This window comes from Zingiber officinale, chromosome 10B, assembly GCF_018446385.1.
Source record: "Zingiber officinale cultivar Zhangliang chromosome 10B, Zo_v1.1, whole genome shotgun sequence".
Classification (NCBI taxonomy): domain Eukaryota; kingdom Viridiplantae; phylum Streptophyta; class Magnoliopsida; order Zingiberales; family Zingiberaceae; genus Zingiber; species Zingiber officinale.
Genome location: NC_056005.1, coordinates 19017586 through 19089674, shown reverse-complemented (window position 1 = coordinate 19089674; position 72089 = coordinate 19017586). Strand labels below are relative to the sequence as shown.

Genomic DNA, 72089 nt, shown 5'->3' with positions numbered 1-72089 from the left:
ATTAATTTGACATGAGCAGTTATGTTTATGCTTTACTTCCTTTTAGAGCATATAGTTTCTAGTTCTTTCTGTATACATGCATATTTGTGTTTTTGTGAGTTAGATAGCGCTTACTAAGCAAATTTTGCTTATAGTTTGCATTTCCTCTTACTACAGATACAGGAAAGGAAAAGATATAGAAAGGAAGACGACAAGGAGGTGTACGAAGGATGTGTGATGCTAGGACTATGGAGAGACCTGGGAAGTTTTGAGTTTTCATGTTTAGTGGATAGAAATAGTTGAGTTGTACCTTATGGTATATGTCTTTTGAGATTGTATTTTCATTCCGCATTGTTAGTTTGGTTATTTTCCACTGTTGGAGTTTTATTCATTTGTTATTGCTAGAATAGTTTATTTTTTTTTTCAGTTGTTGTGTCTTATAAACTGCGTGGTTGTTTGATAAATGTTTCAGCCGCCTGTGGCTGTGTATATTATGTTATGTATTAATGATTATGGTCACCGGTATAGGGGAGACTCTGCCGAAATTTTTTGGTAGGGATTCCTCGTGGTTTTTAATTATACCGGTTAAGTAGAGTTAGTAGTTAAGTAACGGTCACTTTTAGAGAGAAGTAGAGTATTAAGAAGGGTGGTCGTTACAGTTGGTATCAGAGCAGTTCCCATTCTCCAACATCACACATCAGCACCATTTTTATCGTCTTCAAGTAAGAAAGTATTTAATTTTTTTCTTTTATGCTTATTAATTGTGGTATAGAGTATCTGCTTATATACGCTAAAGTAAGAAGAAAATTCTTGTTTTATTTTTCTATGTTTGGATACATATGCTTAGAAAGACTAGAGACGATTTTAGTTTTGTTTCTCTCCTACATAATTAGATGTCAAGAAGAGGACGTCCCTGTACCGTTCGTACTGAGGACCGAGCACAGGAGAACGAAGATGTAACAACCCACCCTTCTTACTACTACTACTCTCTAAGGATGACCGTTACTTAACTACTAACTCTACTTAACCGGTATGATTAAATATCACATGGAAACCCTACCGAAAAATTTCGGCAGAATCTCCCCTATAGCGGTGACCAAATCTATAATACACAAGATATATACGCAGCCACATGCGGCTGGAACACATTTTATTCACAACCACGCAGTAATAAATTCATACTATAACCAAAAGACTAGACTAGCAACAAGAACTAAACACAACTCCCAGAATAAGACATAAATAAGCTACAATACGAATCAAACTCAATTACAATCACATAAACTTCATAACAGTATTTAAAGAAAAGAAATAAAGCATAAACTCTAATCATTAAGTCCTGCAAGTTTGCTAGCACTCTCTGGATCTCTCCACAGTCCAAACATCACACATCTTCATCACCACCACCATCCTGTCACCTCCTTTTCATATCTTAGCTTTTCCTTTATCTGCGGTAGGAGGAAAGAAAACAAAAGATCTATAAGCGAAAACGCTTAGTAAGTACTAATCTATCTCACAAAAACTCGAAGTGCATAAAAAGAATGCAACAATACTAAAACTGAAATGCTAAAAGCAAAGCTACATGTACTCATGGTATACAGAAATAAAACTGAATACTAAACATGCTTACTAACTGACAGGAAAGTAATGAAACAACTACTGTAAGCTTAGAATTAAAAAACTAAACTTTTATTGATTCTAAGCATAAACTTGTTTCATTTTCTTATATCCTTATACTAGAAATTGATCTTTTAATTTCTCTTTCACTTTCTTCTTCTTGTTCTTCTTTTCTTTCTTCTTTTTCTTTTCTTTTCTTTTCTTCTTTGGGCCCAGGCTTAGTACCATCTTTGTTTTGCGCGCTCTCTAATAGTGACTGGGGTAGCGAGCCTCCAGCCCTATGAGGATAAAGACCTCGGTCTTACCAGGGCCAAGACCTCGGAATTGGTCACCTGGATTTGTTTAACGACAACCTCGGAAGTCGGGTACTAGCCTCTTACTTTAATTTACTTGTTATCTCTTTTTAACTAAACTTTAGTCTTTTTCTTTACTCATGCTTCTTATAATCCTTTATTGGAGCCTATTAGAATCCTATAGATATATCTAACAAGTATAGGATTACAACTAACCAAGCATGCTATATAAAAATAACATAAGGGAAGCAGATCTGAACTCTCTAAGAATGTTATAAAACAAAGCAAAGGAAAGCAAATATGAACTTACTAATCATGCTACAAAATAAAGCAAAAGAAAGCAACTTTGAACTTACTAATCATGCTATTCTAATACTGCAAGTGAAACAGATTTAAGAACTAATACTGCTCATGCTTGTGGACAGCAAAACAAAGGAACTGTTCATGCTCATCTAATGGCAAAGACTTCAGAATTGTAATGCCGGAAAGAAATACGGCTGTTCGTATTCAAGAATAGCACTAAAACTAATATTGTCACTTAGATAACCTGCTGATCATGCCTACTAATTAACCAAGATTACCTAACTTGAAATGCTAAAGATCAAGGGCTGTTTATGCCCATCTGCGTGGCCCAAAAAGGAAAACAACTTGCTGGAATTTATGGCAGCCGTTAGACCTACCCAGATGCAACATTTAAGAGCTAAAGGCATGCTTAAAACACAACCACAGGCTGGAATTAGGGGCTGTTCGGCTTAACAATGAATTCGAAACAGAAATTCTATGCAAGAAATGCTCTAATCTACATGGTATAAAGAGCTAACAACATAGGCAGAACATGCTATCAATTAACTGCATTAAGAAATTAACAGAATAAGCAAGAAGTGCTACAAGCTACACGGTATAAGGGAACTAATAGCACAAGACAGCTACATATCAAACCCTAAACCACAAGTACTCTTCACGCAGTGTGCCACGGCAACATAGAACAACAGAAAACCAATGCTAGCTTCCATGTAACCCGATTATGCCAACTAAAATACTAAGTTCAAGCCTGAAGAACAATCCTCATAGCCCTACTGGAAACTCTACATGAACTGTACCACTTGGAACTGCAAACTTCGAAACTGTAAGTCACAATCTACAAACAAAAGCTTCTTAAAACCTGCTGTGCTTAGCAAAATCCAATCGAAATCCTTAAACGAATCAATAAGGAATCTGTTCACGCTCGGCAAGGAAAAGAAGGAAGCAAAAATCGCGGAGCTACTCCTACCACAGGTGAGTAGTACTTACCTAGCGTTCTTGGACTTACAACCGAAGGAGGAAGCTTTAGGGTTTCGGTTAGCTTGGATCTTCAACATCCCTTGCGCCCACAGACCTTCCTTGACGAGGGAATCACCACCGCAGGTGAAGATCGGCCGGAAAAAGCCTTCGCCGGTGCCGGAGAGACCTTCACTTGCTGCTGCGTTTTTCGACCGAGACGAGAAGGCGAAATCGCCGTCGGGAGAGGAAAGAAAAGGCAGATAGGGTTTTCGGCGAGAAAGGGAAAACTTAATCCCTTTATAAGTCAGTTTAATTATGTTCCAATTACAACTTAAATATATTTCATTTCATACTTATTAACAAACCACACGTAGCCCAGTTGGTTGGCTATGTCCGGTTGGGGTCAGGTTCGACCGGAGGTCTTGGGTTCGAGTCTCACCTTCAACGATTTTTTTGTCAAAACTTCTTTCTTTTTGTAAACATACTAAACGACCTCCAAAAATTTCATAAAAATACTCTAAAAATTTCTAAAAATCTCTAGAATATTTTAAAAGTATTTCCAAATATTTTTATGGACTTTTAGAACTTGAAATAGGAAAAATTGGGTCGTTACAATCCCCCATACCTTATAAAAAGTTCGTCCTCGAACTTAGAATAGCTCTGGATACTTCTGTGTCATACTGTCCTCCTGCTCCCAAGTGATTTCCTCGTGCTTCTGGTTCTGCCAGACGACCTTCACTAGTGGTACTTCTTTGTTTCTAAATCTCTTAATTGCTCTGTCCACTATCTGTGTAGGTCTACTCTCATAACTAAGATCCTCTTGGATCTGCACTGACTGAGGTTGAATCACTTGGCTCGGGTCGTGGAGACACTTCTTTAGCATAGAGACATAAAATACATTATGTATTGCTAACATGGCTTGTGGTAAGTCCAACTTGTAAGCTACTTTCCCAATCCTTTCTATGATTAGGTAAGGTCCTACATAGCGGGGACTTAATTCGCCCTTCTTGCCAAATCTCATCACTCCCTTCATAGGAGCGACCTTGAGGAAAACTGAATCTCCTACTTGGAATTCCAATGGCCTACGGCGTGCGTCAGCATAACTCTTCTGTCTGCTCTGGGCAGTCTCAATTCTCTGTCTGATTTTCTGGATTGCTTGAGTAGTCTCGTCTATCACCTTTGTCTGAATGCCCAACTCTGCTTCCATCTCTTTTCTCTCTCCTCCTTATTGCCAGCATATGGGTGATCTGCATTTCCTGCCATATAGTGCTTCATAAGGTGCCATCTTGATGGTGGCCTGATAGCTATTGTTGTAAGCGAATTCAGCTAAGCACAAATACTTGCACCAACTTCCCTTGAAATCTAGCGCACAAGCTCTGAGCATATCTGCTAAAATATGATTCACTCGCTCTGTCTGTCCATCAGTCTGTGGATGGAAAGCTGTGCTGAACTTGAGTTTGGTGCCTAGTGCATTCTGAACGCACTCCCAAAGGTCTGAGGTGAAGCGCCCATCTCTATCAGAAATGATAGATTTAGGAACTCCATGAAGTCTGACTACCTCTTTAACATATAGCTGGGCCAACTGCTCTATGGAGTGGGACATCTTGATGGCTAGGAAGTGAGCAGCCTTGGTCAATCGGTCTACTATTACCCATATCGCCTCATATCCATTGGTTGTTCTTGGAAGACCTGTTATGAAGCCCATGGATATGTCTTCCTATTTCCATTATGGTATTGGAAGAGGCTGAAGAACTCCTCCTGGTCTCTGGTGTTCTGCTTTGACTCTCTGGCATGTCAAGCAGGTACTGACATATTTAGCAACGTCTCTCTTGAGTCTTGCCCACCAGAACCTCTGTTTCACATCTTGGTACATCTTAGAAGAACCAGGATGTATGGAGTATGGTGTGTTGTGAGCTTCTTCTAAGATCTTCTTCCTCAGTTCTTCATCATGGGGCACGCAAATGCGACTCCCTTGATAAAGAGTTCCGCTATCTGTTACTCTGAACTCTGAGTTGTCTTCTTTCTGTATCCCCTGCTTGATCTTCTGGATGTCCGGATTTTCACTTTGCTTTCTCTGTATCCCCTCAAACAAGGTAGACTCTAAGGTCAATGCGGAGAGCTGTCCGTAAATAATTCCAAGTCCAAAATTTGACAACTCCTTCTGCAGTGGCAGGGCTAATGATGACAGAGATATCAGGGATGCACTGGACTTTCTGCTTAGTGCATCTGCCACTTTGTTAGCTTTTCCTGGGTGGTAGAGATTCTCACAGTCGTAATCTCTAACCAACTCCAGCCACCTGCGCTGTCTCATGTTTAAGTCCTTCTGAATGAAGAAGTACTTAAGACTCTGATGATCTGTGAAGATTCTACACTGAACTTCATACAAATAATGTCGCCAGAGTTTTAGTGCAAAAACCACAGCTGCCAGCTCAAGACTATGAGTAGGGTAGTTCTTCTCATAATCTTCGAGTTGTCTGGAAGCATAAGCTATGACTTTTCCTTCTTGCATGAGTACAGCTCCTAAACCCATCTTGGAAGCATCACTGTAGATGTCGAAACTCTTGTCGCTCTGTGGAACAGTCAGAATGGGAGCACTGATCAATCTCTTCTTTAGCTCTTGGAAATTCTGCTCACATTTATCTGACCATTCGAATCTCTTGTTCTTTCTGGTGAGGGCTATTAGTGGAGAGGCTATCCTGGAAAAGTCCTCCACGAACTTCCTGTAGTACCCAGCTAAACCAAGGAAGCTTCTGATCTCTCTGACGTTCTTGGGTCTACTCCAGTTGTTGACCGCTTCCACTTTGGCTGGATCCAATTGAATGCCTTCTTTAGAAATTATGTGACCCAAAAATGCCACCTGATTTAACCAGAACTCGCACTTAAAGAATTTAGCATAAAGTTGCTTCTGCTGAAGAGTCTGCAGTACTATCCTCAAGTGCGGGTCATGCTCCTCTGGGGTCCTTGAATAGACCAGAATGTCATCGATGAATACAATGATAAATTTGTCAAGATATTCTCTGAACACTCTGTTCATTAAGTCCATGAAGACCGCAGGTGCATCGGTCACTCCAAAAGGCATAACTACAACTCGTAGTGTCCATATCTGGTTCTGAATGTCGTTCTGGGTATATCTCTTTCTTTCGCCTTCAGCTGATGGTACCCATAGCGTAGGTCTATCTTTGAGAACACTGTTGCTCCTCTTTACTGATCAAATAAGTCATCGATCCTGGGAAGGGGTACTTGTTCTTGATTGTCACTTGATTCAAAGCTCTGTAGTCTATGCACATCCGCATTGGTCTATCTTCCTTCTTGACAAACAACACAGGAGCTCCCCAAGGTGAGTGACTGGGGCGAATGAAGCCTTTGTCAAGTAGCTCCTGGAGTCGTTCTTATAACTCCTTCAGCTCTGCTGGAGACATGCGATACGGAGCTTTTAAAATTCGACCGGTTTCAGGAACCAATTCAATCTCAAATCCACTCATTTATTGGGAGGTAGTCCAGGTAGATCTGCTGGGAATACTTCGGGATATTCGCAGACCACCCGAACCCCCTCTTTCTTACTTTTTTTCTGTTCTTCTGCACTTACTTGACTAGGGCTCCGGGCTCCCTACTGTCTTGTCTTCTATCTTGGCTGGCTTGAACTCTATAAACTCCTCATAGTGCTTGTTGGTGATAGAACTTTTCATAGAACTCTAACTGCAAATCTGCCCAGCTCATCTTATCGACTGCTCTCTTGGTCTTTATCCTCTCCCACCGCATACGAGCATCTCCAGACAGACAGAAAGAGGCGCACTTGACCTTCTCGATTTCTGGCCAGTCAAGAAACTCCATAGTGCTCTCTAGTGTTTTAAACCGAGCTTAGGCATCCCAGGGCTCAGTCGTGCCTGAGAAGCTCTCTGGTTTCAGCTTTAGCCACTGTATAAGGTAAGCTTCTGATCTCTGAGGTGCTGTGACGGCTCCCAGGGCAGCTGGTGGAGGCTCAGTTACCACTGAATCCTCTGCAGTGACAGTTGGAGGAGGGGGAGGAACTGCTTGCTAGTTTGCCATCAGATTGACAATCACTTGCTGCTGCTCTGCTACTTGTCTCTGGAGTTAGGCAACAACTTCAGAGAGATTGGGCTCAGTTAATCTAAGCTCTTCGTTCTCTTGATCTTGGTTCTCAGTACGAACGGTACGAGAACATCCTTTTTCTTAACATCCAATTATGCAAGGTAAAGGCTTGATATTTTACTTTAACCCTTCTAATCATACATAAATACAAATAGAGACAAGGGAAACTAAATCTTCTATCTTACTTTAGTACTCAAAAAATTAAGTACTCTATACTGCAGTTAATAATAAGAAAAGCAGAATAAAGAAATGATTTAAATACTTTCTTACTTGGAGACGGCGAGGATGATGCTGATGTGTGTGTGATGCTGGAGAATGGAACACTGCTCTGATACCGACTGTAAAGACCACCCTGATACTACTACTACTCTCTAAGGATGACCGTTACTTAACTACTAACTCTACTTAACCGGTATGATTAAATATCACATGGAAACCCTACCGAAAAATTTCGGCTGAGTCTCCCCTGTACCGGTGACCAAATCTATAATACACAAGATATATACGCAGCCACATGCGGCTGGAACACATTTTATTCACAACCACGCAGTAATAAATTCATACTATAACCAAAAGACTAGACTAGCAACAAGAACTAAACACAACTCCCAGAATAAGACATAAATAAGCTACAATACGAATCAAACTCAATTACAATCACATAAACTTCATAACAGTATTTAAAGAAAAGAAATAAAGCATAAACTCTAATCATTAAGTCCTGCAAGTTTGCTAGCACTCTCTGGATCTCTCCACAGTCCAAACATCACACATCTTCATCACCACCACCATCCTGTCGCCTCCTTTTCATATCTTAGCTTTTCCTTTATCTGCGGTAGGAGGAAAGAAAACAAAAGATCTATAAGCGAAAACGCTTAGTAAATACTAATCTATCTCACAAAAACTCGAAGTGCATAAAAAGAATGCAACAATACTAAAACTGAAATGCTAAAAGCAAAGCTACATGTACTCATGGTATACAGAAATAAAACTGAATACTAAACATGCTTACTAACTGACAGGAAAGTAATGAAACAACTACTGTAAGCTTAGAATTAAAAAACTAAACTTTTATTGATTCTAAGCATAAACTGGTTTCATTTTCTTATATCCTTATACTAGAAATTGATCTTTTAATTTCTCTTTCACTTTCTTCTTCTTGTTCTTCTTTTCTTTCTTCTTTTTCTTTTCTTTTCTTTTCTTCTTTGGGCCCAGGCTTAGTACCATCTTTGTTTTGCGCGCTCTCTAATAGTGACTGGGGTAGCGAGCCTCCAGCCCTATGAGGATAAAGACCTCGGTCTTACCAGGGCCAAGACCTCGGAATTGGTCACCTGGATTTGTTTAACGACAACCTCGGAAGTCGGGTACTAGCCTCTTACTTTAATTTACTTGTTATCTCTTTTTAACTAAACTTTAGTCTTTTTCTTTACTCATGCTTCTTATAATCCTTTATTGGAGCCTATTAGAATCCTATAGATATATCTAACAAGTATAGGATTACAACTAACCAAGCATGCTATATAAAAATAACATAAGGGAAGCAGATCTGAACTCTCTAAGAATGTTATAAAACAAAGCAAAGGAAAGCAAATCTGAACTTACTAATCATGCTACAAAATAAAGCAAAAGAAAGCAACTTTGAACTTACTAATCATGCTATTCTAATACTGCAAGTGAAACAGATTTAAGAACTAATACTGCTCATGCTTGTGGACAGCAAAACAAAGGAACTGTTCATGCTCATCTAATGGCAAAGACTTCAGAATTGTAATGCCGGAAAGAAATACGGCTGTTCGTATTCAAGAATAGCACTAAAACTAATATTGTCACTTAGATAACCTGCTGATCATGCCTACTAATTAACCAAGATTACCTAACTTGAAATGCTAAAGATCAAGGGCTGTTTATGCCCATCTGCGTGGCCCAAAAAGGAAAACAACTTGCTGGAATTTATGGCAGCCGTTAGACCTACCCGGATGCAACATTTAAGAGCTAAAGGCATGCTTAAAACACAACCACAGGCTGGAATTAGGGGCTGTTCGGCTTAACAATGAATTCGAAACAGAAATTCTATGCAAGAAATGCTCTAATCTACATGGTATAAAGAGCTAACAACATAGGCAGAACATGCTATCAATTAACTGCATTAAGAAATTAACAGAATAAGCAAGAAGTGCTACAAGCTACACGGTATAAGGGAACTAATAGCACAAGACAGCTACATATCAAACCCTAAACCACAAGTACTCTTCACGCAGTGTGCCACGGCAACATAGAACAACAGAAAACCAATGCTAGCTTCCATGTAACCCGATTATGCCGACTAAAATACTAAGTTCAAGCCTGAAGAACAATCCTCATAGCCCTACTGGAAACTCTACATGAACTGTACCACTTGGAACTGCAAACTTCGAAACTGTAAGTCACAATCTACAAACAAAAGCTTCTTAAAACCTGCTGTGCTTAGCAAAATCCAACCGAAATCCTTAAACGAATCAATAAGGAATCTGTTCACGCTCGGCAAGGAAAAGAAGGAAGCAAAAATCGCGGAGCTACTCCTACCACAGGTGAGTAGTACTTACCTAGCGTTCTTGGACTTACAACCGAAGGAGGAAGCTTTAGGGTTTCGGTTAGCTTGGATCTTCAACCTCCCTTGCGCCCACAGACCTTCCTTGACGAGGGAATCACCACCGCAGGTGAAGATCGGCCGGAAAAAGCCTTCGCCGGCGCCGGAGAGACCTTCACTTGCTGCTGCGTTTTTCGACCGAGACGAGAAGGCGAAATCGCCGTCGGGAGAGGAAAGAAAAGGCAGATAGGGTTTTCGGCGAGAAAGGGAAAACTTAATCCCTTTATAAGTCAGTTTAATTATGTTCCAATTACAACTTAAATATATTTCGTTTCATACTTATTAACAAACCACACGTTGCCCAGTTGGTTGGCTATGTCCGGTTGGGGTTAGGTTTGACCGGAGGTCTTGGGTTCAAGTCTCACCTTCAACGATTTTTTTGTCAAAACTTCTTTCTTTTTGTAAACATACTAAACGACCTCCAAAAATTTCGTAAAAATACTCTAAAAATCTCTAGAATATTTTAAAAGTATTTCCAAATATTTTTATGGACTTTTAGAACTTGAAATAGGAAAAATTGGGTCGTTACAGAAGAGCCCAAAATAGCTGAACCAAATTTCTCTGAAGTTGTTGCTTAACTCCAGAGACAAGTGGCGGAGCAGCAACAAGTGATCATCAATCTGATGGTGAATCAGCAGCCAGTCCCTTCCTCTCCTCCAACTATTAATATGGAGACTCCAGTAGTGATTGAGGTTCCACCAGCCGCTCTGGAAGTCCCCACAGCACCTAGAAGACAAGAAGCCTACCTGATACAGTGGTTGAAGCTGAAGCCAGAAAGTTTCTCCGGCACGACTGAGCCCTGGGATGCTCAGGCTTGGTTCAAGACACTGGAAAGCACCATGGAGCTTCTTAACTGGCCAGAAGTCGAGAAGGTCAAGTGTGCTTCTTTCTGCTTATCTGGAGATGCCCGTATGTGGTGGGAGAGAGTGAAGAGCAAGAGAGTAGTTAATCAGATGAACTGGGCTGATTTCGAGACAGAGTTTTACGAAGAATTCTTTCGTCAACGGATCACCAATAAGCATTTTGAGGAGTTTATAGAATTCAGACAAGGTGACCTGTCGGTGGAAGAAGCAGTAAAGAATTTCAATAGGCTAGCCCATCTCTGTCCAGAGCTAGTAAGTACGGAAAAGGAACGAGTCAGAATGATGCTCAGGATGCTGAGACCAGTAATAGCACTTAATGTGAGTAGTGGAACTCACCAGCCCCAGACTGGCGAAGAGCTGGTCAGCAGAGCATTAGTCGCTGAGCACTATCTGGACAACATCAAGGTGCAACGAGCGCAACATAAGACGGTCAAGATGGAGGACAAGACAGTAGGGAGTCAGAAGCCCCAGGCAAGTGAACAGAACGGGAAGGGTAAAGATAATAAAAGGAAATGATGGAATACAGGGGATAGCCAAGATGGAGGTCCAACAAACAAGCAGACCAAGTTTCCTCCCTACCCTAAATGTGGGAAGATACATCCAGGAGCCTGTCTTTTTGGTACGACCGGATGTTATTCATGTGGCCAAGAAGGACATCTAGCTAGAGCATGTCCTAACAAGTTTAAGGCACCTCAGCAACAGTCAGTACAATATGGAGACGAGCCTGCACAGTTACACCACATGACAACATCACTAGAGGGACCCTATCTCAGTCAGGGACGGTTGGAAGCCCCACCCGTTCCAACCGAGTATTTTCTCTCACTAGGGAAGAAGCTGCCGATGCCCCACAATAATCACAGGTTAAATAACTATCCTTTAGCATTTAGCTACTGTCTTATTTGATACTGGGGCTACCCACTCTTTTGTGTCAATTTCTTTTGCCAAATTTAACAAGTACCTACTGTCCAGAATTATTCTAAGTTTGAGAATGAACTTTTTATAAGGTATGGGGGATTGTAACGACCCAAATTTCCACATTTAGAGTTCTAATAGTGGTTAAAAATATTTAGAAATGCTATAGAAAAATTCTAGAGATTTTTAGAAATTTTTAGAGTATTTTTATGCAATTTTTAGAGGTCATTTGGTATTTTTACTAAACAAAAGAGGTTTCAACAAAAAAATGTCCAAGCCGAGACTCGGACCAGCGACCTTTGACTCGGTCAAAACCTGACTGACCAACTGTTCCAGCGGATGGATCTGTTTAGAAAAGGTAGCAAATATAATTGAGATAGTTAACGGAAATATGGGAGTTATAAAGGGAAAAGTTGAGGTTATATCTCCCGTGCCCTAAAATTTCCTCTCTCGAAGCCTTCCTCTCCTCTGCTTCACGCGTGCGCGGCGCCGGCTCCTCTCGGGCGGAAGTGGAGAATGAAGCTAGGGCTTTGTCTCGGTGGCCGACCAAGGGTTCAATCCAAGGAACTCTTCCCGGCTTCACGAACCCTTGTCGAAGAGAGCACGGAAGTGCAAGGAGTCACTGTAATTGGAGCTGCCGAAAACCCTAGAAGCCTCCTTCTCGGTCGTAAGTCCAAGAAACTCAAGGGTAAGTCGCTACTCACCTGCAGTAGGATAGTTTCGAGGTCTATTCCTTGTTCCTCTCCTTGTTCCCGAGGCTTTGTATGAAACCCTAGGGCTTGTTGTAGGTCAATTGATAAGCTATCTTTATCTCACAGCATGCCTTAAGAGTTGTATTTATTTTGTTGCTAATCTTTTTGTCAAGCCAGGACATCCCTTATATTTAGCATACGGTTTTGGGATTCCTTGTTTCTGCCGTGTATTAACAGTGGTTCTTTAGGGCTGCTATATTTTCAGTAGAGCAATATATAGAAGTTCAAGTTGTGAATCAGCTTTGCAGAGGTTTATGTTTTAAGTTTTCAACAAGTTTAATTTGGTGATTGTTGAGGTTTTGCGATTTGAACTGTGAAGCTTTGATTTCTTATGGTTTTGCAATCACTGGATGGTTTCGAATTGGAACGATGAAGTTATGTTTCTCCTTTGTGCTTCTTAATGCCATGAGTAGATAAGGTTCAGGTGGAGGTGTTACTGCTATTTTTGCTTAATGGATTTGGCTAGTTAGTGAGTGTTTTGTTTCCTCCTAGTGGTTCCAAAAGTTTCGGACAGAGTTTAATATTTGCTAAGAAAAAAAAGGGCACAAACAGCCCCACTTTGAGTTTCTGTTTAGATGTTCTTATTGCGGTTTTTAGGAAGCATGATCAATTTTTTTTTAGCATGGAAAATTCAGTTTCCTTGCATTGATAAGCATGAACAGCCGTAGCTAATAACATGCAGTTAGAGGCTTATTATTACAAGAACAGTCCATAGATCATGAGCATAAGTTTTATATAGTTTCTGTACATGTATTATGAGCATGCAGCTTTGCTTCTAGTTAGTATGTATGCAGGTTTTCATAAGTATAGTATGCAGATTTTTATAAGTATGGTATGCAGATCTTTTTATAAGTATTGCATTTCAGAATTTATTTAGCATAGTAGGCAGATTTTTGGTTTAAGCATTGCAAAGTTAGAATTTACTTAAACATTTCAGTTTCTTTTTAAAGAAGCATTCTTTTAGAAGTATTAACAAGTATAAGAAAGATGAAGAAAAGAAAAAAAAAAGTTCAAGGCCTTAAGTAGATCCCAAAGTCAAGACTTTAGGGATTTTGGCACACAAGGTGATTATTAAAATGTCAAGGCATTATATATTAGAAGTATTAAAAGATAACAAGTATTTTACTTTTATCAGTGACACTGTACTGGACTCTCAGTTGTCCTTGGGCTGGGCTCCCATAGTCGTCCCTAGGTTTAGATAACCTAGTAGTAACGGTACGGCCGACGGTCGACGACCCGAGGGTCGCCAAATGGGTCGGGTCGTTACAAAAGTAAAAGCAAGTACAGTTGCCGGGCCCAAGAAGAAGTTGATTATTATTTTGAAGTATTATAAGTATAAGTTTTTGAACAAGTAAAACAAGTTTTACATAAACATAAAGTATTAAAGATTAAGTTTAGAACAAATGAAATAAGTTTCATATAGTTATAAAAATCAGTAAGTTTAGTTCTTTATTCTACCATGTTTATCTAGTAGATGAGTAGTTTTTCATGTTTACCTATTAGATGAGCAGCATGATTAGCTATTAGAATTACATGAGTAGATTCCTTAGCTTTTCTTTGCTATTAATTTGACATGAGCAGTTATGTTTATGCTTTACTTCCTTTTAGAGCATATAGTTTCTAGTTCTTTCTGTATACATGTATATTTGTGTTTTTGTGAGTTAGATAGCACTTATTAAGTAAATTTTGCTTATAGTTTGCATTTCCTCTTACTACAGATACAGGAAAGGAAAAGATATAGAAAGGAAGGCGACAAGGAGGAGTACGAAGGATGTGTGATGCCAGGACTATGGAGAGACCTGGGAAGTTTTGAGTTTTCATGTTTAGTGGATAGAAATAGTTGAGTTGTACCTTATGGTATATGTCTTTTGAGATTGTATTTTCATTCCGCATTATTAGTTTGGTTATTTTCCACTGTTGGAGTTTTATTCATTTGTTATTGTTAGAATAGTTTATTTTTTTTCAGTTGTTGTGTCTTATAAACTGTATGGTTGTTTGATAAATGTTCTAGCCGCCTGTGGCTGTGTATATTATGTTACGTATTAATGATTATGGTCACCGGTATGGGGGAGACTCTGCCGAAATTTTTCGGTAGGGATTCCTCATGGTTTTTAATTATACCGGTTAAGTAGAGTTAGTAGTTAAGTAACAGTCACTCTTAGAGAGTAGTAGAGTATTAAGAAGGGTGGTCGTTACACGGCTGGTAGTGCTTAGCTGACACCGAGAACTACCTCGAACTATGGACAATGCTCGGCCGACACTGAGAATTGCCACACTTGACAGGGCTCAGCCATCGGCAAAAACTACTGCGCACGACAGTGCTTGACCGCTGCTGAGAACTTTGCGTCTAGCAGTGCTCTACCGACGTCGAGTAGTGGTGTGCTTGGCATTGCTCAGCCGTCGCCGAGTAGTTCCACGTCCGACATTGCTTGACTATTGGGCAGTGTTCTGCCCTATGTGAAACTTGTTTTTAAGGTGGAAATTTATGTTTACATGTTAGTTTGTACTTCGATTACTCTAAGAATATCAATTTCTATTACAACTCTCATCTATTAATTGTCTCATCTTTAGCAATGAAGTTATGAGTTGCTCCTATATATATATCCAGCGTAGCTCAAAATTCTAATGCAAAAATGAGTTATGATTGTAGGACTGTTGGTTACGTGAGAGGGGGAAGGAGGTGAATCACATGTATTTAAAAATCAAGTATTTTTAAAAAATTCAAAGGAAAGTGAGTGTACAGTGGAATAAAAGAAAAGAAAACACAAGAAAAATAGAACACGGTTGGTTATTTGATTTGGAGCTTTTAGCAACTCCTACTCCAAGACTAGTCTCTTGAATCTAGCGATGCGCAATCCATTAAATTCTCTACAGATAAACTCCCGATAGAGTAATCGAGTATAAGAAGAATATAAGGATGGTATAACAAACTACACTTCCTTTAAACAATAATGTAAATGAAATAAATTAAATTCAGTGCCAATCACGTAGATATTGAAGTGGAATGCTCATGTGTGTAGTGTCAGTTTGCGGACAGCAGTCAAATGTAGAAGAGCAGTAACATAGCAGCAAAGCAATTTGCACATGGTCAAAGCAGCTAAAGGATCGTAATTGCTTATCCGAAAATTCTATTCAAGCTGCTGGACAAATAGGATTTTTAATGAGTGTTGAGGGTGCCTCCAACCTTATCCGAGGTGTCTTCAACCCCAAACTTGATCATGCAAATTCTGACCTTTATCTACTCTGAATCACTCAGTCTTTATCCATGCGAGGGCACCTCCAAGAGCTTCGAGACACCTTCGATGCACTCCAAGGCGCCTCCAATGTGCTCTAGGGATCCTTAGTACAATAAACTTCTATTCCTAAAGTTTATTTGTGTGAAAGTGCCTTCACTGGGTCCTAGGCACTTCCACACAGCTCTGAGATGCCGCATTGCACCTCTGAGGCACCTTTAACACTGCCCATCCGAACTTGTTTATGCATTTTACGCCTACAAAATATATTAGTCCAAAAACAAAGTATAATTTACAAAACAGAGTTAGCACAATATAAAATAATATTTATTAATTAGATCCTATCTTACTAAGACCAGGATCTAGTCACGGTCTCATCTTAAACTTCCAAAATAACTTTAAGTCGGACTTGTTGGATCGTAGACGTTCGATAGAGGGGGGGGGTGAATATCGATTAAAGAATTCATTCGAGTATAAACGCAGTGGAAATGTAAAATAATACTAACACAGAACCTTTTTACTTGGTTCGGAGCCTGTGTCGACTCCTACTCCAAGGCCCGCGGTCGTTGACCGCTTTCGGTGGACAATCACTATCAATTCGAATATTACAAATTTTAAGTACAAGAATTAATAGAGAAAGAAAAATACCGACAATAAAATGAAAACAAAATCAGCACTGAGTCGGAAAGCATTTCTTGGCGTCGCGAGAGCACAGAGAAGCAGATCTTGGATTGTAAGTTCTTGTTTGAAGCTCCCCCTTGACCCTCCTTTTATATAAGGCTCGGGGCGCCCCGGATCCCTTCCGGGCACCCTGGTGTGACGTGGCAGGTCCAACCAGCGAGCTCCATGTGGCGACGATGCATTCAAGATAGAATCGCCTCCCGGGCGCTCGAATCCCTTCCGAGCGCCCGGACCTTCGAGCGCCCAGATCCCTTCCAGGCGCCCGGACCACTTTTTCTCCAAAAACTCCTTTATCTGCAAGAAAGAGTTAGTCCAAGGAAAACAATATATATCCTGCAAAATAAGATGTTAGCACAATTTATAGTTTAATCAAAGAAGAGTATGACTTAGATTCCGTCTTTCCGAGACCGGAATCTAGTCACGATCTCGACTTAGAGATCCGAAATGGATCTAAACCAGATCGACGCCTAATGTTCTCTTCCCGGGAACGCGTCCTCACAGTCACTCCCTTCAAGTGACTTACCTTTACTCACCTGCCAGACGTCCGGTCAGCCCTTCGACCCGTCTAGACTTCTTGCCAGCTATCTGGTCAACCTGTCAACCTAGCTAGACTTCTCGCCAAGCGTCCGGTCAGCCCGTCGACCCGCTTGGACTTCTCGCCAGCTATCCGGTCAGCCCGTCGACCTAGCTGGACTTCTCGCTAAGCGTTCGGTCAGCCCGTCGACCCGCTTGGACTTCGTGCCAGACATCCGGTCAGCCCGTCGACCTGTCTGGACTTAGCCTGCACACTCGATCAGAGTGTTAGACAACGACAAACCTAACCTAACCTGATTTGTCATTCATTAAAACCTGAGTTAGACCGTTAGTGCTAACCGCACCAACAATCTCCCCCTTTTTGATGGAATGACAACCTGGTTAAGTTAGTTAAAACATATGCAAAAATCAAGCATGATTTTTGAGGTTTTTAAGGTTTTAAGTTTTTCAAATTTGCATTTAGTTACTCTAACTTAACCACCTATCCCTCCCCCTTTGGCATTCATCAAATAAAGGCATAAGCTAACTTGAGGGAGTTTTAAATTTTAACACATAGTAATTTAACTTTTGTAACCGAACTAAGTTTTGAAAATTAGCAACATAACTTAGTATATTTTGAGTAATTTTTTAAAGATAATTTTTGTAAAATTAAATGAATTTGTAAACTCAAAGAGAGAGTTTTTAAAAGTTAATTTTCAAGTATAAGTTTCGGGAAGTTAAGTTTAGAAAGTCTAATTTAAAACATAAGTGTTTAAGTTCCAAGTTTCAAGAAATTAAATTCTCAAAATAAGTTTCAACTTGGAATGCTTTTCAAACCTAAGTTTTTAAAACCAAAATTTCAAAATCAAGGTTTAAATTTTCAGAATGAGTTTCAATTTTGAAATACTTTTCAAACATGAGTTTTCAAACTCAAAATTTCAAAACTAAGTTTGTAAAATTTACTTTTCAAAACTAATTAAAATTTGTTTTTCAAATCTAGGTTTGCAAAAGATTCTATTTCAAAACCTTAGTTTATAAAATCCAATTTACAAGCTTAGTTTTATAAAAGCTAGTTTTAAAAAAGATTTTATCAAATTAGATTTCCAAAGATCATATTTTTTAAAAGGAATTTTAAGAGAAGACATTATTTTTTAAGCTGAGAGAATAATTTTGGTGCTAAGTGTAAAAAAAAAATGATTTAATCCTCCCCCTAAACCTGATATTTAAAATAAAGCTTTTAAAAATATTTGCTAAGAATTTTTAATATAAGATTTTCAAAGTATTTTTTTAAAAATTAAATTGAGGTAGAATTTTCTAAAGAGACTTTAAAGAAAAAATAATACTTAAGGAGATTAAAAAAATAAACCTCCCCTGAATTTGATACTCCTTTAATTTATTATTCTCTCTTAACATAATGCTAAGGTTTGGGTGTGTTAAATTTTAAATCCCTAACACATTTTTCTATCTAAGTGTTCTAGGAGATTTAATAACACATAATTATCTCTGTATCCTTGGTATAATTGTTTATTTGAGTTTGATTAATAATTAATTTTAGATTCAGGTGTTTAAGCTTTAGTTTAAGGTTAAATAAGATAAGATTTTATTAATTCAATAACAGTTAACAATTATCAATAATTTATTGATTAGTTTTTTACTTGATTTAATAATTTAATACTTAGTGAAATAATTTAAATTTCGTATTAATTGATTGAGTTGGTCACTGAAAGTATTAGTTATAATTATTATTATTTTTATTTACTTCCTTTTAAGTAGGATTAATTTAGTTTGAGGTTAGCATGAAGTTAAAGTTATTAAACACATTTAAGTAAGGTTTAATTCAAGTCAATTTTAGTTCTCAACTAAGGTTAGACTTAAACAATTAAGTTATACATAATTAGGTTTAAAGTTTAAGTTAATGGAATTTAAGTTTTTAAGATAGGTGTCTAAGTTTTAAATAAATTTAGAAGATTCTTATTATTCTTATTATTGTTATTATTATTATTTTTATTTATTCATTTATTTATTATTATTATTAATTTGTTCTAAAGGGATTTCTACCGGGAATTCTAAAAATGTTTTAAAGGGATTTAAAATGATTTTTATAATATGTTTCAAGACAATTAACATATGTTTAATTCAGTTTTGATTTTAGATTTAAATTAATATTAGTGGTTAGTTTAAGTTTAAGATTAATTTTAAGTTTAAGTTAAAATTTTTACTTTTAATTTCAATATTAAGTTTTAATTTTCAGTTAAGTTAAATTAATTTTAAAAATAGTTTTAAGATAAAATAATGTTTAAGATTAAAAATAAGTTTAAAGTCTAAATACTAATTTTTAAAGTGAAAATAATCTATAAAAATAAATTTATTATTATTATTATTATTTTTTAAAAAAGTTAAAATTTTTTTATTAAAGTGAAAAATAATATTTAAAAGAATTTTTTAAATTGATTTCTAAAAATATTTAAAAGAATTTTAAAAAGAATTTTTTAAATGATTTTTTAAAAGATTTTAACAGAATTTTTAAATGATTTTTAAAGTTTTTAAAATATTTTTTAAAAGAATTTTTAAAATGATTTTTTAAAAAAAGTTTTAAAAATAATTTTAAAAGAATTTTTAAAATGGTTTTTTTAAAAGTTTTTAAAAGAATTTTTAAATGATTTTTTTTTAAGTTTTTAAAATAATTTTTAAAAGAATTTTTAAAATAGTTTTTAAAGAATTTTTAAAATAGTTTTTATAGATTTTTTAAAATAGTTTTAAAATAAGTTTTAAAATAAGTTTTAAAATAGTTTTTTTAAAGAATTTTTAAAATAGTTTTTTAAAGAATTTTTAAAATAGGTTTTTAAAGAATTTTTAAAATAGTTTTAAAAGAATTTTTAAAATAGTTTTTAAAGAATTTTCAAAATAGTTTTTAAAGAATTTTCAAAATACATTATAAAGAATTTTTAAAATAGTTTTAAAAGAATTTTTAAAATAGTTTTTAAAGAATTTTCAAAATAGTTTTTAAAGAATTTTTAAAATAGTTTATAAAGAATTTTTTAAAATAGTTTTTTAAAGAATTTTTAAAATTGTTTTTAAAGAATTTTCAAAATAGTTTTTAAAGAATTTTTAAAATAGTTTTTAAAGATATTTGAAAATAGTTTTTAAAGAATTTTTAAATAGTTTTTTAAAGAATTTTTAAAATAGTTTTTAAAGAATTTTTAAAATAGTTTTTAAAGAATTTTCAAAATAGTTATTAAAGAATTTTTAAAATAGATTTTAAAGATTTTTGAAAATAGTTTTTCATGAATTTTTAAAATAGGTTTTTAAAGAATTTTTAAAATAGTTTTTTAAAGATTTTTTAAAATAGTTTTTAAAGAATTTTTGAAATAGTTTTTTTAAAGAATTTTTAAAATAGTTTTTAAGGAATTTTCAAAATAGTTTTTAAAGAATTTTTAAAATAGTTATTAAAGAATTTTCAAAATGGTTTTTTAAATAATTTTTAAAATAGTTTTTAACAAATTTTTAAAATAGATTTTTTAAAGAATTTTTAAAATAGTTATTAAAGAATTTTGAAAATGTTTTTTTTAAAGAATTTTTAAAATAGTTTTTAAGGAATTTTCAGAATAATTTTTAAAGAATTTTTAATGTAGTTTTAAAAGAATTTTCAAAATAGTTTTTAAAGAATTTTTAATATAGGTTTTAAAGAATTTTCAAAATAGTTTTTAAAGAATTTTCCAAATAGTTTTTAAAGAATTTTTAAAATAATTTTTTAAAATAATTTTTAAAAAATTTTTAAAATGGTTTTTAAAGAATTTTGAAAATAGTTTTTAAAGATTTTTTTTAAAATAGTTTTTTTAAAGAATTTTTAAAATAAGTTTTTAAAAGAATTTTTTTAAACTGAGTTTTAAAAGTTTTTAAAAAGAATTTTTAAAATGAATTTTTAAGTTAAAAAAATTAACATGTTAATTTAATTGATTTAATTTTAATTAATTTAATTTTAATTAATTTAATTTAATTTAATTTATTTAATTTAATTTAATTTAATTTTAATTAATTTAATTTAATTTAATTTTAATTAATTTTAATTAATTTAATGTAATTTAATTTTAATTAATTTAATTAATTTCTTTTAGGTCCTTAATCATTTCACCCGATCTATGTTTTCAATCAGGGAATCCTATAATTTTGTGAGATGAATTAGGTTTAATTTTAGGGTTTGTTTTTAACTTGTGTTAGATTCATGTTTAGGTTTGAGTTCAACAAATAGGCGTTCTCTGGATAAACTTCTGGACTATGGTGAGTCGCTTGGACATCATTAAAGTAACCATGCCTTCAAAGTTTTTCGAATAGTCCTATCCACTAGACTTAGTACAAAACCTTGGTCTAACTGATTAGGATCCATAAATGGTAGCTTCGGTCAGTTCCACTTAGCCAAATGCACCAGGTCGAAGCCATATCTTCCTAGACATGCATAGACTAAGCTTCCCTAATGTACTATCATCCAAAACTTCACCAGTACCGTTGGTCAAGTTAAATCTTATCCTTTTACTCTAGTCCTAATTACCCTACTGAGTAGATTGGTTTCAGTTACCCTATAGGGTAAATTATTTTTGGAGGTGTCAGCTATTCTGGAGCCTCCCCCTAAATTATTGGATTTTTATTTTAAGATTTTTGTATGATGAGAGTTGGTTTTAGTTTATTTTTAATATTTAATTTGTAATTTAAATTTAAGTTTTTAATTTTGAATTAATTAAATTGGTTAAATTATCTTTCTTTAAACGAGTATATTTAATATTTAAATTTTCTTTCAATTTCAATTTTATTAGGTTAATTGAATTATCTTTCTTTAATAGCTTATTTTTAAAGTTTAAGTTTTTATTCATTTTTAAATTTGAATTAATTAAATAGTTTGAATTATATTTCTTTAAAGTTTTATCTTTTAGCCTTTTATTAATTGTTAATTTTAAATTTTCTAGATTATCTTTGACATTCAATTTTAAGTTTGTTAAAGTGTTTGATTTTATCCTTATATTTTCTTTAGCTTTTAAATTGAAATGATTAATTGGATTTATTAGATTAGTTTTATCTTTAAAATTTAATTTTTTGTTAATTATATTATCTTGGTTTTGGATAGTATTTTCTAGACTGATTTTATCGTGATTATTAAATACTTTATTAAGGTAATTGTTGATTTTATCCATTTTCTCATTTTTTTAACTTCTAAATTTGAATTTATTTTAATGTTTGACTTATTTATGTCTAGATGATCACTTAATTTTAAATTTTCTGAATTGACTAAATTATTTAAATTGATTTGGTCATTGTTCTGTTTGACCAAGTCAAGGTTGATGCCAAATTGATCAGAGTCTTGATTGACTTGATCAGAATCTAGATTATTTTGTGATTTTGAATTTAAATAATCTAGATCTAGATTATCATGCACCATACTTGGAATAATTTCATATTTATCTGAATCACCATGCTGATTAATTAAACTACTATTAGCAGGGGTATTTTGGTAAATATTACTAACCTTGAGCGCAACCCCTAATTCAGTAAGCTTTTCCATTGGATCTGACTCAAGTTTGGATTCGATTTCAACTTGATCCTCTAACTCCAACGGCTCCTCGTGCATTTTGATTAACTGGGTCCAAAGCTCATATGCAGTCTTGTACTCTCCTAGTCTGCATAAAATATTGTTAGGTAAAACACTATAAATAAGTTTACTTACATTTTCGTTCAATTCTGATTCATGAGAAGGTTTTCTCAAAATTAGCACATTGTCGAAATCTAAGCTTCCTAAGAAACATTCCATTCTTCTCCTCCAGTAGTTGAAATCTTCTTGATCGTATGGTAGTGGTTCGTAGGGGTTTTATCCTTCTTGAAGAGACATTATTCTTGCACACAGAGAAACAAACAAAAAAAATCCCAAGACTTGGTCTTGGATTAGTAGTGCTGGAAAAAAAATATAATTTTTCACTATATTTTTTTAAAGAAAAACAATAAAATATTATTAAAATATTAATAAAAAATATTATCTCAAAATTTTGAAAATGTAATATTTTGTCGATACTAAACAATAGTGAAAAGATGACGATGTATTTTTCAAAACAAGTTTTGGAGGGAAAAAACGAAAGGCGTAAGGTTTTATTTTAAGAACGAATGATATCTAATTTTTCTTTAAAAAGAACCCCCCTTGCTCGATTGGTGGTTGCACCAATTCAGAGCAGTACCTGCTCTGATACCACTTGTTGGATCATAGACGTTCGATAGAGGGGGGGGTGAATATCGATTAAAGAATTCGTTCAAGTATAAATGCAGCGGAAATGTAAAACCATGCTAACACAGAACCTTTTTACTTGGTTCGAAACCTGTGTCGACTCCTACTCCAAGGCCCGCGGTTGTTGACCGCTTTCGGTGGGCAATCACTATCAATTCAAATATTACAAATTTTAAGTACAAGAATTAATAGAGAAAGAAAAATACCGACAATAAAATGAAAACAAAATCAACACTGAGTCGGAAAGCTTTTCTTGGCGTCGCGAGAGCACAGAGAAGCAGATCTTGGATTGTAAGTTCTTGTTTGAAGCTTCCCCCTGACCCTCCTTTTATATGAGGCTCGGGGCGCCCCAGATCCCTTCCGGGCGCCCTGGTGTGACGTGGCAGGTCCAACCAGCGAGCTCCACGTGGAGACGACGCGTTCAGAATAGAATCACCTCCCGGGCGCCCGGATCCCTTCTGGGCGCCCGGACCACTTTTCTCCAGAAACTCCTTTATCTGCAAGAAAGAGTTAGTCCGAGGCAAACAATATATATCCTGCAAAATAATATGTTAGCACAGTTTATAGTTTAATCAAAGAAGAGTATGACTTAGATTCCATCTTTCCTAGACAGGAATCTAGTCACGATCTCGACTTAGAGATCCGAAATGGATCTAAGCCGGATCGACGCCTAATGTTCCCTTCCCGAGAACGCGTCCTCACAGTCATTCCCTTCCAGTGACTTACCTTTACTCACCTGCCAGACGTCCGGTCAGCCCTTCGACCCATCTGGACTTCTCCCCAGCTATCCGGTCAGCCCGTCGACCTAGCTGGACTTCTCGCCAAGCATCTGGTCAGCCCGTCGACCTACTTGGACTTCTTGCCAGCTATCCGGTTAGCCTGTCGACCTAGCTGGACTTCTCGCCAAGCGTCCGGTCAGCCCGTCGACCAGCTTGGACTTCATGCCAGACATCTGGTCAGCCCGTCGACCTGTCTGGACTTAGCCTGCACACTCGATCGAAGTGTTAGACAACCACAAACCTAACTTAACCTGATTTGTCATTCATCAAAACCTGAGTTAGACCGTTAGTGCTAACCGCACCAATAGGACCAACCCTATAGTCCCACTGGGACTTGTCCTCATTGGATTACTCTCCTCCAGTGACTTACTTTCAGTTACCATTTGCAATCACTTCACTTGCCTCATGACCCACTATGTCTTCCTGGCAGTTGTCAAGTTTGTAGACCCAACTATCAGCCATCTCTGAGGTCCCATACACCCAGCTGGACTTCCTGCCAGATATTAGATCACACCTTAATCTATCTAGATTTCGTAATACTTATCAGGTCCTTAAACCTAACTGAGCTTTAGCCTAGTGTCAGGTTCTCTAGATTCGTCAATTCCTACACACTCAGTAAACATATTAGATAAACATGACATCTAACTTTAATTCATTTATCATTTATCATTTATCAAAGTCTGAGTTTGACCATTGGTGCTAACTATACCAACAATCTTCTCCTTTTTGATGCAATGACAATCTGAGTTAAAGTTAGAAAAATTTACAAAAATAAAAATAATACTAGCATGTATGAAAAAATAATTGAAATTATTATATTATTCTCTTAACATTATTTTTGGGTTATGATTTATTTTATCTAAACCTTTACCCTGGAGGCCCTTTGACATTTATCAAAACATAAGCTCAACAAAAAATAACAAGGAAAAGTAGTCAATAGATACCCAAAAGAGTAAACATAACTAGTAAAAGGAAAACTAGTAAATAAGGAAAACATATAGAATGGACAAACATATCAAACAAAGGAGCATAAAGGAGATTACTAATAATGTCTAAGGGTTATTAGCCGATGGGGGTGGAGGAGGGTGAATCCTATATAATATACAAACAATGCCATCTAGCCTCTGATCCATCTGCCAAAATCCAGTCATCACCTCATTACAGAGACCAACCAATCCAATAATCACCTCCTCACGAAGACTGAAAATTGACTACTGGAGATGTGAGATGAGTGGAAGTCTCCTTAAGTCCCATAATGCAATCTTTTAATGTCTGGGAAGTCAAAGGCGGAGTCAAAAATGAAAGAGATGCAAAATATCAAGAAATGCGAACTCCGACATCTCCTCCTCCGTGGCCTAAGTGTCTCACTTAGGAGAGTGAGTGTGCCCTAGATACCATCAACTCATATGGACGAAAAAATAGAGGTCAACACATGGCAATAGGGCATATGGATGCGTCCCTGAGTGACTGTTAGATTCATGAATTACATTATGAAAGATATGCAAGGGAATATCTAAATCTAGCCGTTGACATAATGCATAAAGAAAAAAAGAGTGGGATGGATGCATTATAGCAACGTCACGAGATGTGACTAGTAGGATGCAGTTGGTAAGGACTCAATATAGGACATAATCCTATACTCTCAGGGAGAGGGACCTAAAGTCAGTGACAGTAGGGACTCTACCCTCTCCAAAAAATATAAGTGAATACTATCTAAGGTAATATAGAAATAGGGTGCCCCAAATGGTAGCTCCCTGTTAGGGTAATACAAAATGGACATGTGGACTGCCGTAGTCCTAAGTTCGAATTGATTGTCACGAATGAACTCCAAATTAATTAATCTTAAAAACCCTTAACTACTCCAGATTATTGTAGTATAAAGCCAAGGTCGAGTATCTCAAGGAAACTAATGGTAGAATGTTTGATCTTAGACTAGAATTATTATGTTTTTTAGGTTTTCTCCTGATAAAATGGGGGTGTTTGGTTTTGTTTCAAATCCTAACTTAAGAATTGAAATGCAACTAATAAACCTGATCCTAAGTAATGATTAAATCCTAGATTAAGAGAACTAACATACTCTATGATTTAGAAGCTAAAAGAGATACATCAGAATTAAAATTGCAGAAAATGACTTGTGCAGAAATTTTATACGAAACTAGAATTGCAGGAAGAAAACTATAGCACAGAAATGCAGAACTCTAGCTGTAGAAACAAGAAAGAAAACAGAATTGAATTGCACAAAAGAGATCTAAGGTATCAAAACTAGAACTACATAGTTCAGAATTAGAGAACAAGAATTTTGATAGCAAGATCTAAAGGAAACAAAGATGCAGAAATAATAAATTGCAGAATTAAAATCTAAAGATTCCCAGCTAGAGAAACAAGAGGAACATAATTTAATTGTAGAAATAAGATCTAAAGGAACAAAACTAGAACTACTCAGTTCAGATTAAAGAAACAACGAATTCGATGACAAAATCTAAAGAAAACAAAGATGTAGAAACAATAAACCGTAGAACTAAAATCTAAGCCATGTCTAATCAAATCTACTCTTCTAACAAGCCTTTCCTTGCCATCACACAAGGACCCTTAATGAAACCTCACTTCGGACTTGAAGGAAGAGCTCTCAGCCACTGAACTTAGTTCAACCTCCTTCAGCACCAAAGAATTCTGCAGATCTGATGAGCTGGATTCTCTGGAAAAGCTGATGACGAGCTGAACTGCAAGTTTGAAATTCTGCAGATCTGAAATCTAGATTCTCTAGATCGGTACTCTCAGATTGAGGGCGAGCCACTATCAACGGAGAAAGTCCTCTGCTGATGGCTGAAACAGAGGAATCGCTCACAGATCTGAGCTCCGGAGGAATAATTGCCGGCGCGTGCAGACAATCAAATCTTGGAAGCCAACGGATGGAAGCTCCAACACCAATGAAACTCGCTGAGAAGTAGATCTGGAAGAGGATGGGGCTGCGATCGCACGGAAGGAAGGAAGCCGCAGATGAACAGTAGCGCAAGCCACTGTTCATCCGTGAAGAAATTGGGTTTTATACTTGTTTTTGAACCGGGTGAAAGTGGGTTTAGGTTGGGTTCAAATGAGGTTTAGTGTTTGGTGAGAGGAATTTGATTTGGTTCAAGCTCAATGAGTTGGAGTCAAATTGAATGTGAATCATCATCCAATAAGTTGATGTAACGACCCAAAATTTCCATGTCTTAAGTTCTAAAAGTCCTTATTAATACTTAGAAATGCTATAGAAATATTCTAGAGATTTTTAGAGTATTTTTATGTAATTTTTAGAGGTCGTTTGGTATTTTTACTAAACGAAAGAAGTTTCGACAAAAATAATGACCAAGCCGAGATTCGAACCAGCAACCTCCGACCAAACCAAACCTTGACCGAATCCAGCTAGCCAACTGTTCTGCAAACGTTTCGTGAACAAATTTTTGAACGAGATATATATAAGTTATAATTGAAACCGAAGATACCGAATAGTATAAAAGAGATAAGTTAAAGGAAAAGGGTTTAATTTCTTTCCTCGAACCCTAATTCCTTTTCTTTCCTCCCGACGCGAGCGGCGATTTCCTGCTCTCGGGCGAAAAAGGCGATGGAGCTAGGGTTTTTCCGGCGGTCGGCCAAGGGAGATTCCATGAGCTCTTCTCCGATTAGGGGCCTTTCGTTGAAGTGAACACGCGGACACAGAGGAATCGCCGAGATTTGGAGCTCACCCGAAACCCTAGAACCTCCCTTTCTCGGTTGTAAGTCCAAGAACCCCAAGGTAAGTTGCTACTCACCTGCGGTAAGAGTAGTTCCGAATTTGATTTGGTGTTTCCTTGTATTTTTGAGTATGTCGTGAAGATGAATGGTTTTAAAAAGTCCCTGCCGTGAGTTTCATTAAGGATACAAGAGGGGAATTGTTTAGGGTTTGATATGTAGTTGTCTTCTGCTATTAGTTTCCTTATACCGTGTGGATTATAGCATTTCTGCTATAGGGTTTTTCTGTTAAACCTGAACAGGAACAACCATGAAGCTTAGTATGGTTTTTAGTTTTAGTTTTAGTTCTTAGAACGATGCATTCCTCTTCAGTGTAGTTATATTCCATTGAGTGCAGAATTTTAATAAGAGTATATTTCATTAAGTACAGTTTTCATTTGCCAAGAAAGAATTTACCATTATTCTGAAGTAATAGACTATATGTATTTGGAATAGTGAAGTAAGAATTAGAGAGATTCTAAATCCAGCAAAGTTTTAATTATTCTATGCCATGAAATGGCCACGAACAACTGGCCTTTTTGCACTTCAAATTCTGATACTCTCACATGTACCACAGCTTTGGAGGAATAGTTAATAAGCAAAAGAAACAAGTTCGAATAAGCTGCATTTGCCATGAACAGCTCTAATGGAGCTTAGAACAGACCCGCTTGGAGCTTGTTCCAGTGTGGATTCTTTTGTTATATAAATGCATGAAAGGGAGTGAATAGAATTTGTAGTAGTGCAGATTTTTCGCTTGCGTAGCAGCAGGTTTTTAGCTTGAATTGTGCCACAATAAGGGGCGTGAATAGAGGAGCTTACTGTTAGTTATGTTGTGCAGTTTTCATTTTTTTATAGCAGTGCACGAGTAGTTATTTCTCTGCTGTTTAGACCTTCATATGCTATGAATCTGCACAAGCAAATTTTTCTATTCTTCCCTTGCTTTTAGATGTACATGAACAAATTTCTAATTTTATTTTCCCTTTTGCTTTTAGATGTGGATGAGCAGAAATAGCATATATATACATATATAACATTTAGTTTAGACTTTCCTTGCTATAATGTGTGCTGTAAGAAAAACAAGATTAAGGGTTCTATGGGATTCCGAATTCTGGAATTAGAATCCGCAACACACCAAGTGCTAGAAGAGATGCTGAGGCATTTTATTGTAAGAATATTAAAAGACCACAAGTATAAGAAAGATAAAGAAAAGAAAGAAAAATGCCAAGGCCTTAAGTAGATCTCAAAGTCAAGACTTTAGGAATTTTGGCACACAAGGTGCTTATTAAAATGCCAAGGCATTTAAAGAAGAAGTAATTAAGATATTTTACTTTGAAGAGGCTAGTACCCAACTTCCAAGGTTGTCGTTAAACAAATCTAGGTGTCCAATTCCAAGGTCTTGGCCCTGGTAGACCAAGGTCTGCTCTTTTAGGATTGGTGGCTCGCTACCCCAACCTATTTGGGAACGCGCATAAGATGGTACTACGCCTGGGCCCAAGAGAAGTTGATTATTATTTTAAAGTATTAAAGTATAAGTTTTAAACAAGTGAAATAAAAGAATAAGTTTAGAACAAATGAAATAAGTTTTACTTTGTTTTAAAAATCAACAAGTTTAGTTCTTTATGCTAGCATGATTGTATAGATTTGCTTTACATGTTTAGCATTTCAGTTTGTTATGATTCCTTTACTATTAGATGAGCATGAGTAGTTTTCAGTAAGCATTCAGTTAGTTTATGTTATAGATATATGTACATGCATATCGAGATTTTGTGAGTTAGATAGCGCTTACTAAGCAATTTTGCTTATAGATTGCATTTCCTCTTACTACAGATAAAGGAAAGGAAAAGCTATAGTCAAGGAAGGCGACAAGGTGGCGCAGATGGTGTGTGATGCCAGGACTATGGGAGAGACTTGGGGCATTTTTTTTTAAGTTTCCACATTTTAGTGATTAATAAATATTTGAGATTGTATCTTACATTTCATGTCATTGGAGATTATTCTCATTTTAGATTGTATGCTGAGATGAGTCTATACACTTATTTAATTATGTTTATGTTTGATATATGTTCCAGCCACCTGTGGCTGATGTATACTATATGTGTATCTCAGTTTATGGTCACCAGTACAGGGGAGATACTGTCGAAATTTTTCGGTAGAGACTCCTCATGGTTTCGATCATACCGGTTAAGTAGAGTTAGTAGTTAAGTAGCGTCCACCTCTAGAGAGTAGTAGGGAGGTTGGGTCGTTACAGTTAGTATCAGAGCAGTTTCTATTCTCCAGCATCACACATCAGCACCAGCCTTGCCGTCTTCAAGTAAGAATGTATTTATACTTTCTTTTATGGTTTTCCTTTAGTGCTTGCAGTATAGAGAAATGTTTAGAAGTACCTGCTCATATGTGTTTAAAGTCAAGAATCATGCTTAAGTAAGATATATCTAGAAAGTATAGTGATGATTTCAAGTTTTCCCTCCGCATGACGAGATGTCAAGAAGAGGGCGTCCCCGTACTGCTTGTACTGAAGTTCGAGCATAGGAGAACTAAGAGCCCAGAACAACTGAACCAAATCTCTTTGAAGTTGTTGCTCAACTCCAGAGACAAGTGGTGGAGCACCAACAAGTGATCGTCAATCTGATGGCGAATCAGCAGCCAGTCCCTCCCACTCCCCCAACTATCAATGTGGAGACCCCAATGGTGACTGAAGTTCCACCAGCCGCCCTGGAAGTCGCCACAGCACCTAGAAGACAAGAAGCATACCTGATACAGTGGCTGAAGCTGAAGCTAGAAAGTTTCTCAGGCACGACTGAGCCTGGGATACCCAGGCTTGGTTCAAGACACTGGAAAGCACCATGGAGCTTCTTGACTGGCTAGAAATCGAGAAGGTCAAGTGTGTTTTTTTTCTACTTATCTGGAGATGCCCGTATGTGGTGGGAGAGGGTGAAGAGCAAGAGAGCAGTCAATCAGATGAGCTGGGCTGACTTCGAGACAGAGTTCTATGAAGAATTCTTTCGCCAGCGGATCACCAATAAACATAGAGAAGAGTTTATGGAATTCAGACAAGGTGACCTGTTAGTGGAAGAAGCAGTAAAGAGATTCAATAGGCTAGCTCGTCTCTACCCAAAGCTAGTAAGTACGGAGAAGAAATGAGTCAGACTGATGCTCAGGATGCTGAGACCAGTGATAGCACTTAATGTGAGTAGTGGAACTCGCCAACCCCAGACTGGTGAAGAGCTGGTAAGCAGGGCATTAGTCGCTGAGCATTATCAGAACAGCATCAAGGCACAACAAATGCAACACAAGCCAGTCAAGATAGAAGACAAGATAGTGGGGAATCAGAGACCCCAGTCAAGTGATCAGGATTTGAAGGACAAGGGTAATAAAAGGAAGAATAAGAAAGGACCCAAGAAGGAAGATGTTCGAGTAGTCTGTGAGTATCTAGAGGTATTTCCAGAAGAGCTACCTAGACTACCTCCCAACAGAGAAGTGGAGTTTGAAATTGAATTGGTTCCTGGTACTGGTCTAATTTCAAAAGCTCCTTACCGAATGTCTCCAGCAGAGCTGAAAGAGCTATAAGAACAACTCCAGGAGCTGCTTGACAAAGGCTTCATCCGTCCCAGTCATTCACCCCGGGGAGCTCCAGTGTTGTTTGTTAAGAAGAAAGACGGGGCTATGCAGATGTGCATAGATTTTAGAGCGCTGAGCAAAGCAACAGTTAAGAACAAGTACCCTCTTCCCAGAATAGATGATCTATTTGATCAGCTAAAAGGGGGCAATAGTGTTCTCTAAAATAGACCTGCGCTCTGGGTACCGTCAGTTGAAAGTGAAGGAAAGTGATATACCCAGAACAGCTTTTAGGACCAGATACGGACACTACGAGTTCGTAGTCATGCCTTTTGGTGTGACTAATGCACCTGCAGTCTTCATGGACTTGACGAACAGAGTGTTCAGAGAATACCTTGACAAATTCATCATCGTGTTCATCGACGACATTCTAGTCTATTCCAGAACCCCAGAGGAGTATGACACGCACCTGAGAATAGTCTTGTAGACCCTACAACAGAAACAATTTTATGCCAAATTCTCAAAGTGTGAGTTCTGGTTAAATCAGGTGGCGTTTCTAGGTCACATCATTTCTAAAAAAGGTATTCAAGTGGATCTTGCTAAAGTAGAAGCGGTCAACAACTGGAGTAGGCCCAAGAATGCCAGGGAAATCAGAAGCTTCCTTGGTTTACCTGGGTATTACATAAAATTTATGGAGGACTTTTCCAAGATAGCCTCTTCATTAACAGCCCTAACGAGGAAGGACAAGAAGTTTGAATGGTCAGACAAATGTGAGCAAAGTTTCCAAGTATTGAAGAAGAGATTGACTAGTGCTCCTATCCTGATAGTTCCAGAAAGTGACAAGAGTTTTGACATCTATAGTAATGCTTCCAAGATGGGCCTTGGAGCTGTACTCACGCAAAAAGGAAAAGTTATAGCTTATGCTTTCAGACAACTCAAAGACTATGAGAAGAACTATCCCACTCATGATCTTGAGCTGACAGCTATGGTCTTTGCATTAAAACTCTGGCGACACTACTTGTATGGAATCCAGTGCAGAATCTTCACAGACCATCAGAGTTTAAAGTATTTCTTCACCCAGAAAGACTTAAACATGAGACAGCGCAGGTGGCTAGAGTTGGTTAAAGACTATGACTGTGAAATTCTCTACCACCCAGGCAAAGCTAACAAAGTGGCAGATGCACTAAACAGAAAATCCAGTGCATCCCTGATGTCTTTGTCATCATTAGCCCTACCATTGCAGAAGGAGTTGTCAGACTTTGTAATGGAAATTATTTATGGGCAACTCTCTGCATTGACATTAGAGTTAACCCTGCTTGAGGATATACAGAGAAAGTAAAGTGAAGATACAGATATCCAAAAGATCAAGCAAGAGGTACAGAAAGAAGAAAATTCGGAGTTTCGAGTATCAGACAATGGAATTCTTTATCAGGGGAGCCGCCTTTGTGTCCCTAATGATAAAGAACTGAGAAAGAAAATTTTAGAAGAAGCTCATAGTACACCTTACTCTATGCATCCTGGTTCCACCAAGATGTACTAAGACGCGAAATAAAGATACTGGTGGTCTAGACTCAAGAGGGATGTAGCAAAATATGTCAGTACCTGTTTGACATGTCAGAGAGTCAAAGCAGAACACTAGAGACCAGGAGGAGTTCTACAGCCTCTTCCAATACCAGAGTGGAAGTGGAAAGACATATCCATGGACTTTATAACAGGTCTTCCAAGAACTACAAATGGATATGATGCGATATGGGTAATAGTGGACATATTGACCAAGTCTGCCTATTTTCTAGCCATCAAGGTGTCTCATTCTATAGAAAAGTTGGCACAACTGCATGTTAAGGAAGTGATCAGACTTCATGGAGTTCCAAAATCTATTGTGTCTGATAGAGATGGGCACTTCACCTCTCACTTTTAGGAGTGTGTTCAGAATGCACTAGGCACCAAACTCAAGTTCAGCACAGCCTTCCATCCTCAGACTGATGGACAGACAGAACGAGTAAATTAGATTTTAGAAGATATGCTCAGAGCTTGTGCACTAGATTTCAAGGGAAGTTGGTGTAAGTATCTGTGCTTAGTTGAGTTTGCCTACAACAATAGCTATCAGGCCACCATCAGGATGGCACCATATGAGGCGTTGTATGGCAGGAAGTGCAGATCACCCATTTGCTGGCAAGAAGCAGGTGAAAGAAAAGAAATGGAAGTAGAGCTGGGCATTCAGACTGAGATGATAGATGAGACCACTCAGGCTATCCAGAAGATCAGACAGAGGATTGAGACTGCCCAGAGTAGATAGAAAAGTTATGCTGACACACGCCGTAGGCCACTTGAATTTCAAGTAGGGGATTCAGTTTTTCTCAAGTTTGCTCCGATGAAGGGAGTGATGAGATTTGGCAAGAAGGGCAAGTTAAGTCCTCGCTACGTAGGACCTTACCTGATCATAGAGAGGATTGGGAAAGTAGCTTATAAGCTGGACTTACCACAAGACATGTCAGTAATACACAATGTATTTCATGTCTCTATGCTAAAGAAGTGCATCCATGACAATAGCCAGGTGATTCAGCCTCAGTCAGTGCAGATCCAGGAGGATCTTAGCTATGAGAGCAGACCTACACAGATAGTGGACAGAGCAGTCAAGAGACTAAGAAACAAAGAGGTGCCACTAGTGAAGGTCATCTGGCAGAACCAGAAGCATGAGGAAGTCACTTGGGAGCGTGAGGATAGTATGAGACAGAAATATCCAGAATTATTCTAAGTTTGAGGATGAACTTTTTATAAGGTATGGGGAATTATAACGACCCAAAATTTCCTTGTCTTAAGTTCTAAAAGTCCTTATTAATACTTAGAAATGCTATAGAAATATTCTAGAGATTTTTAGAGTATTTTTATGCAATTTTTAGAGGTCATTTGGTATTTTTACTAAACGAAAGAAGTTTCGACAAAAATAATGACCAAGCCGAGATTCGAACCAGCAACCTCCGACCAAACCAAACCTTGACCGAATCCAGCTAGCCAACTGTTCTGCAAACGTTTCATGAACGAATTTTTGAATGAGATATATATAAGTTATAATTGAAACCGAAGATACCGAATAGTATAAAAGAGATAAGTTAAAGGAAAAGGGTTTAATTTCTTTCCCCGAACCCTAATTCCTTTTCTTTCCTCCCGACGCGAGCGGCGATTTCCTGCTCTCGGGCGAAAAAGGCGATGGAGCTAGGGTTTTTCCGGCGGTTGGCCAAGGGAGATTCCATGAGCTCTTCTCCGATTAGGGGCCTCCCGTCGAAGTGAACACGCGGACACAGAGGAATCACCGAGATTTGGAGCTCACCCGAAACCCTAGAACCTCCCTTTCTCGGTTGTAAGTCCAAGAACCCCAAGGTAAGTTGCTACTCACCTGCGGTAAGAGTAGTTCCGAATTTGATTTGGTGTTTCCTTGTATTTTTGAGTATGCCGTGAAGATGAATGGTTTTAAAAAGTCCCTGCCGTGAGTTTCATTAAGGATACAAGAGGGGAATTGTTTAGGGTTTGATATGTAGTTGTCTTCTGCTATTAGTTTCCTTATACCGTGTGGATTATAGCATTTCTGCTATAGGGTTTTTCTGTTAAACCTGAACAGAAACAACCATGAAGCTTAGTATGGTTTTTAGTTTTAGTTTTAGTTCTTAGAACGATGCATTCCTCTTCAGTGCAGTTATATTCCATTGAGTGCAGAATTTTAATAAGAGTATATTTCATTAAGTACAGTTTTCATTTGCCAAGAAAGAATTTACCATTATTCTGAAGTAATAGACTATATGTATTTGGAATAGTGAAGTAAGAATTAGAGAGATTCTAAATCCAGTAAAGTTTTAATTATTCTGTGCCATGAAATGGCCATGAACAGCTGTCCTTTTTGCACTTCAAATTCTGATACTCTCACATGTACCACAGATTTGGAGGAATAGTTAATAAGCAAAAGAAACAAGTTCGAATAAGCTGCATTTGCCACGAACAGCTCTAATGGAGCTTAGAACAACCCCGCTTGGAGCTTGTTCCAGTCTGGATTCTTTTGTTATATACATGCATGAAAGGGAGTGAATAGAATTTGTAGTAGTGCAGATTTTTTGCTTGCGTAGCAGCAGGTTTTAGCTTGAATTGTGCCACAAAAGGGGTGTGAATAGAGGAGCTTACTATTAGTTTTGTTGTGCAGTTTTCATTTTTTTTATAGCAGTGCACAAGTAGTTATTTCTCTGCTGTTTAGACCTTCATATGCTATGAATCTACACGAGCAGATTTTTCTATTCTTCCCTTGCTTTTAGATGTGCATGAACAGATTTCTAATTTTGTTTTCCCTTTTGCTTTTAGATGTGGATGAGCAGAAATAGCATATATATACATATATAGCATTTAGTTTAGACTTTCCTTGCTATAATGTGTGCTATAAGAAAAACAAGATTAAGGGTTCTATGGGATTCCGAATTCTAGTGGAATTCTTTATCAGGGGAACCACCTTTGTGTATATGACAAGGTGGCGCGGATGGTGTGCGATGCCAAGACTATGGGAGAGACTTGGGGCATTTTTTTTTTAAGTTTCCGCATTTTAGCGATTAATAAATATTTGAGATTGTATCTTACATTTCATGTCATTGGAGATTATTCTCGTTTTAGATTGTATGCTGAGATGAGTCTGTACACTTATTTAATTACGTGGGTGTTTGATATATGTTCCAGCCACCTGTGGCTGATATATGTGTATCTCAGTTTATGGTCACCGGTACAGGGGAGATGCTGTCGAAATTTTTTCGATAGAGACTCCTCGTGGTTTCGATCATACCGGTTAAGTAGAGTTAGTAGTTAAGTAACGGTCACCCTTAGAGAGTAGTAGTAAGAAGGGTGGTCGTTACAGTTGAACCAACTTCTTATCTCATCTTTTGATTCCCTACAAAAATTATGAAATATTACCAAAATTAGGGAAAAATTATAACAAGCTCCAAATAATATCCTAACTCGTAAAACATGATTTAAACAACATTTAACTGCACGAGAGGATAACAAAATGCTGAGTATAAGAGCTATAATAACATCAATAAATGACAATTATCAAATCCCTCACACTTATTCTTGTACGTCTCGTGCGAGTAAAGAAAAACTAAAAATCCTACTTAAATGGCACCCCCTAAACAACTTCCTAAACATGATTAGAAAATAAAGAAAGTAAACCATCTAAGATTATCACATTCCAAAATCTCAAGCATTCATGGACTTCAAACTTTACTCTTGGTTAACAACATAACAATTTCCATCAATCATGAATAAATTGAAATTGATTTCACACTAAAAACCTCACAAGATAGAGTTTTTGTGGCCCTCATCCTATCTCACATGTAATTACAAAAAATGGAGGGCACTCATGCTACTTGTACTTCTTACCTTACCACAAGCTTGCTTATCTTCTACTCTCTACCATGATTATGAATTCAAATCACAATATGAAGGTTAACTATGAAGAAATAGGAGATATGAATTAAGTGCACATTAAAGCATTAGTTGCAAGAAAAGATAAGAAAAGAAAGAATTAGCAATAAAGAAAAGATAAGAAAGAAAGTATGAATTTTAGTTCCAGTGGAAGACATGGATACATAAAAATGCTATCTAATGAATTTCAGCCATACTTCCTTATTTTCTTCCTTCCTAACTGTAACGACCACCCTTCTTACTACTACTACTACTCTCTAAGAGTGACCATTACTTATCTACTACTCTACTTAACCGGTTTATTAAAAATCTCTAGGAAAACCCTACCGAAAAATTTCGACAGAGTCTCCCCTGTACCGGTGACCATTTCCCATAATACAGGCATAATATACTCAGCCACAGGCGGCTGGAACATATATCTTCACAACCACGCAGTATAATATCACAAACAAAAGAAAGAAACTACCCTATCAATAGCAAACATCAATATCACTCCATCAATAGAACCCAACTACAAACGCGGAATAAACTTAAATACAATATTGACTCATAATAGCATTAAAAAAAAACTAAAGAACTCTAAACAGAAATGTCTTAATAATTCCTTAGCAAACTCTTGATCTCCCCATAGTCCAGCCATCACACACCTTCATCATCACCACCTTGTCGTCTTCCTTGCTAAATCTTTTCCTTTCCTTTATCTGCAGTAGGAGGAAGTGCAGTCTATAAGCATAAAGCTTAGTGAGCGCTATCTACTCACAAAAACTCGATATGCATGTATATAAATAAAAACATGCTAAAACTGAATGCTAACATATAAAACTACTTATGCTCATATATAGCAAAGGAATCATGCTAACTGAAATACTAAACATGTGTAGTTTATCATGCTCATAAACTAATAAAAGAAGCATACTAAACATGTAAAACTACTAAACATGTAAAGATACTAAACATGTAAAACTACTGAACATGTAAATCTACTAAGCATGTAAAACTACTAAACATGTAAAGCTAAACATGCTCATAAGAATAAAACTATAACAGCATGCTGAAAGCAAATAAAACTAAACATGCTGAATAATCTAATAGCAAGAAACAAATAAAACTACTACTGCATGCTTCAAATAACAAGAAACTAAACTTTCTAATTCTAAACATATTTGAAGCTTGTTCCATTTGTTTCAAAACTTATACTTTAATACTTCAAAATAATAATAAACTTCTTTTGGGCCCGGCATTGTACCACTTTGCGCGCATTCTTAATAAGAATCGAGGTAGCTAATCCCGAAACTACTAAGATACTTCTAGGCCTTGTGCCTAGGGGCAACTTGGAGCCCATCCCTTGGACCTTGTGTCCGGTACATGCCCTTTAAAAGTAAAATACTTTCTTTTTAACTATAACTTCTTTATACTTGCCCTTACTTGGCATTTAAGCAAACACCTTGTGTGTGCTTTTGATATTCAATATTCTGGAATTGAAATCAAGTCTAAACCTTAGTCTTTCTTGCTTATAGTTCTTAAAAACAGAAACTCATGCTTAGGTAAAAGCAAAGAAACTAATAATTGCATGCTCAAGATATTCAAATAGCAAAAGAGACTAGAAAGTATCACCGTGCACATCTAATGGCAAAGGGAACTGATCATGCTTAATTATTAGCAAATGGAAAATTTCTCATGCTTTACTAACAGCAAACGAAAACTAAACAGCAAGGAAATAATCTAAACAGCATAGGAAAAACCTAAAATTGAGGTTCATGGCAGCATAACAAGGAAATCTAAATCAGGAAATCTAAATCTGAAATGCTAACTATAAGGGTTGTTCAAACTTAAATCTAACAGCAATAAAGAAAACTAACTACATGCTCAAAATTTAAACAAACTATCTTATGTTCATTGCTTATTAAAACCAACCCAAAACTGATAAAACTTGTAAAAGAAACATAAGCATTCTGAGCACAGTATCACCGTCTCATCAACCTCTTTAAACTCTGATTAAGGCTTTAATATTGTTATCTACTAAAAAGAATGCTGCTGCTATCAAAAATTGATGCATGAACATTAGAACATATAAGGAACCAAAACATAAATCAATGCAAAATAATTCCTTAAACTACTCTTTTAATTCCAAACTATCCTAATGTTGTTCAAAACTTAAGCAAGGAAACCAAGCCATTAAAAGAAAACCAACAGCACTCCCAAATAAGAGTGATCTACACCCATTGCATGGCACAAACCCAAATCTGATTTACTCAACAATAAAATGATCCCATAATCAACCTAGCAAATTCGGATTTAATGATCATAGCAGCAACTACTACAAGCAACCCGAAACCACAGAAAACTACACCACATGGCAAATACAAATGGTTCTTTATAGATTAGAGATCAATAATTTTGTATTAAGCTTTTGTTAAGTCTAACAGAAGGACTCTTCACAGATTAAGCTTCACAGAAGGATTTCGTCAAGCTTTTTAAAGTACACGGCAGCAAACCTTAATCATCAAACTTCACAGGTTAACTCAAAATCAGGAATAAGCTAAATCCAAAAATCTAATCCAAACAAAAACCTCTTCATCTTCCTTAACCCTCTCGGCAGAAAACAAAATCCCTGATCATGCTTCCCAGTAAAACTCGAACAAACAAGAAAACACCAAACGAATCGGAACTACTCCTACTGCAGGTGAGAAGCAACTCACCGAGCGATCTTGGACTTACAACCGGAAAGGAGAAGTCTAGGGTTCCGGATAGGTGAAGATTCCCGTGATCCCTTGCGGCAACACCTTCTCCTCGATGAAGGGGACTCGCGATTGTGAAGATCTCACCGGGAAAAACCTCGCCGGCCGCCGGAGACGAAGCTAAAGCTTCATATTTCCTTCGCTCGGCAGAAGCGGCGCCGTCGCACGCAAGGAGAAGAGGAAAAGAATTTTGAGAGAAAATTTTAGGTTTTTGGAAATCAGATTTAAATCTTATACCTTAGGTTATTTTCATTCTAACTTTACCTTATATACTTGTCGCTGCATATCTGATCAGCAAAGACCGCTGGCGCAGTTGGTCCGTTGGGTTTTGCTCGAAGCCAAAGGTCTGTGCTTCGATTCTCAGCCGCGCCCCCTTTTTCTCCAATTTATTTCAAACGTTCCAACTACTATATATATATATTTCGCTCCATATAAGGTTAACAAAAATCGTGTAGCTCAGCTGGTTGGGCTTGTTTCGGCTGAGGTTCGGCTTTAGTCGAGGTTGTGGGTTCAAAACCTGGCTTCAACATATTTCTCTTCCTTTTTTTTTTTTAAACTTCTTCCTCTTGATAAAAATACCAAACAAACTCCAAAAATTGCATAAAAATACTCTAAAAATTTCTAAAAATCTCTAGAATATTTTAAAAGCATTTCCAAATATTTTTATAGACTTTTAGAACTTGAAATAGGGAAAATTGGGTCGTTACACTAACTTCATTTCAAATGTACTAGTTTTGTTTGAACTCTACTTTCTTGGTGTATAAACCTAAATAGCCATGTCATGAATTAAAGATTTCCTATTCTAAATTTGCAGGTTTGTTAATTAACAGACGTGATAAATTTTTGCTATTTGCTCTACGTCTCTGAAACTTGTAATCAAATTCTAATCCAGAACTTAGTACCACATCAGTAATCAACAGTTTCAAGAATCATCAAGAACAGTTCAAGAATTTCTAGACTATGTTTCAGAAGTTGATTCAAGGAATTTCAGGTACTGAATTTCGGTTTCCAGCACTTAATGCTACTGATTCAGCATTACAAAACCATTATGATTCCACTTTCAGTATCTACAAAACTTCTAAAATGGAATTGATCTATGTATTTCATGAATCTAGACTAAAACATGCCTTCACAGTTTGTATCAGACTCAATCTTCAGAATTTTCAGATCTCCAACTTATAACAGATTTTGAATCCAAGTCATCTAATCTTGTCTAAACTTCCATGTCCTAATCCTTTTATCCAATTCAAAGCAATACTAATAAGTAACAGTTTCTTGAATGTTTTTTTTTCAATTCCATTTCAAATTCTATTTTGTTGCTTTGTTCCCATTTCTGCACAGCACTTGCAGATCTCAGCATTTCCATCTTGTACCAAAGTACTCAATAAAAACTACACACCCTCCCCCACACTTAAATCTTTGCTCATCTCGGGCAATGAAATTCAACAGGTGCTCTTCAAATTGATATATTAACGATAGGAACAAATTTGTAATTTCTGTTGTGTTCTGTTTCCTTGATTTCCTGCATCTTTTTGCAACTTCAAGAAATTAGCATAGTGTATCAAGATTTGGAATTCCAAGTCATTCTAGCTTGAGGGATGAATAGTTAAACTCGTTCAATTCCCTCATTTAACATTCAATCAGTAAAAAGATGAAATCAATCCCCATTTAGATCAGACAAAAGTTACAAGACTGTACAGCTGCTGTGAACATTACAATTTCTGTCCATTAAATATAAGTTCCTGTTTTGTATCAAATCTCAGTCTAAATATTCAAAAAAAACTAAGGAGATGTAAGATCTTCTTCTATCAACACTACACAAGCAACTAGCTTCCAGATTTTCAATGAACAAATAGCTTTTAACTCAGTATCACAGCAAAAACAGGATTTCTGATTTTCCTATACAGTCTCTCTGAATTTTTATCAATTTAACATCATCTAACCTCCAAAAATTACAATTAATATACAACTGGCCTCTTAAGATCCCTATCAAAACATCCTCCAAAGATTTTGGGATATAAACAATCCAAGCCTGCTATAACACATTTTCCAAAAATGTACATAATCTGCATAGAAAATTACAGATTTCTATATTTACAATGTCAGCATTTTTTCCTATTTTAGAATCTCTTAAAAACATATGTCAATAGCACTTCACATATCAAATAATTACTAGAATCACATTTCGATCAGCTACCTTCAGAATTCAGCAAGGACCAGAAATTCATTTCTTCTACACTGCCCAAATTAGTACTTCACTCATTTTCAGTTTCAGAATGTATACGATAAGAAACACATTAAGGAAACTCGATTTTCAACTGAAATCATTTGTTTCCAAAGCTTATGATATAATCCTTTATATTAATACAATCTTGAATGTTTCTTGAATACAATTCATCCTTTATAACTCAGTTTCCAGCAAAATAGAACTCTTTGATGCATCACTGTGCAATATCTTTGCAACCTCTGATTTCTCACAAGGTAATAGCCAATATATGTCTTCCCCTACTGTGTAATTGTTAAGAAACCAACAAACTTTTCTATCATCAAAACTACAATTCACTTCTGAATTCCTGCAAGTGAATGTTTAAGTTTCTAGTTCCTTAAGTTCTTCTGTGCATTTAGAAGTTTTCAGTAGCTTGATCAGACTTCAGAGTTTCTGAAAATCTATGTTTCAGCTTGTTGCTGCAATGAAGTAACAGAATCGAAGTAATGGATCCAGATAAATATTTCCAAAATTCAGTTTTAAAGGTTCCAGGGTTGTAAAATCATATTCAAAGAAGTTAAAGGAATTCCTACATTTCGAAAACAAGTAGTCACAGTCGAAGTCATGGAAAGTAATTGAACTCCATATGTCACTAAAAATTCAATAGCTTCAGATTATTTCCTCACTGATTTAAGTGATGTTCTTGATCTTTGATACATCTTGATACACAATCCTGCACTTCTTGAATTCTACATTGGCTGAAATTTTCAGCAATGATCAGATTACTCTTTTAGCATTTGCAAATTCAGTATTTCAGAATTTCATTAGCAAGAAATCCAAAGAACTCAGAAGGGTTGTTCCACTTAGCACTGCAAATTTAATGCATCTTGATACAATTTTAAGTTTACAACTGCTCTCTTCATTTATTATTGACTTTTACAATTTTCACTTGAGTTTCATATTGATTCCTGGTGCTTCTTCCGAATCTGGGTACAATAATGTTTCAATCTGTAGTACTTTATAAGTGGAATGGTGCTCACCACTTGAATTTCAAATCCTGATCTATCATGATCAGATTCTAGTAGCTACAAGAACTCACTGTTTCATCATTTTGCCTCTCTGTTTTTAGCACTGCATTTCTATTTTCCAGCTTCATTTTCTAGACTGCTGCTGTTAGACCTGAAATTTAGTTTCCTGTAATTTTCTATTTAACATTTCTGATTTCCAACTTGAACTTGGTACAAATCAATTTGTAGAGAATCCAAAACTTGCAAAACTATAGAATTTCTAAGTCAAATGTTCAATGAGCACTTAAACTCTTTCAGGTTCACAACAATATCAAGTATGAATTTCAACTTTTAGCAATTTTCTGTTTTAGTACCACTTCTCTGATCTTCTTAGAATTTTAGACCAAACTTTGAAACTTTAACCTCAATAAAATTTCTTATTCTACACATAATCAAATATAGTTTGACTTCAATTCCTTCCCAATCAGAAAATCAATATAGATCCCTGATACAATTCTGCACAGTGAGCAACTTAGCTTCCCTTTCCTGAATTTTTCTGACCTAATATTTAACATATCAGGCCTAAAATGGTGCTGATTGATTTGATTTTTCTTAGACGAACAAATTCATAAATCTTTTTTCGAGAGCTACATTTTCTTCACTGCTACAACTTGAGATTCATTTCCAGAATATACATTCAGTCCTTGATAACCAAAGTTACTATATTTCAATATTCAGAAAACTCTTCAGCAAACTTGACATGAATAGTCTTGCAAGGAAGATGATATAGAATAGTAATGAAATAATTACTAGTTAGAAATTGCAACACAATCTTTGCACCAAACTGATACATAATTGCATTTTCCTGAATTAAGACTTAACATTTCTGCATTTCCTGGATTATGCAATTCCATTTTCTTCATGTTTCAGAGTTTTTGCTATTTGGTCTGATATTTAAAATATCCTGAATTACAGAAACATCAGGCCTAAAGTTAAAATTATTGTTCTTGATCCAGCCAAACAATTCATCTCTCTACAAACTTTTCATATGCAAGCCTTGATAAAGCTTCAGAATCTGCCAAAGAATCTGCAGATTTCACATTTTCAGTTTCAAAATTTGATTGCAAAAGAATTTGCAGGGTTGCTGGATCCATGAGATAGAATGGTGCTCTTACAAATGATTTTCGAATTTAATCCATTTTGATCAGATTCAGCAATTTCCAGCTTGTTTCATTATCAACATCACTCAATTCCAGAATTCAAATCCACTGCTCAACTTCAAATAAAGCACAAGTTCTCCCCCACACTTAAACTTCATTCCATCTCGGATTGAATTAAGATGACATCAAAATCTATTCAGTTCAGATCATAAACAGATTTAGCTGCAACCCTCAACTCCAGGTTCTGAAATTCTGTACATTTTCAGAATGTGAAATTTCTAGATTCTGAATTACTTGTAATCTGCTTCCTTTTTAGCCATTGATCTTTTAATAACATTTGTCTATTCATATTGACAGATTCCCCTTGAACTTTATCTGATGCTTGACGACACTTCCAAATCTTGATACACTTTTGATACATAAACTTCCATTTTCATTATTTCTGAATCTTCACTGTTTCTGTGTCTAATTCACAGTCCACAATTCATGCAAGTTATAGAGAAACAAGATCATCATTTATACGTCATGTAGCACAGTTTAGTACAATTTCTGAATTTCCATATAACACCTCTGACTTTGTGTTAACTACACATCATTTAGCTGCCAAAATTCTCACTTCCTTTCCATCTAGCTTCCTAAGATCACATTCTTGAACCACTCCAATTTTCTTCATGCATCCAAAATGTAATCCACAAATATCATCCAAAAATTCTTTCCCCCACACTTCAACTAAATCCTCCTTGGCAAAATATCCATCATATAACAAACCATGTATCCACATCCAAAAGATTTACAAAGGAAAAGACATAAATTGATATGATGATTATCAAGAAGAATAGCAAGAATTCATGTAAAAGGAAGAAACAAATAGATTTACCTTCATAAAAATGATCTAATCCATTAGATTGTGGTTTTGAAAGAATCAAAGCAAGTTCTAGAATGCAATAACACAAGTGCATCACTCAATTAAAGCTCATCCTCACTAGGTATGAAAAGTATCATTTCAATTTACCAATCAAGTGTCCTTCATTAAGTAGAAACCTTAAGAAAATTAAAAGTCCATTTATGACATTAAGCCCAAAATAGATTCTCAAATATAGCTCACATTCTCTACTTCTAACATATTATAGGAAAACTTGTCCAAGGGGTACCATTTTTTATTCTGAATTCAAACCTAGTTTTATAATGAAATTGTAAAGAGTAAAGAATTTATTTCCCTATACTAAACTTATTATTTGTAAACAAAGAATTTATTAAGAAACTAAGCAAGCTATAAGAAACGAGCTAAAAGCTAAGTTCTGAAAGCAAAGAATTATTATTTGTGTGAAAGCAAAAACAAAAGCTAAGTTGGAACGAACTCCCCTTCAATTTGGGTAGATAGTATCAACGTGCTTCACTATCTCCACTCTGATTCATTTCCTCCCTCGAAGGAATTTCTTAAGTTGGTTGCTATACACTTTGAAAGGTTGACCAGTAGACACCTCCTGCATCTCTATAACACCATTAGAAAAAATATTGCTAACACAAAAAGAATTCGATGGGTTAATCAGTTCCTTTGGTTGTCTCACTGGCTTCACAACTTCCTCTGAAATGTCCTTTGAAATTTCCTGTGATTTATTATCATGTTCTGATGAATGTTCAACGAATGGTAGTGATTCTTGAGGTAATGCATCCATGCAATCCCCTACACTTATAGATTCAATTCTTGGTGATTCTTGGGGTAATGCTTCCATGCAATCCCCTACACTTATATCTTCATCCACTGAAGTTTGACCATAATTAGGTCTTACCTCAACTATTTCCCTGTTATCAATACAACCTCCAGAATATTTAGATTTACATCCCAATTCATTAGAGTTTGAGATAACTTCATCAGAATCTTCATCAATAAGAAAATCCATAGTATCCAACCATTCGGATTTATAAACACTAAAAATAGAATGACTCTTCTTTTGTTGCAACGTATCAAAAATACTGAATTGAACAACTGTAACGACCCACCCTTCTTACTACTACTACTCTCTAAGGATGACCGTTACTTAACTACTAACTCTACTTAACCGGTATGATTAAATATCACATGGAAACCCTACCGAAAAATTTCGGCAGAGTCTCCCCTGTACCGGTGACCAAATCTATAATACAAACATAGTATACGCAGCCACAGACGGCTGGAACATATTTTCCACAACCACGCAGTAATAAAAATCACAATAAAAACAAAGAAACTACTCTAGCAATAGCAATGACTACCGCACTCCACAAATAATAAAAGAGACAAGCTAGACATGCGAAAATAAACTCAACTACAATCCCAAATTTAATATAACATTAACAGAGAACTAAAAGAAAGTCTTGACAATTTTGCCAGCTACTTCTGGATCTCTCCACAGTCCAGTCACCACACACCTTCATCACCACCACCATCCTGTCGTCTCCCTTCATATCTTAGCTTTTCCTTTACCTGCGGTAGGAGGAAAAAAAAACAAAAGATCTATAAGCGAAAACGCTTAGTAAGTACTAATCTATCTCACAAAACTCGAAGTGCATAAAAGTAATGCAACAATACTAAAACTGAAATGCTAAAAGCAAAGCTGCATGTACTCATGGTATACAGAAATAAAACTGAATACTAAACATGCTCACTAACTGACAGGAAAGTAATGAAACAACTACTGTAAGCTTAGAATTAAAGAACTAAACTTTTATTGATTCTAAGCATAAAACTTGTTTCATTTTCTTATATCTTTATACCAGAAATTAATCTTTTAATTTCTCTTTCACTTTCTTCTTCTTGTTCTTCTTACTTTTCTTATACTAGAAATTAATCTTTTAATTTCTCTTTCACTTTCTTCTTCTTGTTCTTCTTTTCTTTTCTTTTCTTCTTTGGGCCCAGGCTTAGTACCATCTTTGTTTTGCGCGCTCTCTAATAGTGACTGGGGTAGCGAGCCTCCAGCCCTATGAGGATAAAGACCTCGGTCTTACCAGGGCCAAGACCTCGGAATTGGTCACATGGATTTGTTTAACGACAACCTCGGAAGTCGGGTACTAGCCTCTTACTTTAATTTACTTGTTATCTCTTTTAACTAGACTTTAGTCTTTTTCTTTACTCATGCTTCTTATAATCCTTTATTAGAGCCTATTAGAATCCTATAGATATATCTAACAAGTATAGGATTACAACTAACCAAGCATGCTACATGAAAATAACACAAAGGAAAGCAAACCTGAACTCTCTAAGCATGATATAAAATAAAGCAAAGGAAAGCAAATATGAATTTACTAATCATGCTGTAAAATAGAGCAAAAGAAAGCTAACTTGGACTTCCTAAACATGTCGTAAAATAGAACAAAAGAAAGCTAACTTGGACTTTCTAAACATGCCGTAAAATAGACAAAAGAATGCAACTTTGAGCTTACTAAACATGCTGTGAAATAGGGCAAGGGAAGACTAATTTGATCTTATTAATCATGCTACAAAACACACTTTATATATAGCTGTTCGTGCCCTGTTTTGGCCAGGAAAACTGAACTACAAGGTGCTCTAAATGTATGTTGTTTGTGCTTAATATAACAAGGTAAAACTAAGCTACAAATAAGCTGTTCAATACTACACAGTTTAAATTAAGTTCCATGCTTTTATACCGTGGAGAAACAATAAAGCTGAAGAATTCTTAAGCTAAATTAAGTTCGTGCCCTTTTATACCATGTTCAATTCTTAAGCTGAAGAAAGCTGAAGAATTGCTACTGTTCAGTCCACAGGAATGAACTAAATTCAAAAGAAATCTAAAACAGCAAGTATCTAAAGCTAACACCACATGCTTTAAACTAGAACAGACTTAAAACCATTCAAATCCCTTCTTCTCCCTTTTATCAACTCACAGCAGCCACCCAAAAGCAAGAATCCAACTTGCTGAATTGAAACTTAAGAAATCCAAATCTAAAGAACTCAATAAACACATAGCAATGTGTACGCTTTACAGATAACATAGAATCTACTACTGGAACCAAGTAACAAGGCTGATCGTGCCCCTTTCCTAGCATAATTCTGCTTGCTGAAATGTTACAAACAAAACCCACGTAACTTATTCAAAACTATACCTTCACAGAATCACAGAAACCTTTAGGCATGTTACAACCGAAAATAACACAAAGGGAACCCACGGCAGAACACCCAAAGCCAAAATCTTTATAGCATGTTTCGGATTCAAGAAACTCAGAAAAAAAACAAGGAAACGAAAACCGAAAGATCGGAGCAACTCCTACCACAGGTGAGTAGTACTTACCCTTGAATTGCTTGGACTTACAACCGAGAGAGGAAGGAGACTTCTAGGGTTCCGGGTGGAGCTTGAAACTTGGCGCTTCTTCTATGTCCGCGGGCTCTCTTCGACGGGAGGAACTCGGATCTGCAAGGGTTCGCCGGAAGAAGCCTTCGCCGGCCGCCAGGGAAAGGAAAACCTAGCTCCCATTGCCTTCCGCCCGAGCCCGCCGTCGCACACGCAGAAGCAGAGGAGAAGAAGAGGTTTCGGTTCGGGGAAAAGAAAACTTAAGCTTCTTTTAAATCTAGGGTTTTCCCATATAATTATACTTTAAATCTTTTTCTCTCCATACTTAGTTAACAAAGTGCTCGCAGCTCGGTTGGTTTGCTGTGTCCGGTTGGGTTTGGTTCGGCCGGAGGTCACGGGTTCGAGCCTTACCTTCAACGGTTTTTGTCAAAATTTCTTTTTGTAAGCATACTAAACGACCTCCAAAAATTGCGTAAAAATACTCTAAAAATTTCTAAAAATCTCTAGAATATTTTAAAAGCATTTCCAAATATTTTTATGGGTATTTGGAACTCGAAATAGAGAAAATTGGGTCATTACAACAACTACATCAGCAATCTCCATAGATAGAGTTCCCACATGCACATCAATCTTAGTTCTGGAAATCTTAAGGAATGGTCTACCTAAAATGATTGGAGCTCTATTCATTAATACATCACCTTCCATATCCAAAATGTAGAAATCAGCTGGAAATATAAGGTCACGCACTTTAACCAAAACATTCTCAATCACTCCAGCTGGATGAGCCTGACTACGGTTGGCCAACTGAATAACAACTCCCGTAGGCTGTAGAGGACCAATACCTAATGATAGAAAAACTGATTTCGGCATTACATTAATAGAAGCTCCTAAATCCAGCATAGCATCCTCAAACACATAATTTTCAATAGTACATGGCACGGTGAAAACTCCTGGATCATCACACTTCTGAGGAATGGGTTGAATAAGGGTTGAAACATTTTTTCCCATGCTAACTAGTTCATTCCCCTTTAATTTCTTCTTATGCAAACATACATCCTTGAGAAATTTTGCATATTTCGGAACTTGTTCTATCATGGTTAACAAGGGCACATTCACCTCCACTTTGCTAAACAAATTCACGAGTTCTTGAAATTCCTTAGCTTTCTCTTCCTCAACATTTTTCCTTTGTTGGACTCTTCTTTGAGGAAAAGGTAATGGTACAGCAACCTCAATACCTTGCTGTTGTGATTCTTTCTCTATATTTTGAGCTGAAATTGGAGTTGAATGTGAGTCATTTTGTTCTGCTGAACAAAAAGTTGTTGAAGTTTGTTCTGATGTATTTCTTCCACTGATCTGAACTGGTTGAGTGGGTTCTGAATTCAAATTTCTTGATACAAAATCTTTTAAATGTGAATCCGGAATTGATGCAACAAAATCTGATCCAATTGGAACTTTTTTTATTGGTTCTGTTGTGGTTTTTCCACTTCGAAGAGTCAACGTACTCACATTTTTTGGGTTTGGCATTGTTTGAGAAGGTAATTTACTTGAACCTTGAGCTTGCATTTGATTTATATTCATTGCTAGCTGGCTAATCTGTCTTTCAATGTTTTGCAAAGCTGAATTTGTCCTTTGCTGATTTGCTGCTGCTGTAAAAACAATTGCTGCTGTTGTAAAATCTGTTGCATCAAATCATCCATCTTCTGTTGTGTATCCGAATTTGAAGAGCTATTAGAACTTCCTTGAGTCAAACTTAATCTTGAAGGTGCTGGAAGTGCATTCTGTATTACATTTTTCCCTTGCTAAACACCCTGATTCTGGAATTGCCATTGCTGATTTTGATTTGGAAACTGCTAATAAGGCTGAAATTGTTGCTGGAATTGATTTGCAGGTTGGTAAGGGTGCTGGAAATGTTGATTCTGCTGCTGGAATCCCTGTTGAAGTTGCTGAAAATTCTGATTCGAAGGTGGTTGCTGATAAAATGAGTTGGTATACTTAAAATTGGGATGATCTCTCCAACTAGGATTATAAGTAGAGGAATGGGGGTCATATTTTTAAGGAAATTGAGCTCTAGAAAATGATGCTACTGACTCATCTTGATGAAGATTTGGGCACAACTCTGAATTGTGGTCTTGGCTTGAACAAATGCCACAAACTCCCTTTGATTGATACGGAAACTGTGTGCTTGGCAAAATAGAAACTTGATTAGCATTGTTTAATGCCAATTACTTCACCAAAGATGTTAACTCCAATAATGAGCTTCTTATCTCCTTTTGTTCATTGGAAACCATTTGAACCTCTCCAACCCCTCTTGTTGTCAAAACTCTACTTCCAAATTGTTGTGAATTGTCTGCCATGTTCGAAATAAGCTCCCTAGCTTGTTCTGGAGTCTTGTTCACTAAAGCTCCTCCAGCTGCTGCATCTATCATACTCCTGTCCATAGGTAGTAAACCCTCATAGAAGTATTGGACTAGTAGCTGCTCACTGATCTGGTGTTGAGGACAACTTGAACATAATTTCTTGAATCGCTCCCAATAGTCATATAATGTCTCTCCCACCACTTGCTGAATCCCACAGATACTTTTCATGATAATTGCAGTCCTTGAAGTTGGAAAGAATTTCTCCAAGAAAGCCTTCTTCATATCAATCCAAGAAGTGATATATCCTGGTGGCAAATAATACAACCAATCTTTTGCTACTCTAGTTAATGAAAATGGAAAAGCCCTTGGCTTGATATCCTCTTCTGAAATACCCTGTGGCTTCATGGTTGAACACACCACATGGAATTCATGCAAATGTCTATTTGGGTCTTCTCCAGATAATCCTTGATATTTTGGAAGCAAATGAATCAATCCAGATCTAAGCTCGAAATCTCTTGCCAAGTCTGGATAAGTAATGCAAGAATACTTGAAAGCCTCATCAGGAGCTGCAAGCTCCTTCATTGTTCTGCTATGATCAGCCATAGGGGTATCTGAAGATGATAAAGAACTTCCTGAGTCCTCTGAATTTTTCTCTTGAATTCTCAAAGCTCTGAAGGTCCTTTCAATTTCTGGATCAAGATCAAGTAACTTATCACATGAGGACCTGGTCATACCACCAAAAATCAATAGTTAGAACAAAAGTTGATAGACAATAAAATCAAGGAAGTGAAAAAAAAGAAAAGATAAACTATGCTCAATCTAAAAACAAACAAACTCTACTAGTTTCCCCGGCAACGACACCAAAATTTGGTAAGTTTGAATTGATTGTCATGAATGAACTCCAAATTAATTAATCTTAAAAACCCTTAACTACTCCAGATTATTGTAGTATAAAGCCAAGGTCGAGTATCTCAAGGAAACTAATAGTAGAATGTTTGATCTTAGACTAGAATTATTATTTTTTTTAGGTTTTCTCCTGATAAAATGGGGGTGTTTAGTTTTGTTTCAAATCCTAACTTAAGAATTGAAATGCAACTAATAAACCTGATCCTAAGTAATGATTAAATCCTAGATTAAGAGAACTAACATACTCTATGATTTAGAAGCTAAAAGAGATACATCAGAATTAAAATTGCAGAAATGACTTGTGCAAAAATTTTATACGAAACTAGAATTGCAAGAAGAAAAACTGTAGCACAGAAATGCAAAACTCTAGCTGTAGAAACAAGAAAGAAAACAGAATTGAATTGCACAAAAGAGATCTAAGGTAACAAAACTAGAACTACATAGTTCAGAATTAGAGAACAAGAATTTTGATAGCAAGATCTAAAGGAAACAAAGATGCAGAAATAATAAACTGCAGAATTAAAATCTAAAGATTCCCAGCTAGAGAAACAAGAGGAACAGAATTTAATTGCAGAAATAAGATCTAAAGGAACAAAACTAGAATTACTCAATTCAGATTAAAGAAACAACGAATTCGATGACAAAATCTAAAGAAAACAAAGATGCAAAAACAATAAACTGCAGAACTAAAATCTAAGCCATCTCTAATCAAATCTACTCTTCTAACAAGCCTCTCCTTGCCATCACACAAGGACCCTTAATGAACCTCACTTCAGACTTGAAGGAAGAGCTCTCAGCCACTGAACTCAGTTCAACCTCCTTCAGCACCAGAGAATTCTGCAGATCTGACGAGCTGGATTCTCTGGAAAAGCTGATGACGAGCTGAACTGCAAGTTTGAAATTCTGCAGATCTGAAATCTAGATTCTCTGGATCGGTACTCTCAGATTGAGGGCGAGTCACTATCAATGGAGAAAGTCCTCTGCTGATGGCTGAAATAGTGGAATCGCTTATAGATCTGAGCTCCGGAGGAATAATTGCCGGCGTGTGCAGACAATCAAATCTTGGAAGCCAACGGATGGAAGCTCCAACGCCAATGAAACTCACTGAGAAGTAGATCTGGAAGAGGATGGGGGCTGCGATCGCGCGGAAGGAAAGAAGTCGCGGATGAACAGTAGCGCAAGCCACTATTCATCCGCGAAGAAATTGGGTTTTATACTTGTTTTTGAACCGGGTGAAAGTGGGTTTAGGTTGGGTTCAAATGAGGTTTAGGGTTTGGTGAGAGGAATTTGATTTGGTTCAAGCTCAATGAGTTGGAATCAAATTGAATGTGAATCATCATCCAATAAGTTGAACCAACTTCTTATCTCATCTTTTGATTCCCTACAAAAATCATGAAATATTACCAAAATTAGGGAAAAATTATAACAAGCTCCAAATAATATCCTAACTCGTAAAACATGATTTAAACAACATTTAACTGCACGAGAGGATAAGAAAATGCTGAGTATAAGAGCTATAATAACATCAATAAATGACAATTATCAGAGGAACACCTCCAAATCTGAGGTGAACAGAGAGGCTTGCCGAGAAAAGAATTCCACTGGAGGGAACACCCGCCGATGAATCCAGATGATCGGGATGCTGATGCCGTGAAGCTATACAATGAAGATGTCATGGAAAGAGTTGGTCGGAGAAAGAATGGGGTCGGAAACCATCGGTGGCGCTCGCGCGACGCAAGACTATGCGAAGGAGTCGACGAAGCACACAAAGCACTGTAGCTTCTCTTTTGAATCTAATCCAGATCTGAACGGACGGCTGTGATTGATTTGGAGCTTGATCAACGGTGAAAAGTCTCTAAAAATCTGATCCGAAGGTGCTGATCTTGATCTAGGGTCAGGATCTACTATTCCTTAGGTTGGATCGACCAGATCTTCACTAGATGGTTCAGAATTGCCCAATCTTCGATGAACGGTCCATAATACTCAGCAACTTGATCTTCTCGTTTAAACTCTGATTCGAGCACAAATTCGGTTCGAATAGATCCAAATCCAAGATCCTTTGATGCCTACAAAATAAGAATCAATTATTAGCATCAAATAACACGAAAATAAAATAATTTGCAATTAAGTCCAAAATTGATACAATGCATAAAATGTTATGTAACCATGCATATATGAATCAAAATAATACAGTAAAATCATGGTTATCAAATCCCCCACACTTAGTCTTCAATGTCCCGTGCAAGTAAGGAAAACTAAAAATCATCTCCATAAAAAATTCCCTACCAATACCTAGAAGATAGTAAAAGGAATTTAACTAAGATCATCTAAAGATCACAAACAATCATGAATACAATCCAAAAATAATCAGTAGATATGGTAGTTTCAATCCAATTGAAAAATTAAGCAAGTTACAATCTCACAAGGTATTTACCTATTCTAACTCTCACACCCAAACATGTGTATAAGTGGAGCTCACTCAATGCAACTCACAATATTTCACTACCATAGACTTGCTTATTTTCTAATTCTCCACCACTATAAAATATAGAATACATGAATCAAAAGGATTTAATCAACAAGAATTGAAGTGGAATTAAAAAGAACAATAAAAGTGAGTGAAATAGGCAAAAGAAAAGAATTCAATGAAGAAAAATGAGAAGATAAGAGTATTGGAGGAATATACTTGATGAGTTGACCATTTTGATATGAAAAGAGATGAATACCATTTGATTTTATCAATTCAAAAGACCAAGCTAACCTCCCCTTAAATTTGATGGCTATCCAAAAATTTTGATACTCTATCTCCACACTTGATACTCTTTTGTTTTGCTACTATTTTTCCTTTCTTCTTCACTTTTTTTGCACTTCAATTTCATCACTTGGAGACTAAAATAATCTTAAATCACCCTTAACAGAATTCCACTTGAAATCCCATTGATCAGAAACTTGGACAAAGGAATCAGCTTTAAAGGAATTTTCTAGCCACTATTTCTTCCTTTTCTGCTGCAGATTCTGTTCTCTATTTCTATCTTCTATGGTTTAGCAGCCTTAATGAACTAAAGTGCAGCTTCTACATTAACAGTACAAAATTCAGAACTGAAAACAGAGCTGAGGAACACTAGTAAATTCTGATTCTGAAATCCATAGCTCAAGCTTTGTTCTATAATTCCTCTAGATTATTTCATTTAGTATTCAATCAATGTAAACTTGAATTCCATTAGTCTTAGATCAGAAAAATCAAATTGGTACAGCTCCCAGCACTTTGAAACTACATGTTTCACTATTTTTTTTTACAGATTTCAACTTATCCCATAGAAATTTTAGAATTTTCACTTAAAAGAATTTAAACTGCTTCCCAAACATTATACTCCCCCACACTTAAATTGTTGTCCGTCTCGGACAATTAAACACATCATGAACCCAAAAACATGATACTCTTTTAGCCACTGCTTTCTAATTCTGCATCTCTAGTCCATTTCTCAACTCAAATTTAAATCCTGCAGGAACACATATCATTATAGCTTCCAAAGATATAGAATTTCAGAAATTATTATTTAAGAAATGAAAACCAAGTGCTCCACTTGATCTTTTACTGTCCTGAAGTTTGTAAAAGAAATATTTGCACAAACAACTTCATATCACTTGCAAATTTTGCTATATCTTATATATCAATTGTAGAATTCTGAAACATGTCAGAATTCTTTGAATTTAGTTGACAACATGGTTAAATTGAATTTTGAACTGATTGTGATATAAATTTGACAATTTTGTACCTATCCAATTAGGAATTTCAGAAGTCACAGCCACTGATCTGAATTCCAATTCAGCACAATCTGCAAAAATTCAAGCAATCTAACAATTGATGAACATCCACCACTCATTCCTTTTCTATCCTCCTCCAGTTTTTTGCTCTTGCATAGTACTGGAGAACAAACTGAAGAGATCTTCAGAAGAAAACTGCATTTTGCATTAAATTAAAATTACAGGAAAAACTGCAGAACACTGAGTTTGAAGAAAACTGTAAAAATGAAGACAGCTGAAAATGATAAAAGATCATCCAAGTACTTCAATTTGAATTACTTCAGAAGTTCATATTCAATCATTCATGTTTAAAGAAAACTGCAGGAACACCAAGCAATCAATGGATAAAAGATCAAACTATATTCTGCATACTTCTCTATTTCTGTTCTTGCAAATTTGAGTTTTCTTATGTTTCCAATTTCTCACACTTGCAGCAGAAAAGAAGGTTGCACTAAAAGGACTAACACTCAAGTAAATCTTTATTGGGTGCTATCATCACATGTACTAGGCACTAAACTAACCTTCGAATTTCAGTAGCCCTGCTGTGCACTTCCTGGCATCCTACTCTTCTTCAAATTCTGTAGCTTCATCCATCTCTGTAATTAGATTAAGATCCAATATTGGCACAATTTTAGATCTTATTTTAGATTCCTAGAGATTTTCTTCCTACCTTAACAACCCAACTTTCCCTATTTCGAGTTCTAAATGTCCTTAAAAATATTTGGAAATGATTTTAAAATATTCTAGAGATTTTTATAAATTTTTAGAGTATTTTTATGCAATTTTTGGAAGTCGTTTGGTATTTTTACTAAACGAAAGAAGTTTTGACAAAAAAAATCCGAGCCGAGATTCGAACCGTGGACCTCGGACCTGAACCAAGCCTTAACCGAATCCAGCCAACCAACTGTTCCACGACCTTTTTTGTGAACATATAGAGAACAAAATCTAAATAAGTAGTAGAAGTTAATAACAGGAAATAATAGGAAGAAAAGGGCTGCAGCCGAGATTTGAACCCCACGAGCCGAGCTTTAAGCAGAACACAGCCAACCAAGTGTGCAAGTGGGTTATGTTAATTAAGGAAAGAACGAATTGTATATAAGTGGTAGTTGGTTTAATGAAAACCCTAGTTATAAGAAGAGAATTAGGTTTTTCTTTTTCCGAAAATTTTCTCTTCCCCCTCCTCACACGGCGTCAGTGCGATTTCTTCTCTCTTGGGCGAAGAAGCGGACCTAGGGCACGCCTCTGGCGCTGGCGAAGGGCTTTCTTCCGGCCGGTCTTCACCTGTGCGTGACCACCTCGACGAGGGGAGCTCGAAAACACAAAGAAGCCACCGAGATCTTCACCTTCTCCGAACCCTAGGACCTCTTCTCGGTTGTAAGTGCAAGAACAAGGGGTAAGTACTACTCACCTGCGGTAGGAATGGTTTCGGATTGCATTTTTCCTTATTTTTCGAGTTTTGACGTGAAGATTCTTGGCTTAGGGCTTGTTGCCGTGAATTGAGGATTGGGAACTAGTTGATTTTGAAGCTTGCTGCGGTGAATTGAGGTTTTGGATTCTTGAGTCTTTTCTTTGGTTTTTGAAGTATTCTGTAAAGAAGGTTTTCTCTTGAAGCATGCTGTCATTTTTGTAGAGCAAGCATGTTTGTAGATCAAGCATGTTATGTAGATTCTACAGCCCCTTGTCGTTAACATTTCATTCCATAGCTCTTATAATTAGTATTTCATTTTATAGCCCCTATGATCAGCATCTCAAATTTAGGTTTTCTTTGCTACCCTAATGGGCATGATCGGATTATATGCAACCCTGCAGATTTGGGATTTGTTGCTAGACAATGGGGAGGAAATGGTTCAGATTTTAGATTTCTCTTGCATAGTAGTTACAGATCTTTTGTTGGGTTATTGGAGCATGACATGGTTAAAGTTGAAGCATGTTTAGGGATTTTGTGTTGCTGCCGTAAGTTTCATAAAGGGATCACAAAAAAAAAAAAGAAAGGAAGGTTTGGCTTTCTTAAGTGAGAAGGGTCATTAATTAATTAGAGCAACTCCAAATAATTATCTAGTTGGCATAACCTGTTAGTTGAGGAAGTTTATCACAGCTCGACTTAACTTGTTGGTATCAATTTATTAAGGAAGAGTATGAGTCGTTTCCAACTGATTATACCAACTCTAAATATTTTGGTAGAGTATCAGTTGGTGTAACTAATTATTGACGGTCATATTAATTACTAGTATGATTAACAGATACTTAGTTCCCTGTTTATCTCATTAGTAGTGTTGCTAATATTCACTGATTACATATGAGGTGTACTCATTAAACGGTCATGAGTAGTCTAAAGATGTTTACATGCATTTCAGTTTTAGTTCCCTTGCCCACCTTAGGCACATGAGCAGATTTTATTAAGCTTATTGTACAGAATTCATGTGCAGATTTCATTTACCCTTAGTTGAACACATGCAGATTTTTCATTTATCATTAGTTGAACGTATGCAGTTTTTCATTTGCTACGAGTTGGGCATGAGCAGTTCTCTTTGTTTTGCTGTGTGCGAGCATGTTTAGTTCTTTGTTTTGTTGTTTACGAATATGAGCAGTCTTCTTTGTTTTGCTATTAGACTTTATTCATACACTGTAGTTGTAGAATTGTTTATGCATTTTATTGAGCTTAAGTGCAGATTTTTTACAAGTGTAGTATGCTGATTTTTGCTTTCACTTTGCTTTAAGATGTGCATGAACAGATTATAGCATGCTTAGAGAGTTCAGATTTGCTTTCCTTTGATTTATGTTTATTGTAGCATGTTTAGAGAGTTCAGATTTGCTTTCCTTTGATTTATGTATATTGTAGCATGCTTAAAGAAGTCAGATTTGCTTTCCTTTGCTTTATTTTTATAGCATGCTCAATTACTTGTAATTCCCTACTTGTTAGATATACTTACAGTATTCTAGTAAGCTCTCTTAGGCGATTATGAGAAGTTATGAGTAGAGAAAGACCAAGGTCTAGTTAGAAAAGATAATAAGTAATTTAAAGTAAGAGGCTAGTACCCGACTTCTGAGGTTGTCGTTAAACAAAATCCAGGTGACCAATTCCAAGGTCTTGTCCCTGGTAAGACCGAGGTCTTTACCCTCATAGGACTGGAGGCTCGCTACCCCAGTCTCTATTAGAGAGCACACATTTTGGTACTAAGCCTGGGCCCAAGAATGAGAAGGAGAAAGTTAAATCTTAATTTCAAGTATAAGGCTATAAGTAAAGGAAACAAGTATCACCTATGTTTAGAACTAGCAAAGTTTAGCTCTTATAATTCTAAGCATACAGTATTGGTTTTCATTTGCTTCCTTATGAGTTTATTGAGCATGATTAGCTTTATTTCCAGCATGCAGATTTATTCTTATATATCATGAGTATGCAGTTTATTTTAGTGCTTTGCTATTAGATGAGCATGTTTAGCCTTTTCTTTTAGCATTTCAGTTTCAGCATCCTTTGCATCTTATGCATTTTCGAGTTTTTGTGAGATAGATTAGTACTTACTAAGTGTTTCACTTATAGATTTATTTTCCTCCTACTGCAGATAAAGGAAAAGTTAAAGTGTAAAGAGGAAGGCGACAAGGAGGATGTCTTATGGAGGCGTGTGATGCTAGGACTATGGAGAGATCTGGGAAGCTTTGAGTTTTCATGTTTAGTGGATAAGAAATAGTTGAGTTGTACTTTATGGTTTATGTCATTTGAGTTTGTATTTTTATTCCTTGTTTTATTGAGTTTATTCGTATCTTAGATTGCATGCTGTGATGAGTCTCTGTGTAATAAGTAGTATTTTAGTGTTTGACACTTATTAAACTGCATGAGTATTTGATACATGTTCCAGCGGCTTGTGGCTGAAGTATATATCTATGTATCTCAGATTATTGTCACCGGTACAGGGGAGGCTTTGTCAAAATTTTTCGGTAGAGACTCCTCGTGGTTTCGATCATACCGGTTAAGTAGAGTTAGTAGATAAGTAACGGTCATCCTTAGAGAGTAGTATAGTATAGTAAGAAGGGTGGTCATTACAGTTGGTATCAGAGTCGTTCCCATTCTCCAGCATCACACACACATCAGCATCAGCCTTGCCGTCTTCAAGTAAGAAAGTATTTAAGTTTTCTTTATTATTTGCAGTATGGAGTAATTGCTTATATGCGCTTTAGTAAGATAGAAGTTTTGTTTCTCTTATATTCATATACATAAGTATGTTTAGAATGGATGGAGAAGATACCAAGTCTTTTTCTTTGTATAATTAGATGTCAAGGAAAGGACGTCCTTGTACTGTTCGTACGGAGAACCAAGATCAGGAGAATGAAGAGCTTAGATCAACTGAGCCCAATCTCTCTGAAGTTGTTGCCCAACTCCAGAGACAAGTAGTAGAGCAGCAACAAGTGATTGCCAATCTGATAGCCAATCAGCAGCCAGTTCCTCCCACTCCTCCAACTATCAATGTGGAGACTCCAGTGGTGACTGAGGTTCCACCAGCCGCCCTGGAAGTCGCCACAACACCTAGAAGACAAGAAACATACCTGATACAGTGGCTGAAGCTGAAGCCAGAAAGTTTCTCCTGGGATGCCCAGGCTTGGTTCAAGACACTGGAAAGCATCATGGAGCTTCTTGACTAGCCAGAAGTCAAGAAGGTCAAGTGTGCCTCTTTATGCCTATCAGGAAATACTCGTATGTGGTGGGAGAGAGAGTTAAGAGTAAGAGAGTAGTCAATCAGATGAGCTGGACTGACTCCGAGATAGAGTCACGAAGAATTCCTCCGCCAACGGATCACCAATAAACATTATGAAGAGTTTATAGAATTCAAAAGGTGAACCATCTTTTGAATTCACGGGAGTGCCAAGGAAGAAGACCCAGAAACTTCTCTCTTCTCTAGCAGCTCACCAGATGTTAGCTAAAGGGTGTGCTGGTTTTCTTGCTTACATAGTAAATGCAGAAGAACAGAAAGGACTCAAGCAGGAGGATGTTCGGGTAGTATGCGAGTATCCAGAAGTATTTCCAGAAGAGCTACCTGGACTGCCTCCCAACAGAGAAGTGGACTTTGAGATTGAATTGGTTCCTGGCACCGGTCCAATTTCAAAAGCTCTGTATCGCATGTCTCCAGCGGAGCTAAAAGAGTTACAAGAGCAACTTCAGGAGCTGCTTGACAAAGGCTTCATCCGCCCTAGTCACTCACCTTGGGGAGCTCCTGTGTTGTTTGTCAAGAAGAAGGACGGATCTATGCGGATGTGCATAGATTATAGAGCTCTTAATCAAGTGACAATCAAGAACAAGTATCCACTGCCCAGAATTGACAACTTATTTGATCATTTGAAACAGGGCAACTATGTTCTCTAAGATAGATCTGCGCTCTGGGTACCATCAGCTGAAAGTGAAGGAAAGTGATATACCCAGAACAACTTTTAGGACTAGATACGGACACTATGAGTTCGTAGTTATGCCTTTTGGTGTGACTAATGCACCTGCAGTCTTCATGGACATAATGAACAGAGTGTTCAGAGAATACCTTGACAAATTTATCATCGTATTCATCGACGACATTCTAGTCTATTCAAGAACCCCAGAGGAGCATGACACGCACTTGAGGATAGTATTGCAGACCCTTCAGCAAAAGCAGGTGTATGCTAAATTCTCAAAGTGCGAGTTCTGGTTAGAGCAGGTGGCGTTTCTAGGTCACATAATTTCTAAAGAAGGTATTCAAGTGGATCCAGCCAAAATAGAGGCGGTCAACAACTGGCATAAACCCAAGAACGGCAAGGAGATCAGAAGCTTCCTTGGTTTAGCTGGGTACTACAGGAAATTCGTGGAGGACTTTTCCAGGATAGCTTCTCCACTAACAGCCTTAACTAGGAAGAATAAGAAGTTTGAATGGTCAGACAAATGTGAGCAGAGTTTCCAAGAGCTAAAGAGGAGACTGACCATGTTGGTGCGAGAAGCATCCGACGATCGAACTCGTGTTTTGATAACGGCAAAGAATTCAAAGTTAAGATGTTTTTTAGTCTAACAAGTCTACTTGAGGATTTCAGGAAAGTCCTAGCTGCGGTTAGGCAAAGGGAAAACCCTAGGGGGCGGTAACCCTAGGTCATAGGGGGTGGTAACCCTATGCGGAAAGTCTTGGCAGGTCGATGGCTTCAGGCAAAAGTCCTAGGGGGTGGTAACCCTAGGTGGAAAGTCCTGGTGTCGCGAACCAGGTGAAAGTCTGGACTAGCCGGGAAGCGGATGTCCAGCAGAAAGTCCGGAAGCATCGAGTGCTGAGCAAAAGTCCAGTCGATCTGGAGGATCGCACTGGCAACAGGTAAATCTCCTGAGTGGAGTAGGTGAGGACGCGTTCCCCGTAGAGGGAACAGTAGGCGTCGGGTCGACCTAGGATTTCCAGCTGGAAATCCAAAGTCAGACTCGGACAGTCCGAAGACTGTCAATTATTACTTACTGTGTTTTATCATATTCTAACATTGTCATGCAAGGTATTTTGCTCGGACTAACCTTTGTTTGCAGGTGAGGAACCTGCTGGAAAAAGGTTGTCCGGGCGCCCGGGATGGATCAGGGCGCCCGGGACCAAATTCTATCCCCTGCGCGACTTCGCCACGTGGAGCATCCTGGTTGGTTGGCCACGTCACACTCCAGGCGCCCGGAAGGGATCCAGGCGCCCGGAACCGCATATAAAAGGAGGGTTGAGGTGCAGCTTCAAAGGACAACGAATTCTAAGTGATCTTTCATCAACACGCTGCTCCAAAAGACGCTCCGAAGTACTACTACAAGTGCCCGACGACCCGAAGCTTCAGAATTAGCATTTCTTGTTGTTGGTATAATATTTATAGCTTTTATTTGTACTCATAAGTATAATCTTTTAACGAGCTTATAGTTGTTGCCCACCGGAAGCGATCAAGGATCGCGGGCCTTCGAGTAGGAGTCGATCAAGGCTCCGAACGAAGTAAAAATCCTCTTGTCTCTGTGTGCTTACTTTGTTTTATTCCGCTGCTTAATTACTCCGATAATTCTTTAGTTTTCCGATAATCGAACGAAATAGCCACGAGCGCTATTCACCCCCCCTCTAGCGCGTCTCGATCCAACAATTGGTATCAGAGCGGGGTCGTCTTGAATCAGTGCAACCACTATTCGAGACAATTCAAGACAATTTTTTTCGTGGTTTTGTTCGGAGTCGATTAGAATTTAGCCTCATAGCTATATTCTAATTTCTTTTCACGAATCGATTTTCTGCTCAAAGTTGGACAATACCACTTGAGCCTATTTTTTTTTTCCTTCCTCCAGCACTACTAATCCAAGACTTAGTCTTGGAATAGATCTTGTTGTTTCTGTTTTCGTAGATCTAAATGGCCCAACAAGAAGGATATAGCACCGTTCGTCCCCCACTATTTTCCGGAGAGGACTTCGGATATTGGAAAGGGCGAATGGAGATATATCTGAAGATCCAGTTCGACACCTGGATGATTGTCAAAACAGGACTGGAACTACCAACTGGTACCGACGGTAAGCCTACATCCTGTGAAAACTGGGAGCCAACATTTATCAAAAAGGTGGAAGCCGACGCCAAAGCCACCTGCACCATCCAATGCGGTCTTACCAAAGAAGAGCTCAACAGAGTCGGTCCATTCTCCTCCGCAAAGGAACTATGGGAGAAACTGATCGAACTTCACGAAGGAACCTCTGAAACTAAGGTAAGTAAGCGTGATTTGTTACTTAATAAACTATATAATTTGAAAATGCAGGAAGGCGAGACGGCAAGTTCTTTACACGCTCGAATTCAAGATATCTTGAATTCCCTTCATGGAATCGGGCAGAAAGTAGAAAACAGAGATATAATAAGGTATGTCCTTAACTCATTTCCTAGGAGTACATTGTGGGCATCAATGGTGGATGCCTACAAAGTCTCTAAGGATTTGTCGTCCTTAAAATTAGACGAGTTATTTAGTGAATTTAAACTCCATGAACAAACTAATGCACAGCCATCCGAGAAAGGTATTGCTTTGATTGCAGGAACGAGTCGAACACGGGAATCAAGAGGACGGCGAAAAGTTGAATCAGAATCAGAAGACGAACCCAATTCAGAAGATTCAGAAGATGATCTGGCCAGCGAGTTTGTGAATCTTGTAAAGAAACTCTACAAGAAGAAGAAGGGCTTCAACAAGAAAGATCTGAAGAAGGCAGTTCAATCTAAGGAGGCCCAATCAAAGGTAAAATTCGAAGTCACATGTTTCGGGTGCAACCAGAAGGGCCATATCAAGGCAAACTGCCCCAACCAAAAGGAAGCCAAGAAGCAAAGAAGAAAGAAAGTCCTAAAGGCAACCTGGGACGAATCTTCTTCGGAGGACGAAGACGACGAACTCGACCAAATGAGTTTACTCGCATTGATGGCCCGGGACCAGATCATCAAATCCGAGAGCGAGTCAGAAGCCGACTCCGAGCAAAGCCACGGATCCGCATCCGTTTCCGAAGGGCCAGACTCCGCTGTAAGTATTTCTAGACTTAATAATTTAGTCAATTATTTACTTCGCAAATTAGCCAAGTCAAATTTGAAAATTAAGTCACTTTTAAAAGAAGTAACCATTCTTAAAGAAGTAACTAACTTAAAATCTTTACCTGATCAAGTTCAAATTGAAGACTCAACTCAAGTACAACAACTTGAAAAAGAAAATTCAAATCTGAAAAATCAGTTAAAAGATTTAAAAATTACTTTAGAAAAGTTCTCTCTAGGCTCCAAGAATTTTGATCTAATTCTTGGGACATAAAGAGCCGTCTACAACAAAACTGGACTGGGATATAAAAGTAAAAAGAAATATAGATCTTATTTATCATTAATAAAACAAAATAGCAAATCAGTCCAAGCATGAGTCCCCAAGTCCAAATTGATCAATCAAGTTGGACTTGGCCAATACTGGGTTCCGAAGGATCAAATATACTATCTCGACAGACCGTATCGAGGCCGTGATCCAGGGAAAACTAATATGAAAACGATCTACAAAATCTAAATTCTAAATTCGAATTTAAATTAAAAATTCAAAATTAAATTACAAAATTCAAAACTTAAATTACAAAATCTAAATTCTAAATTCAAAATTAAATTACAAAATCTAAATTCTAAATTCGAATTTAAATTAACAATTCAAAATTAAATTACAAAATTCAAAACTTAAATTACAAAATCTAAATTCAAAATTCAAAATATAAAATTAAATTAAAAATAGATGGAGGATCCAAACTAGCTGGCACCTCTAACAGAACTACCCGACAGGGTAACTGAACCTAATTTACCCAGAATGGGTAAAACAAGAGTAGACTACCCGGTAGGGTAATTAAGGATAGATTAAAAAGGAGAAGTTTAACTTGAACCACAGTACTGGTGAAATTTTTGGATGATAGTACGTTAGGGAAGCTTGGGCATCGCATGTCTAGGAAGATATGGCTTCGATTTGGTACATTTGGCCAAGTGGAACTGACCGAAGCTACCCTTAAATGGATCCTAACTAGTTAGACCAAGGATTAGTATTAAGTTCAATGGGTAGGACTATTTGGAAGACCTCGAAGGCATGGTTACTTTAATGAGCTCCTTGTGACTCACCATAGCCCAGAAGTTTATCCAAAGAATGCTTACTTGTTGAACCCAAAGCTAAACCTGAATCTTACACAAAGTTAAACTAGACCCTTGAATTCAACAATAAATCATCTCACATCAATTATAGGATTCCCTGATTGACAATTTAGATCGGGTGAGATGACTAAGAAACAAAATTATTTAAATCTTTTTAAAAACTTTTCAAAATCTTTTCAAAATTAATTTCAAAATTATTTAAAAAACTTTTCAAAATCTTTTCAAAATTATTTAAAAAACTTTTCAAAATCTTTTCAAAATTATTTAAAAATCTTTTCAAAATTGATTTCAAAATTATTTAAAAATCTTTTCAAAATTAATTTCAAAATTATTTAAAAATCTTTTCAAAATTGATTTCAAAATTATTTAAAAAATCTTTTCAAAATTATTTAAAAATCTTTTCAAAATTAATTTCAAAATTATTTAAAAATCTTTTCAAAGTTAATTTCAAAATTATTTAGAATTTTTTTCAAAATTATTTAAAAATCTTTTCAAAATTAATTTCAAAATTATTTAAAAATCTTTTCAAAATTAATTTCAAAATTATTTGAAAAATCTTTTCAAAATTAATCTCAAAATTATTTAAAAATCTTTTCAAAATTAATTTCAAAATTATTTAAAAATCTTTTCAAAATTAATTTCAAAATTATTTAAAAAATCTTATCAAAATTAATCTCAAAATTATTTAAAAATCTTTTCAAAATTAATTTCAAAATTATTTAAAAATCTTTTCAAAATTATTTAAAAATCTTTTCAAATTCTTTTCAAAATTATTTAAAAATCTTTTCAAAATCTTTTCAAAATTATTTAAAAATCGTTTCAAAATTAATTTCAAAATTATTTAAAAATCTTTTCAAAATTAATTTCAAAATTATTTAAAAATCTTTTCAAAATCTTTTCAAAATTATTTAAAAATATTTTCAAAATTATTTAAAAATCTTTTCAAAATTAATTTCAAAATTATTTAGAAATTTTTTCAAAATCTTTTCAAAATTATTTAAAAATCTTTTCAAAATCAATTTCAAAATTATTTAAAAATCCTTTCATAATCAACTTCAAAATTATTTAAAAACCCTTCCATAATTAAATCTCAAAATTATTCTTAAACTCAATAAACATAAGTGTTTGCTAATAGAAAATTTAAGGAGACAATAAACATAGTGTCTGCTTCAATCACGCTATCTTTAATCCATTAAAAAGAAACCAATTCAACTACTTCATGTGTAGGAATTGGATTAATGGATGTTGGATAGTGGATGCTCCAGACATATGACTGGAGATAAGTTGAAGTTTACCAAACTCAATTACAAGAGTCTAGGATCAGTTGCATTCGGCAACAACGGTAAACTTAAAGTAATCAGAAAAGGTAATATTGAACTTAGTTCCGATTTCATTATTCAAAATGTTTTATTGGTTGAAAATTTTAACTTTAATTTACTAAGTATAAGTCAATTGTGTGACAGCGGATATCTAGTTAATTTCGATAAATCTGGATGTCTAGTTAAAAATATTGAAAATCCAGAAATTAAACTTAAAGGACTTAGGAAAAATAACATCTACACAATTAATTTATCAATATCCTCTATAAAGTGTCTCCTGACACAACAAGAGGAAACCCAACTGTGGCATAGAAGGCTGGGTCACACACACACAAGACTTATTTCAAGAATGAGTCAAAATGGTCTAGTTAGAGGTTTGCCCAAATTAAAATTTATTGAAAATTCAATCTGTGATGCATGTCAAAAAGGAAAACAAACCAAGTCAACCCATAAGTCAACTAACCTAGAAAGATCCAACACCATACTTGAACTCCTTCACCTTGATCTATTTGATTCACATGGAGCCAAATCACTAAACAAGAACCAATATTGCTTAGTAATAATTGATGACTACTCCAGGTACACTTGGGTAAAATTTCTAAAAACAAAAGATGAAACCTATGAAATATTTAGTAATTTTTGCAACTTAATGGAAAATGAAAAAGATACTAAAATTAAAAGAATAAGAAGTGATCACGGAGGGGAATTTGAAAATCATAAGTTCACCCAATTTTGTAAAATAAATGGATACCAACATGAATTTTCATGTCCTAGAACCCCCCAACAAAATGGACTAGTAGAACGTAAAAATAGAATACTACAAGAAGCCGCTAGGACAATGTTAAACGAATATGAGTTAAGTCACCAATTTTGGGCTGAAGCAATAAATACGGCAAATTATATTCAAAACAGAATTTTAATAAACAAATATCACAACAAAACACCGTATGAACACTACTATCATAAAATTCCCAATCTAAATTATTTAAAGGTATTTGGTTGTAAAGTTCACATTTTAAATACTAAAGATTACTTAGGAAAATTTACACCCAAATCTAACCAAGGAATATTCCTAGGATACTCCTCTACCAGTAGAGCCTTTAGAGTATATAATCAAAATACATTGAAAGTTGAAGAAACAACTAATGTAATATTTGATGAAGAAAACAACTTACCTAATATAAATGCAAATATTAACACTAATCCAAGAGATGTAGATGATGATGAAATCCAAACTAATCTTAATGAGTCTGAAGAACCAGTTTCTGACTCACAAATAAGACCAACTAGAATAAGCACCTCTCACCCACCTGACCAAATTTTGGGTGACCCAAACCTAGGAGTCAGAACTAGATCGTCCTATAGAAACCTTAGTCAGATTGCTCTAATTTCTAAAATTGAACCTAAAACTATAGAAGAAGCCCTGCCTGATCCAGACTGGATCATTGCAATGCAGGAAGAATTAGCCCAATTTGAGAGAAACCAAGTCTGGGACCTTGTACCTAAACCCATAGATAAATCAATAATAGATACTAAATGGGTTTTTAGGAATAAGTTAGATGATCACGGTGTTATAGTAAGAAACAAGGCAAGATTAGTAGCCAAAGGGTTTAGTCAAGTCGAAGGCCTAGACTATGATGAAACCTATGCTCCAGTAGCTAGACTCGAGTCCATTAGGATGTTATTAGCCTATGCAACCAATAAAGGATTCAAATTGTACCAAATGGACGTTAAGTCAGTCTTTTTAAATGGTTTTATCAAGGAAGAAGTCTACGTAAGCCAACATCCAGGGTTTGAAGACATAGACTACCCTAATCACGTTTTTAAATTAAAAAAGGCACTATATGGACTAAAACAAGCCCCTAGAGCATGGTATGAAAGATTATCTAATTACTTAATATCCAAAGAATTTAACCAAGGACAAATTGATCCTACTTTGTCCGTGAAAACTATAGGAAAAGACATCTTTATAGCCCAAATCTATGTTGATGACATAATTTTTGGCTCAACTAACTCAAAATTTCTAAAAGAATTTATTAAGTTAATGGAAAGTGAATTTGAAATGAGCATGGTTGGGGAACTCAACTTTTTCTTAGGCTTACAAATAAAACAAACCAAAGATGGAATCTACATTTATCAAACTAAGTATGCTAAGGAGTTAATCAAAAAATTCAGCATGGAAAACTCAAAAATTATAAATACTCCAATGGCAACCAACATAAACATTGACTCTGACCCTGAAGGAAAACCTGTAGACCCAAAATACTATAGGAGTGCCATAGAGAGTTTACTTTATCTAACTGCAAGTCGACCTGACATACTGTTTGCAGTAGGTATGTGTGCAAGATACCAATCCTGTGCAAAAGAGTCACACCTAACATATGTTAAAAGAATACTGAGGTATATTAAAGGAACTCTAAATGTAGGACTTTGGTATCCAAGAACTTGCACTTTTGACCTTTATGGCTATTCTGATTCAGACTATGCCGGGTGCAAGCTAGACAGAAAAAGTACAAGTGGTGGCTGCCAGATTCTAGGTCAGTGCCTAGTAAGTTGGTCAAGCAGAAAGCAACATTATGTTGCTCTATCCACTACAGAAGTTGAATACATAGCTCTAGGAGAATGTGCATCTCAATTGTTATGGATGATGCATACACTAAAAGACTATCAACTAGACTATAAAAATACTAAAATCTTTATTGATAATATCAGCTCAATTAATCTGACCAAAAATCCTATACACCACTCTAGAACCAAACACATAGAGGTAAAACACCACTTTGTAAGGGATCATGTAGCTAAAGGTGAAATTGCACTCAACCACGTTGAGTCCAAATCAAACCTAGCTGACATTTTTACAAAACCCTTACCTGAACTTGAGTTCAGTGGACTTAGAAGGCAAATAGGAATGTGTTGGGTAGAATAGATATCTTACTATTATTATTTTGTTTTCAAATTCTAGGAAAAACAGTTTTCAAAACTCCAATTTTACTAGACTTTCAAAAGTTGGGTTTAGTCTAGGATTTCCCCCCTAGATATCATGTTCCCCTAGAATTAAGCCAGAGCATCTCACAAACACCTAGGTTTACCTTGATTGTGTTTGAAAAATATAGAATGGCGTGAGATGTATAGGGTATAGCCTGGACTCAAGAATGCTTATATCTGTGCATCAATGTGAGTCTAGGCGTTAAATATGCAATAAACATTAATCAAGTTAAAGTTCTCCAGCTCTAGTCAAGTCTATCTGGACCTATATAACTTAACTTGACTAACCTAGTAAAAGCTATTGTCCTATAGACAATCAGCAAGTAACTAAAGGTTAGACAGTTGGCAAAAGATACTCAATTTCTTTTTCAAGAATGTTTTGTTCTCTATGGCTCTGATACCTAATATATAAACATGACTTGTGCTTGGACTTAAGGACCAACTGAACTTAAATGAATAAACTGGTCCTAAAAACTTAAATTTCAATTGACCTTAACTTCCAAACTCTGTTGAATATTGCTAACTTTAATCATGTACAACTCTTTATACATTGCCTATTTTTTTGAGTTATGGCAAAGGGGGAGAGTAGCAAAAATGTAAACATAAAATTCAAGAAGTTAAAAACTAAGGGGGAGCAAAAGTTAAGGGGGAGCCAAAGTTAAGGGGGAGTATATAGGGCAAAATTTATTTTAGTTACATTGTTCAGCTATACTTAGCAAAATTTTACCTGTGTTTAAAATGACTATCTATTCGCTTGTTTACTTAACTTCGAACTTGTGTTGCCATAATAAAAAAGGGAGAGATTGTTGGTGCGGGAAGCATCCGACGATCGAACTCGTGTTTTGATAACGGCAAAGAATTCAAAGTTAAGATGTTTTTTAGTCTAACAAGTCTACTTGAGGATTTCAGGAAAGTCCTAGCTGCGGTTAGGCAAAGGGAAAACTCTAGGGGGTGGTAACCCTAGGTCATAGGGGGTGGTAACCCTATGCGGAAAGTCTTGGAAGGTCGATGGCTTCAGGCAAAAGTCCTAGGGGGTGGTAACCCTAGGTGGAAAGTCCTGGTGTCGCGAACCAGGTGAAAGTCTGGACTAGCCGGGAAGCGGATGTCCAGCAGAAAGTCCGGAAGCATCGAGTGCTGAGCAAAAGTCCAGTCGATCTCGAGGATCGCACTGGCAACAGGTAAATCTCCTGAGTGGAGTAGGTGAGGACGCTATCCCCGTAGAGGGAACAGTAGGCGTCGGGTCGACCTAGGATTTCCAGCTGGAAATCCAAAGTCAGACTCGGACAATCCGAAGACTGTCAATTATTACTTACTGTGTTTTATCATATTCTAACATTATCGTGCAGGGTATTTTGCTCGGACTAACCTTTGTTTGCAGGTGAGGAACCTGCTGGAAAAAGGTTGTTCGGGCGCCCGGGATGGATCCGGGCGCCCGGAGGTCCGGGCGCCCGGAACAGGTCCGGGCGCCCGGACTTCCAGGCGCTCGGAGCAGGTCCTGGTTGGTTGGCCACGTCACACTCCAGGCGCCTGGAAGGGATCCAGGCGCCCGGAACCGCATATAAAAGGAGGGTTGAGGTGCAGCTTCAAAGGACAACGAATTCTAAGTGATCTTTCATCAACACGCTGCTCCAAAAGACGCTCCGAAGTACTACTACAAGTGCCCGACGACCCGAAGCTTCAGAATTAGAATTTCTTGTTGTCGGTATAATATTTATAGCTTTTATTTGTACTCATAAGTGTAATCTTTTAACGAGCTTATAGTTGTTGCCCACCGGAAGCGATCAAGGATCGCGGGCCTTCGAGTAGGAGTCGATCAAGGCTTCGAACGAAGTAAAAATCCTCTTGTCTCTGTGTGCTTACTTTGTTTTATTCCGCTGCTTAATTACTCCGATAATTCTTTAGTTTTCCGATAATCGAACGAAATAGCCACGAGCGCTATTCACCCCCCTCCCCCCTCTAGCGCGTCTCGATCCAACAGACCAGTGCTCCCATCCTGACGGTTCCAGAAAGTGTCAAGAGTTTTGACATCTACAGTGATACTTCCAAGATGGGCCTAGGAGCTGTACTCATGCAAGAAGGAAAAGTTATAGCTTATGCTTCCAGACAACTCAAAGATTACGAGAAGAACTACCCTACTCATGATCTTGAGCTGGCAGCTGTGGTCTTTGCACCGAAACTCTGGTGACACTACTTGTATGGAGTCCAGTGCAGAATCTCCACAGACCATCAGAGTTTAAAGTATTTCTTTACTCAGAAGGACTTAAACATGAGACAGCGTAGGTGGCTAGAGTTGGTTAATGATTATGACTGTGAAATCCTCTACCACCCAGGCAAATCTAATAAAGTGGCAGATGTACTAAGCAGGAAATCCAGTGCATCCCTGATGTCTTTGTCATCATTAGCCCTACCACTGTAGAAGGAGTTATCAGACTTTGGAATGAAAATTATTTATGAGCAACTCTCTGCATTGACCTTAGAGTCTACCTTGCTTGAGGATATACAGAGAAAGCAAAGTGAAGATCCAGATATCCAGAAGATCAAGCAAGGGATATAGAAAGAAGAAAATTCAGAGTTTCGAGTATCAGACAATGGAATTCTTTATCAGGGGAGCCGCCTTTGTGTCCCCAATGATGAAGAGCTGAGAAAGAAAATCCTGGAGGAAGCTCATAGTACTCCCTACTCCATGCATCCTGGTTCCACTAAGATGTACCAAGACGTGAAACAGAGGTTCTGGTGGTCTGGACTCAAAAGAGACGTTGCTAAATATCTCAGTACCTGCCTGACATACCAGAGAGTTAAAGCAGAACACTAGAGACCAGGAGGAATGTTACAACCTCTTCCAATACCAGAGTGGAAGTGGGAAGACATATCCATGGACTTCATAACAGGTCTTCCAAGAACTACAAATGGATATAACGCTATATGGATAGTAGTGGATAGATTGACTAAGTCCGCTCATTTTCTAGCCATCAAGGTGTCCCACTCTATAGAGCAGTTGGCACAACTGTACATCAAGGAAGTGATCAGACTTCATGGAGTTCCTAAATCTATTGTTTCTGATA

The 72089-nt window shown here is 36.6% G+C and overlaps 1 protein-coding gene across 1 annotated transcript; it reads right to left on the bottom strand.

Annotated features, from left to right (window-relative positions):
* Positions 1–46149: 46149 nt before the first annotated feature.
* LOC122030530 lies at positions 46150–49611 on the bottom strand. Its single transcript, XM_042589744.1, has 2 exons — positions 48732–49611; positions 46150–46211 (listed from the first exon to the last, which is right to left on the bottom strand). Exons 1-2 carry the CDS (start codon positions 49609–49611, stop codon positions 46189–46191), a joined length of 903 nt encoding a protein of 300 aa, XP_042445678.1. The 3' UTR covers positions 46150–46188.
* Positions 49612–72089: the final 22478 nt, after the last annotated feature.

Bases quoted from the DNA above. Each gene is read 5' to 3' on its own strand.
- LOC122030530 (XM_042589744.1), bottom strand. From the start codon at position 49,611: ATGAATATAAATCAAATGCAAGCTCAAGGTTCAAGTAAATTACCTTCT. The intron at 46,212-48,731 runs GTGATGTATTAA...CTCCTACCGCAG, and splicing joins CTACATTTTGGATATGGAAG to GTAAAGGAAAAGCTAAGATA.